The sequence below is a fragment of the Hyperolius riggenbachi genome, chromosome 4 (genome assembly GCF_040937935.1).
Source record: "Hyperolius riggenbachi isolate aHypRig1 chromosome 4, aHypRig1.pri, whole genome shotgun sequence".
In the NCBI taxonomy this organism is placed as follows: Eukaryota; Metazoa; Chordata; class Amphibia; order Anura; family Hyperoliidae; genus Hyperolius; species Hyperolius riggenbachi.
In genome coordinates this window covers 425,263,842-425,335,930 of record NC_090649.1, presented here as the reverse complement: position 1 = coordinate 425,335,930, position 72,089 = coordinate 425,263,842, and positions in this window count along the sequence as shown.

Sequence of the window (72,089 nt, the reverse complement as noted above, 5' to 3'; positions counted from 1 at the left end):
GGTTATTCCCACAATGTCATAGCCTTTGTCATTCAGAATGAACTCTAGTTCATCTATTTTATTTGCAAGGCTCCGAGCATTGGTTATCATGCACTTTATATTTTTACCACCACATTTACCAATCTGACCATGGATGCCTGATCTGCCAAGTACAGTCAGGGCAGGTACATTACTTACACAGCCCATTGGGTCAACCTGGTGACCGTTGACAAGCAGGGAGTACGTGGCTGTGCAGCGGACCAACTTGTGACACCTCCACGGCTTGCAGGCAGGCCTCCTGCCACCTTCTCTCCTTCTCCTCCTACTCCTCCTGCTACATCCTTTTCACTGTCCTCCTCCTCCTCCTCCTCCTTGGCTGAGTGGCAGTTAAACTCTACTGGTGCTGCGATCTCCTCTCCAGCTACACAGCCCCAGCTCCCCAGAGCCTATGCTTCATGCCAGGTACGACAGTGTCACGCCATCTTAGACATGTCTTGCCTCAAAGCGGAGAGTCACACTGGAGCAGCTCTTCTGGCTGCTCTTAACAAACAGGTGGATCAGTGGCTGACCCCGCACCAGCTGGAGATCGGCAACGTGGTGTGTGACAATGGCAGCAATCTCCTTTCCGCCTTGAATTTGGGAAAGCTGACACACGTTACCTGCATGGCACATGTGCTCAATCTAGTCATTCAAAGATTTGTGTCAAAGTACCCAGGCTTAGAGGACGTCCTGAAGCAGGCCAGGAAGTTGTGTGGGCATTTCAGGCTGTCTTACAGGGCCATGGCACACTTTGCCGAGATTCAGCCGAGAAACAAGTTGCCGGTGAGATGCTTCATTTGCGATAGCCCGACTCGATTGGAATTCGACCCTACTTATGTTCTCTCGCCTGCTAGTACAAGAGAAAGCGGTCACCCGGTACCTCTACAATTACAGTAAAAGGACACACTCTGGGGAGATGGGGATGTTCTGGCCCAACAACTGGACATTCATGCGAAATGCATGCAGGCTCATGCGGCCGTTTGTGCAGGTGACCAACCTGGTGAGTCGCAGTGAAGGCACCATTAGCTACTTGATCCCATACGCCTTCTTCCTGGAGTGTGCCGTGCGTAGAGTGGTGGATCAAGCTGTGGAGGAGCGTGAACAGGAACAGTTACAGGAGGAACAGTTTTGGGATCAATTTTCATCAGAACCAGATGTTTCCTCAACACCTGCGGCAGCACAGAGGGGGGAGGAGGAGGAAGAGTCGTGTAGGGAAGAGGAGTCAGACTTGGATGATGAGGAAGGTGTTTCTTTGGAGGAGAAGGCGGCAGCAGAAGAACAACCGCAGCAGGTGTCGCAGGGGGCTTGTGCTGCTCGACGTTCCCGTGGTATTGTTCGTGGCTGGGGGGAGGAGGAGGACTTACCTGACGTCACTGAGGAAGAGCAAGAGGACATGGAGAGTATGTCTGCATCTAACTTTGTGCAGATGGCATCTTTCATTCTGTCCAGCCTGTTGAGGGACCCCCGTATAAGAAAACGCAAGGGGAATGAGCTGTACTGGGTGGCCACGCTACTAGACCCTCGGTATAGGCACAAAGTTGTGGAGATGTTACCAACTCAACTGAAGGCAGAAAGGATGCAGCACATGCAGAACAAGCTGGCAACTATGCTTTACAATGCATTTAAGGGTAATGTCACAGCACAACACAATACAGGTACCACTGCCAGTAATCCTCCTCCCATGTCCACGCAGGCAAGGACAGGACGCTCCAGCGATCTCATTCAGATGTCGGACATGCGGACATTCTTTAGTCCAACGCCTCGCCTTAGGTCTTCTGCATCCACCCTCCACCAACGCCTGGACCAGCAGGTAGCCGACTACCTGGCCTTAAGTGTAGATGTAGACACTGTGAGCAGCGATGAACCCTTGGGGCCTGATTCACAAAGCGGTGCAAACACTTTGCACGCCTGTGAAAATCCCTTTATCACGCCTAAACTTAGTTTAGGCGTGATCTGAAGGAATTCGCGCGAACTCCCGCGTGCAAAGTTTTGCGCGCGCAGCACACCGCGCTACGTGCGCAGTGCACCGTGCTTCGCACGAAGCGCCCATTAAACCCTATGGAACTATGCGCGCGCAAAACTTCGCGCGCGGGAGCTTCGCGCGAATTATAGCACAAAGCGGTGATAACTTCGCTAGTGCAAAGGTTATCACGCCTAAAGTCTTTTAGACGTGATAACTGAGTTATCACCGCTTTGTGAATCAGGCCCTTGGACTACAGGGTGCACAGGCTTGACCTGTGGCCAGAGCTGTCCCAATTTGCCATCCAACTTCTGTTGCCCTGCCTCAAGCGTCCTGTCAGAAAGGACCTTCAGCGCACCTGGAGGCATTGTCACTAAGAAGAGAAGTCACCTAAGTCACAAAAGTGTTCAGCACCTCACCTTTATCAAAATGAATGAGGCATGGATCCCGGAGGGCTACTGCCCGCCTGAAGACTAAGTCAGTCCCCACACACAGCATCTCTGCCTGCACGCCATGTGACTGGCTGCCTACCCCAAGACTAAGTCGCTCCCCACACAGCACCTCTGCCCACAGGCTGCTTGACTGCCTTCTCCGCCACCACCAACAGGGTCCAGCACTCCAGGCGGATTCCTAAATTTTTAAGGCTGCTGCTAGCAGCAGTCGCTATAATAATTTTTGTGGTGTGTGTACATGCCTGCCTAATTTTTCTGGCTGCACTGCAGCTGCCACAACAAAACAAAAGGCATGTACATGTGCCAATTCCCCTTCATGATCATTACCTTGCCGTGGTGAAGAGGCTTGCGTATCACAATGAAGCAATGACCGCCGGCTATATGAGTGTCTCTTGGGGTGGCAAACCAAAGATAATAAGGTTGTTGCTTCATTGTGGACAGACCAAATTGGATCAGCTGGACAGTCACTGTTCTGTCATTCAGCTACCTCAGCCCGGCAACCATATGGGCTGGAAAGCCGCCATTACCTGCACTCTCGTCATGGTGCGCACCAGTCCAGCACGGCCGTCACTACACAAATAGCTGTTTGCAGTCACTGCATACCTTTCACTGCATCTTTGACTGCACGTGGTATTATACCTGGCAGTCAGTGCATACCTTTCACTTGAATGGATGGCAAACTTGCCCTCCATAAAAGAATCTCGTTTAAAGAGAAGATCCGCGCTGCCCAAAAAAACAAACTGCACTTACCTGGAGCTTCTTCCAGCTCTTGGCAATCGATCGGTGCCCTCGCACCAGCTCCTCTCACTCCCGGTGTCCAGTAGTTCTGTGCCTGCGCAGTAGAGACCCGATGACGTCACGTACCCAATGTGACCCGTGCCGTGGAGCGCACAGGAAGCCGACCCGGAAACCGACCTGGTGAGGTCGGCTTCTTCACCGATGGACACCGGGAGTGAGAGGAGCTGCGGCGAGGGCACCGATCGACTGCCAGGAGCTGGAAGAAGCCCCAGGTAAGTGCAGTTTGTTTTTTTTGGCAGTGCGGATCTTCCCTTTAAGGTAATAAAGTATATCAGTGTCATATACTTCATGGCCTCGAAAGTCCTCCTGTATTGTTATTTTTGGTCGCTACCTCGGGACGTGCATGCCATGCCTGCTGCCTTCCTTGGATGTGTGGTAGCCGTTCCTGCTCCTTTGCCCACAGCGTGCCTGCTGCCTTCCTTAGATGTGTGGTGGTGGTAGCCGTTTCTTAGGCTCCCACTCCGGACCGGAATCGAACCAGGATTCCCTGGCCATTACCCGTGATCACCATGCTACTGAGAAAGTACCATCTAAAGTTTCACACAGTTGAATGAATGGCAGACTTGCCCTCCATAACACATTCTCGTTAAAGGCAAGTGGTGTCATCTCTGGCACACAGCGCTGGGTCAAGGGTCCATTTGACCACAGATGCCTCGTCTGCAAAGCACGGTCAGGGCAGGTACATTACTTATACAGCAAATGGGTCCTTACTTGGATGTGCGGTGGTGGTAGCCAGTTCTCAGGCTCCCACTCCGGACCGGAATCGAACCCTGATTTCCCGGCTATTACCCGTGGTCACTCACAATGGCAGACTTGCCCTCCATAACAGATTCTCGTTGCAGGTACTGAACAGCCAGCAGAAAATGTAATTTAAAAATAATAGATGTAAGCTTTAACAATGGTAGAGAAAGAACCATCAGACATTACCTGATATCACTGAGGAAGAGCAATCTCGCCATGGTGCGCACAAGTCCAGCACAGCCGTCACAACACAAACAGCTGTTTGCGGTGCATTACACAGTGAGTTTGGTGTGTCAGTGTGAAGCAGTGCTCTAATTACACTCCCTGATTGATGTATACACATGCAAGATGTTTTAAAGCACTTTAGGCCTGCAATTTAGCATTCAATGTGATTTCTGCCCTTAAAACGCTGATTTGTGTCAAATCCAGATTTTCCCCTAGGACTTTTGGCGTGTATCCAGAGCTGGGACAAGGTCCTACAGCACCCAAGGCTGAGATACCAAAGTGCTCCCCTCCATCCCTCCCACCCCAGCTGTCACACACTGATTGCTATTAGACTAAGAGGGCCACAGGGCCCACAACCTCCCCAACACCTTAATATCTAGTTATCTGGCTTGCAGTCACTGCTATGTATCCCCTTTTCTTATTTCTTTCTGCTTCATACACAATTAGGAATGACAGCTGAATGAATTGTGCGCCCCCTCCTACACTGCGCCCTGAGGCTGGAGCCTCTCCAGCCTATGCCTCGGCCCGGCCCTGCGTGTATCCCACTCCGCCATGCCCTACTCCAGGTGTTACTCCAGCATAAGTGTTTCTAGTTTTCAAAGTTCGCCTCCCCATTGAAGTCTATTGCGGTTCGCGAAAGTTCGTGCAAATCGAACGTTTAGCGTAGGTTTGCGAACCTAAAATCGGAGGTTTGGGCCATCTCTAGTTGTGATAGACAGTTCCACTGTGTTGGCAGAAAATCTGTATAAAACAGCCTTTATTACACTAAATACAATAAGTACTTGGACTGTGTTTGCATCCATGATGTTTAAAGAGGAACTCCAGTGAAAATAATGTAATTAAAAAAGTGCTTAATTTTTACAATAATTATGTATACATTTTGTATAAATGATTTAGTCAGTGTTTGCCCATTGTAAAATCTTTCCTCTCCCTGATTTACATTCTAAATACTCCATACGATCCGCACCATCAAAAATTGTATCTTTATTTATAGCTCATAAAAACAATTAAAATCCATGAGTGGGTTTGTGCAAAAATGATGACGCACAGGCGTTTCGGGCCATCGTAGGTCCTTTCTCAAATCATGACCAGCCCACAATGTCCTCTAGTCCATACAACGGTTCATTTAAAGCCTCAAAGAGGACCACATAGAAAACTGCAAGATTAACATATATGCATATTCATGTCTGCCAAACATCCAATAGGAAGCCACATAATAGTATATTCAAATACACAATCAAAATTACTTCTCATCAACTGCATCTGATCTTCTAAACTTATCATATAATCTACCTACAACATGGATACTCACCGCCTGCCTCACATGTATAAAATACACGTGGAAAAAGCAGGATGTATTCAAAGGATCATAGTATCCAATTGTAGCATAGCCTACAGTGTCCGCCATAGGACTGTGTCCAATCGCTGCTGGGACGTCCAGTGGACCCACCCTCCACATAGCCAATCAGATGCACAGCGGCGAACAAGCAGCGTCTCTATATACAGAAAAATTCCGCATATAAATGCGGAAATGGCTATACGGAGCGACATCCAATCATTCAGGACACACCAAGACTCCCAGCCAATCAAGAAACACAGTGGACACGTCCGCCTATGAGTGTGTAATAGGGCGCCGACCAATGCGGGAACAGTAAATCTAACCAGTCATAACGGCACCTACGCCGTCCGCCCAGGGAAAACAGACTACACAGCCATCCAATGGCTGAGCCGCCGACAGCGTCCGCTAGTTGTAGTCTAAGAGACACGTGATCACATCACATGTCTCCATCCACCTATCCAAGCCTGAACCCCCATTGTCCGCATTTACAAGTGCATAACGGGGCAGTCAGATGGAACACCCTTATTCAAATTAGCCATGTGGAGAGCAGAAGACACATAAACCTCACCGCAGTATCAGACAGTATGCAGTATCACACAGAAGTGACGAGCCCCAATACCGGAGCTGCAGACATCGGAGGACGGTGGTGTGGGAGTGATTCAAGCGGATGGGGCTGGAGGAAGCCCCAGGTATGTATAAAACTTTTTCTTTTCATCACCTCTGGTTTCCTTTAAAAATATAAGTACAGACACTCAGTATTAAGATATTGCTTGTACCATTTTCTGCACCATAATTAGTCTGGTCTTCAATATCTGAGCCGCCCTACTGTATGTTAACCAAGGCAATCCACTTATCTAAATGGCACTGTCTTGGTAATCAGATCCATCATGCCACATAGCCTTTCACGGGTTTGAAAAATTTGGTTTGAAAATCAATGGCTTTTCTGGGCCGAAGTGTTCCACTTTCCTCTGTCTTGGCTGATTATTTTATAATTACTTTCAGACTCTGTACAGTGCTACAACTTTCATGGAAAAAAAAATCAATAGAGATTTTGTTGCTGAAATGCTGCCAGCGTGTAATAGGATCAGTGGATTCCCATCATGGGAGTTTTCAAATGAGCAGCCTTGATAGACTCCGTCTAGATCTGAGGAGGACTAAGGACGGGGATGTTTATCAGGTTACCGAATATACAATAGTTTATTTCTTGCATTCAAAATTTTCATCTGTTCTGCGTTCATAAATGTAATCAGGAGTGTGGCTGGCTGCACCCAGGGAGAATTACAGGCAGGTTTAAATCAGTTTTTCACATTGAAGTGCAACGTAATCGTCAATAAAACTGGAATATATTATGCCCGGTAGCAGAAAGAACTGTGATTTTAATGATTATGGGAGCTTTTGGCAAACAACACGCTGAAAGATGATATTTACAAACATGCATCAAGATCAGGGCCAGAGCGTCTAGGGGAAAGCCGGGAATTTGCTTTATATTATAACGCCGTCACGTAAAGGGATTTTTAAAGTGATCCTGTGTTCGTGTTTTATTTGCTCATATGCCAGCTCAGGAAAGATGGCAAGCACAAAATTCTCTGTTCAAAATAATGAAGGCTTTCTCTGCATTTCCATTGCCTTTGCAAACATACATGGCTATAGTGGCCTCCTAAATTCCAGAGCCAAGGCCATTTCTGATTTTTATGGTGGCTGCACTTGGGCAATATGACTGCGCTCATGCTTGAAAAGGCGCTCACTCATGATCTGCAGGAGGTTTCCGAAGTGCGGCAGCAGGGGCAAGGAGGACACAGAAGCCTTTGAAGGATCCAGAGGCTTCACTCTTCCTAGGTCTCTCTCTTCTTTGTTCCCACTCGCCACAAGTTCTCTTTAAAGGGAACCTTAACTGAACGGGGGTAAAGAGTTTAACTTACCTGGGGCTATTACCAGCCCCCTGCAGCAGTCCTGTGCCCTCGGCGCCGCTCTGGAATCCTCTGGTCCTCCACTGTCACTTAGTTTCGTTTTTGACGATTCACCAGTCGCCGGCCGCCATGCGAATTATTAGACGCATTCACCAATGCAATTAGCGCTATTGCGGACCGCAACGCGTACAAAAATACGCGTTGCCGCATATCTACGCGTGCGGCATGCGGCAACGCGTATTTTTGTACGCGTTGCGGTCCGCAATAGCGCTAATTGCATTGGTGAATGCGTCCGATAATACGCATGGCGGCCGGCGACTGGTGAGTCGTCAAAAACGAAACTAAGTGACAGCGGGGGACCAGAGGATTCCAGAGCGGCGCAAAGGGCACAGGACTGCTGCAGGGGGCTGGTAATAGCCCCAGGTAAGTTAAACTCTTTACCCCCCGTTCAGTTAAGGTTCCCTTTAAGCCAGATAAGGCTTCTCACAAGGGAAAGTTTTTATGTCTGTAAAAGAAGACGGTTATTATCAATGGAAATTGTATGTTAAAGTGAAAATGAAGCGAAATTGAAAAAAAATGAGTCAGATACTTACCTATGGAGAGGGAAGGCTCTGGATCCTACAGAGCCTTTCCATTTCTCTCACAGGCCCCTCACTCAAGTGCTGTTGCATGTATTCGACCAACTGATTGAATATGGCTTCTGGGATTTTCTGAAGCCTTGGGAAGCACTCCAAAGACGGGCTGCTCTGCACTGCACATGCGTAACTCATGCGCACTCATGCATATACAGTGCAGAACCTCCCTTCTTCAGGAAACACTTGGGTCACAACAGGGGTGTAACTAGAAATCACTGGGCCCCCCTGCGAAACTTCGGATGGGGCTCCTTCCCACCAGGACAGAGCACTTGGGGAGGGGGCAAAGAGCCTGCTGCAAACTGAATAGGGACTGTCTGCAAATCAATGTCTACAAAACTTTGTATGATTCCTTATTAGTAGCTAAGCAGATGCAGTCATTAGAACAATAGTGTAGGGAGTAGAAAGTTTTTTCTCTCAGTGCCCTTAGTTGTCAGTCTCTTAGAATGGGGCCCCTGTAGCTTCTGGCCCCCCCTGCGGCTGCATCCCTTGCAGGGTCTATTGTTACGCCCCGGGGTTGCGGGGTCGGGTCTAATTTTTCAGACCCGACCCCGCAACCCCGCTACCCGCACGCAACCCGCTTTCTGGTGAATCTGGTAGCCGCACCCGCAAACCTGGTACCCGCACCCGACCCGCAACCCGATTAAAATAAAAAGCGGAAACCCGAACCCGACCCGTATTTCGTGTAACCTGTGGGTCCCCGCCCCGATGCAGGCCTCTACTGTAGGGATCTCACTTTTTACATTATAACATTTTTGACTAGTAATACTGAAAATATAATTGTTTAATGAGATTTGTATGTCTGGCAAAATAATATTGGTCTGGCCTGGGGTTAAATAGGTGGAAATTCAAGGGCATTGCTACTCAACATACTAATAAGAGTCGCTTAGGTTTGTTTGACACAAGTAATGAACAGTAGAGAATGCTAGCTTTAAACGGTACAGTTATACAAAGGTAGAGTGTAAACATGCTTCAGAATACCTCTATTCCCATTTTGCAGTTTATAGAGGAACTTTAACCCAGGATTGAACTTCAAAGCAATCAGTAGCTGATACCCCCTTTCCCATGAAAAATCCTTATCTTTTCTCTAATAGATCATCAGAGGGGTCTATGGCTGATATTATTATTATTATTACTATTCTTATTTTATTCATAGCGCCAACATCTTCCATAGCGCTGTACATTGTACAAAACAAATAATGGGGAACAAATATACATAGGAAATACAAGACACTGTACAGTCATGACATTGAATAGTAGAAATACAAATACGGCCGTTTTTGCGCGAATTTTCGCATTGCGCGCGCTCGTGAAACGATTACGTTTTCGCGCGCAACCGTTATTGATTTCGTGGTAAAATTCGCGTTTGCGCGCAAAAACGTTATCGTTTTGCGCGAAAATTCGCGATCACGCGCAATGCAAAAATTCGCACGAAAATGGCCGTGCTAACAGTTTGCACTCTTTTGTGAATCAAGCCTGATGTGTAGTTGGTACATGTGCATATGTTAAAATTACAGCAGTATGAGGAGGTCCCTGCCCTTGCGAGCTTACAATCTAGAGGAATTAATATTGTGGTGAATCCCCTACCACAATGTGATGTCATGACCAAGCTCATGACAGTTTGTTGTCTGCGAACCTTGTTGCAATGTCGGAAATAACAGCTTTTTCCAACTGCCAAGCAAGGGACAGGTACCTGAAGTCACATACAACTTTATGGGATTAACATGTTTCAGCTTTATGAGATAAATGTGTGTTTAAAGGGGCACCATGGCAAAAAAAATTACAATTTAAAATATGTGCAAACATAGACAAATAAGAAGTACGTTTTTTTCCAGAGTATAATGAGCCATAAATTACTTTACTCCTATGTTGCTGTCACAGTAGGTAGTAGAAATCTGACAGAAGCGACAGGTTTTAGACTAGTCCATCTCTTCATGGGGGATTGTCAGCAAGGCTTTTATTCTTTATAAAGATATTCCCTAAACATGTTTTAAGCAATGATGCTGGCCAGCTTCCCTGCTCCCTACACAGTTTTTGGGTTGTTGGACAGAGCAACTGCCATTTACTAAGTGCTTTTGAAAATAAATAAATCCCTGAGAATCCCACCATGAAGAGATGGACTAGTCCAGAACCTGTCACTTCTGTCAGATTTCTACTACCTACTGTAAGTGACAACAACATAGGAGAAAAGTAATGTATGGCTCATTTTACTATGGAAAAAAGTACTTATTTGTTTATGTTTGCATATATATTACATTTTACAATTTGTCGCCCCTTTAAGTACACACCATTCAATTCCCCATCAGATCTACTCATCAAACTGATCATTTCCAGCATGTTCGATCTGCTTTCGATTGATAAAAGGATCGATTTTCAGATCACTACTGCACAAAAACAATCTCATTATTGATCGGGAGCAGATCGGACATGTTGGGAATCATCTGTTCGACCTGACAATATAACTAGAATTTGAATGGTATGTACTTAGCATTACAGCTCCAATCCTACATAGAGCTAGGCTGTGTTCCTTTTTTCTTTATTATTATCATTGGAAAAGTTTAGAATCCAGCACTGTGAATGACACTTTCTTTGCAGTAAGGCTTGATTCAGACTGTGGCATAACTCTCACAGATAACTACAGGCCACAAAACGTTTGCATGGCAGAGAAATAATTCTAAGTGCAGGTCACAGATAAAGAAAGGCCAATAGTTCAAGATCTGTCTGCGTAGGAGTTGTAAAAAACAAAAACAAAAAAAAAACTGTTATTTACCTGAAACACCCAAAAATTCAAAAGATTTTTTTCTTGCTTTTAAATACAAAATTAGACTTTGGGATTCAAGGATTATAGATTTTTTGTTTCAGTTTGTTTTCACTTCAAGTTTGCTTTAACCTCCCTGGCGGTAAGCCCGAGCTGAGCTCGAGATATGCCGCGCAGGGGGAGATCTCAGCCCCTGGTCGGGCGATTTTCATGCTGTAAAGTGCTGTGCGCGCAGCCAGCACTTTGCTAGCCGTACGCACAGCTTGATCGCCGCCGCTCTGCGGCGGTCGGCCGCACGCAGCGGCGAAAGAGGGCCCCCCCCCCCCGCCAGAGCCCTGCGCTGCCCGGACCAATGAGTTCCGTGCAGCGCTATGGGCTGGATCGGGTGTGCCTGACGTCAGGACGTCGGCTGACGTCCATGACGTCATCCCGATCGTCGCCATGGCGACAGGAGAAGCCAAACAGGGGAACGCGTTATATACGCGTTCCCCTGTTTGCTATAGATGCCGGCGACGATCGCACTAGAGGGACACATGCGCCCTCTAGTAGTGTTTCATGTAGCTACCACTCTGGTAGCTTTACATGAAACAAAACAAAAATTAAAGAAAAAAAGGATTTTTGCCAATTTGGCAAAAAAAATTAACTGCCAGGAAGGTTAATTGACCGTGTCTCAAAATGTTATTAGTTGGGAATCTCAAAACAGAATTTAAAGTTGTTGATAAGATGCTAAATCGTTTAAAGGGAACCTGAAGCAGGGCAAAATGAAAAAGGTTAGATACTTTGCTATGTAGAGTAAAGTCTCAGGATAGAATAGAGCCTCCTCGGTCCGTCCTGTTGTTCCAGCGCTGTCCCCCGGCAAAGTTAGTCAACCTGCTGCTTAGTCAAATACCTTCACACGCCACCTTGGGCAGCCTTCAGAAGTACTTGCGTCCCCCAGTATTTCTGAAGATGAGTGCATCTATACTGCACATGCGCAAGTCCAGGCTCATGCATGCACTGGACGGATGTTGCAAGTACTTCTGAAAGACTGCTGAGGAGGGCCTAAAACATATTCAGTTTGCACAGTGGGAGACATGGCAGCGCTTTCAAACAACCTCATACCTGAATGATTTAACTGCAATGGTGAGCAGAGCTCCAGAAACTGGACTAAATTACACACCCAGCATACACTGCAGGCAAAGAGAGGGAGGGGGAATTAGTGATTAAGCTGCATCAGTGGGCAGAGCTCCAGAAACTGGACTATATTACACACCCAGCATCACTATAGACCAAGGGGGGGTGTTAGCTTCAGTGATAATTAGTGCACAAATTATGACCTAATAGACTTCCCCACGGCGGTGACGTACCCCCTTGGGGAAGACCTACCTCTAACCTAGCAATAAAAACATAATTCCTCGTGCTGCTATTCATAAATGGTATACACATTTCATAAGACAAACAAAACAGACAAATGATAAGCGCTCAAGGATGCACCTGAATTGTAAGCCATCAGCGGCAATGCAGAGCCCCCTAGGGCTGAATACATGCCTCTGCATTGCCGCTGATGGCTTACAATTCAGGTGCATCCTTGAGCGCTTATCATTTGTCTGTTTTGTTTGTCTAAAACATATTCAGTTGTACAACTTTACCAGGGGAAGGCGCTGGAGCAACTGTAGGGAGCAAGGAACGGATGAGCTCTATGCCAGGAGTGCAAAACTCAAATACAAAGTGGGCCAAAATTGAACACTGGGACCAAGTTGTGGGCTAACCTCAATGTCTAGTGGCCGCCTCCCTCCCCCATACAGTTCTAATGGACTCCATCCTCCCTGTATAGTTATCTGGTGTCTAGTAGCCCCCTCCCTGGTTTTTAGTGCTCCCGCCATGTCTTCCTCATATAGCTTCCCTGGTGATCTAGGGCTGCACCTCCAGTATAGCTTCCCTGGTGGTCTAGAGTGGGCCAAACATAATGCAAAATTGTTGAAACCACTTGTGGGTCAAATTTAATGGATCTGTAGGCAAGAGTTTGACATGTATGTTCTATGCTATCCAGAGCCTTCCCTGTACGTAGATAAGTATCTAAACTGTTGTGGGTTTTCTCACTTCAGGTTTGCTTTAAAGCGAACCTCCGGACTAAAAATTTACTCAGCAGCACTGAAAAGACTTGATGTTTCTTTAAAAGTTTCACAGCATCAGAACTTTGTTTTTCTTACCCAAGCCTCATTTTTAGCTGCACAAAAGAAAACTGCCCGGGCATTTTTCCCCTGATGCTGTGCAAAGCATGATGGGATTGCTGATTGTTGTTCTTCTTCTGCTGTTTTGCCGCAAATTTGTTTTTGTTTTTTTATTTTGAATTTGAGATTTGAAGCTTAGCTTGTGCAGCTGGGAGGGCTGATCAGGACACAGGACAGTTGGAACTGTGTCTCATGCTCCCTGCCGCCTCTTTTAAACCAAAAAGATGGCTTCCCCCATGAAAAAAAGATGGATCGGCGTGGAGTAGTCGGCAAGTAGTTAAAACAGGGTGGGTAAGAGGTTATATTACCTATCTATTTTAATTAACATAACTAATGTAAATTAATGACAGTATATTTGTTTAGGCTGACGTTCCCCTTTAAGGTGGAAATACACGCTAACGCTGAATTTCTTTGTGAGTCTGCTCCCTGTCCCTGTAGTGGTTGCTATGAGCTGTAGAAAAATTAGTGTTTCAATGTTGTTGTTTGTAGTAACACTGTGCTTTAAAAGTGAAATAGCAAGCTTAGAGTCACTGTTAATGAATTTGTTAATGACACATTTAGAGTAGTGTCAGAAATCGGCTACTAGAGTTTATTAACAGCTTACACTCTATTTTATTAGAGTGTAGAGCTAGTAGAGAAGCTAACGAGAGATAAATAAGAAATCGGAAGGGGTACATTTTATTCTGGAATCTGGATAGATTGGAGGAAGTATGCACCGTAATAACCATGAAATATATAGTTTCTGAAATAAACACCCACCCACCAAATTGATTAAAGGGACTCCGAGCAGTGCAGAAACTATGGAAAGATGCACATCATTTTAAAGCTCTCTTTCTCCTCTTTCCAATGATATATAAACCGCCACCCTACGCCTTTTAGTTTTCGCTATTTTCGCGATTGAAATTGCAGCGGCCGCGAATTCGATCGCGAAAATAGAGAAAACTAAAAGGCGTAGGGCAACGATTTAGGTGTCTTCAGAAAGAGGAGAAAGAGAGCTTTAAAATGATATCCATCAAGCCATAGTTATATTGTATTACACAGGGCGACTTTTTGTCAAAGTCAGCAGCTGCATTCAGCAGAATGGAGCTGCTGACACTGGGGAAAGTGTCGTCCTGTGTAATACAATATAACTATGGCTTGATGGATATCATTTTAAAGCTCTCTTTCTCCTCTTTCTGACGACACCTAAATCGTTGCCCTACGCCTTTTAGTTTTCTCTATTTTCGCGATCGAAATCGCGGCCGCGGCAATTTCAATCGCGAAAATAGTGAAAACTAAAAGACGTAGGGTGGTGGTTTATATATCATTGGAAAGAGGAGAAAGAGAGCTTTAAAATTATATGCATCTTTCCATAGTTTCTGCACTGCTCGGAGTCCCTTTAAGCATTTTTAATACATCTTTTTTATAAAGAGCAGGAACCTTTTGAGATTTTTTTTTTCTTGTTGTGATCATTTCATTTGATGAACGTTGAACTTTTGTTTTATACATATTATTTACTAATTTGCCTGAACAAATGCATTCTTTGTTCTTAGCAATGTCCACCTGCAAATCCACCTATGGTATCCTCCAAGTGATGGAGATTGTATCATCTGATTCCAGTCTACTGGACTACAGCAGCCTTAGGCCCGGTTCACATTAGCGGTTGTTTGCCAAACGGACCGGATGACCTGACCGGATCCGGACCGGATCCGGATCGGAACCGTACGGTTCTGATCCGGATCCGATCCGGATCCGGTCAGGTTGCATCAGGTGGTAATCAGGATGCGATCCGGATCCGTTTGGCAAAGTAACGTAAAAAAAAAAAAAAATGTTGGGGTCTGGGAGGTCAGCAGAAGGGGGACCTGTGGAATCAGGCCCTCTGCTGTTTAGCACTCACCTCCACCTCCGACATGCTGCCAACATCCTGCCAACACCTCCAGCTCGTGCTGCTCCACTCCGAAATGCTTGCCCATGTGTCCCCAGCCAATATCGCCGCAACAATCCGCATAGGAAGTGGGGTAGAACATCCGGATTTCTCAGCCAGTGTGTTGTGCGGCCTCCGGTTCCCATTTGTTTGTATTGGCCGGATGGTGCAGTCCGGCTCCGCCCCGGATACGGCTGCCGGAGGGGCCGGATGAAAAAATAGCGCATGTTGGAACGGAGGCCGGAGTCCGGATCCGGCCCGGATCCGGTCCGGCTCCGGTTCTGCAGAACGGACCCATGTGAACGGACGCATAGGCTTTAATTGCTATGCCGTGCGTCCGTTCCGTCCGTTCTGCAGGCGGTGCGGCTCCGGCACGGCGATTCCGGAGGGCCACCGCAAGTGTGAACCGGGCCTAAAAGTGAACCTGAGGTGAGAGTGATATGGAGGCTGCCATATTTGTTTCCTTTTAAACAATTCCAGTTGCCTGGCAGCTCTGCTGATCTATTTGGCTGCAGTAGTGTCTGAAATACACCAGAAACAAGCATGCAGTTAATCTTGTCTGATCTGACACTGTTGCCAGAAACATCTGATCTGCATATGCTGGTTCAGGGTCTATGGCTAAAAAGTATTAGAGGCAGTGGATCAGCAGGACTGCCAGGCAACTGGTATTGCTTAAAGAGAACCTGTACTGAGTAAAAATATTTAAAATAAACACATGAGGTAACTTCAAATGAACATTGCATAGTTACCTTGCCATCAGTTCCTCTCAGAAGCTCACCATTTTCTTCTGACAATAATCCCATCCAGTTCTGACAATATTTAGTCAGATCTGAAATATATCAGTTGCTGTCAGTAAAATATCAGTTGCTGTCAGTTACAGCTGAGAGGAGAACTGATGTGTCCATGTTTCCCTATGGCTCAAGTGGGCGATGTTACAGTTTAACTGTGTGCTGACCAGAAAGCTGTTATGGGTAATGGCTATTTTCAAAATGGAGGACAGAAATTTCCCTTGATCATAGTGAACAAATAGGACGCAGGACAGGAGAAAGACACTGAGGAGTAGACTACATGGAAGGTAAGTATGACTTGTGTATGTCTATTTTGACTTTTATTTTCAGTACAGGTTTTCTTTAAAAGGAAATACATATGGTATTGCTTAAAAGGAAATACATATGGCCGCCTCCATATAACTCTCACCTCAGGTTCACTTTAAGGCCCGTACACACGCCTGACTTAATTCGGCTGAGGTGACCGATAATGACCTCCTCAGCTGATAATCAGGCGTGTGTATAGCAGCTGCCAATACCCAATCGAGAAATATGCCTGGCGGATCTATTCGCCCCCGCGATCCCATTGTTCACGCTGCTCCGCCACCCGCAGCATGATGTCACACACGCCGCTAGTCATCCCCCACATAGCAACACAGTGCATGGTCAGCTACACATCTGACACGCATGTGTGCAGCCCGGCCCAGTGATGTCACCCAAGGGGATCAGGTCCTGGTCCCCAACGGGTGACATCCATCAAAGGTGTGTACGCACCTTTAGAAGGATAACCGTGTGTCATTTGGATGAGCAGGCCTGTGCTTGTCCTTATGTGGTGGTGATGCCTCCTTCCTTCCTTCTGCCTCATCTGGTGTAAGATCACTATCTTCTGGGATGAGAACTCTAGCTGACATCTACCTTCCACAGACTAAATGTATTTTCTCTGTTGTCTATGGGCATATTCACAAAACAACACTAAAATTGGTAAGTGCAGGCAGTCCTGTTGCTTACTCTAGTTACATAGTGTGGGTTGTGCAATTAGCACAACCCGGGTTACCTAGGGCACATTGCTAGTGTAACATGCATTACATGTGGAGTACCTGCCATCTAGATGTCCTGTTTCTTTTGCCAGGCCCAGGGCAGATTCAATACTTTTTGCTGCCCGAAGCAAACATTGTAGTAGATAAATACAGAGTGCTCAGTCAGCTTTGATGCACTTCACATGCACTGTGATGTGCATGGACATAAGAAACTTTCATATTTCTATCCTCTGAATTACCACATGACAGGATGCATTTTTACAGTTGACATACTCTTCTCTTGTGTTTCTGGGCTGTTTGCAACTGAAAATGAGTTCAATTTCAAGACTACAAACATACTGTACAGAGCACACAAAATGCAAACACACATACTCCATACATATGCATATATCCCACACAGCCAGAATCTCTCACTTACTGTTAGATCTCCCTGTCCGGCCCAAATCCCTTTCAGCACTGAACTCAATTATCAGCGTGGTACAGAGCTGTAAACAGATAGCGAGGAGGAGCAGATCAGGTTACAGTACATTACCCTTTCTCTCCCTAGCCTGGAGGGGCGAGGGGGTGTCAGGAGGTCTGTGCCAGAGACAGCAAGTTGGTGCTACTATTAAAGGACATTTAGAATATATATTATACCAGTAAGCATCCCCCTCAGAACTTGCAGCTCTGGTCAAGTGTCTGATAAGTGCCTTCATGTGCTTCATGGTAGGACACCCCTGGCTGAGCCCTAGAATCCCTTTTAGGCCCAATCACATCTCCTGTGATGGTCTATCTGTGAGCCTGTGTAAGGGGATTGGAGAAGCCCCTGGACTATCAAGAGGCTTCCCAATACGATAAGTATATATTTTTTGTGTTTTATTTGACGTCAGGTGCACTTTAAGAAGGGGTTTGCATTACATGGTTAGGAGTCAGGGGCGTACTTGGGTTATATAGTTCCTATGGCAAACACTGAAATTGCACCCCTCCTTCCCTATGCCCCCTCATTAGAGCCCCCTTAACGTCTAGAAACAGCATCCTTTCTGGCATAGATGTGTTATGTTGCCTGTGTTTTTTGGCTCAGGTGATTGCTGAAGATACTTTTCTAGAAATATCTCTTGTTATTCGCTCTCTGTCCTCTTTTCTAACACTGCCATGTTACCCAGATAACAGAATTAAACTGATATGAGATCTGAGTGACGGGTAGGCATGGGGGCAGGCATGGCAGTGCAGCACAGGGGCAGGCATAGGGGTGCAGCACAGGAGCGGGTATGGTGCCCATGGCATGAGCCGTGCCTGTACCCCTCTATATACGCCCCTGTTAGGAGTCAAGAATGGCTTTGTGCACAAATGATGGGGAACAGCATTGAAAACCTAACAAAGCAGCTAGTACAAAATCGGTAAAAGCACATTATCAATATTCCAATTACTGGCATCACCTGGGGCGGCTCTTATAAACATAAGAATATACAGCACTGGCAATGGCTACCAGGAATTATACACGATGACCTTTTTGAGAAACATTAAGTGATACTGTGGGATGATGAAGAATCCTTATTCTATTAGTATAGGATGACTTTAACTTTTTTTTCTCTTTGAATCCGCAAACAAAAGAATGATTATGCTAAATGTATCTCCCAAGAGAGAAAAATAAATGAGAAACACAATAGCAATTGCTGTATTCATTATGCAAAATAACATAGCATTTCACAAAATCACCCAGGGGAGGGGAATTATTGCCTTTGAAAAGTAATTTCCTGTTGACTACATCTAGACACAGTGGCTATTTTATTTTGAACTCTTCAGAGCCAGCAGAGGACACTAAATCAAAGTGAAGCCTGTGTGACTAATTTCTCATAGAGTTTTTTTTATCTAGCAGCACAATCACAAGCCATTTCAATTGCTTTCCAGGACTTCAGCTTACTACAGCAAGTTTTCCATTAACTGTTTTAGCACTGCAAAGTACCTAATATATTACCGCACACTCCCCATAGCAACAAACATTGTCTTTTTTTTCCAGTTTCAATAGCGTGTCAAGATTAAAGCTACCGTTTTTTGCCAAAAGGCATCAAGAATTGGAAGTTTAACTCCAATTTCAATTAAAATTTGGCATGACGTATATCATTGATATGTGTCTTCTTGTAATTAAAGCAGACTTAAATTGTTTTCAACAAAACTGAAACTCTGTACGGTTTGTCACCTTGCTGTCTTAGTTGTGTCTCAGTTCTGTCTGCATTGTTAAAGTCCAACTAAACCAGGAAAAGAAATGGCAATCTGTCTGTTTGAACGTATTCATGAATGCTTGTTGGCATTGGGATGTCTGTGCTTGTGGTCACAATCAAACCTAAACTTTATTCCTATAATGCCATAGCCAACCATGACCTTTCAACTAAGGTTAGGTTGGCCGGAATAGCTAATAGAAATTGAGGTCATGTGTACAAGCGTGGTTGCATGTGCATGCGCATGTGAGGTTGTGCTAGGGTTTGCATACGACCTTGCGCTCATAATCAGCCGTTCAAGGGGAGATTTGGCCATTTGCTATATGTAGAAGACAGAGGCCCTTCAAAAAGCACCACTCAAAACTTCTTGATAACAATTAAAGAGACACTGAAGCGAGACTAAATCTCGCTTCAGCTCTCATATATAGCAGGGGCACGTGTGCCCGTGCTAAAACGCCGCTATCCCGCGGCTGCACGAGGGTCCCTTCACCCCCAACCCACCCCCCGCAAAAGATGGTCGGAAAGTTGGTCGCACATTTCTTTCTTCCTGGAGGCAGGGCTAACGGCTGCAGCCCTGCCTCCAGTCGCGTCTATCAGACGCGCATCGCCGCCTCTCCCCCGCCCCTCTCAGTGAAGGAAGACTGAGAGGGGCGGGGGAGAGGCGGAGATACGCGCTGACAGACGCACGTGGGGCAGGGCTGCGGCGGTTAGCCCTGCCCCAACCAGGAAGCGCTCCCCCGCTGTACGGAGGGGATTTGGGGGACAGGGACCCCCGTTAAGCCGCGGGATAGCGGCGTTTTAGCAGGGGCACAAGTGCCCCTGCTATATATCAGGTCTGAAGCGAGATCTATTCTCGCTTCAGACTCTCTTTAACAAATGATCTTTATTATACATGATCAGTCACAAAAGCAGGGATTCAACCTGACAAAACACTCTAAAACCATGATAAAATATCCCATAAAAGATCTCCATGCTGATCGATAATGCTTGCTATGGTAATATTAAGAAGAGATCTGTCTTTAAATCAGTGTACCATAAATGGAGGAACAAGACAGCAGCTTCTCAATGGAAACTGCTGCCTGTGAGAACCCGGGTTCAGTATTGTAGTGCTATAACTTTAAGGAGCATACACAACACCATGAGATAAATGATTAGTGATAATGACATTTATATATAACACCCATTAAGAGTAGATAACCAACATGTATTAAGACAGTCCACTATGTGGACAAAGTGCTGTAATAGTGCAAAAATTCCTGAATTAATAAACATATAACATATTCAAACAATCAAAAATTGCATGTGCAGATTGCTCCTAATAGAGTTTGACAGTGCAGCAGCCCACAAGTATGTGCATAGAAAGAAGGTGCAATAGAGCAATACTTAGCCAGGTATAGATTGAAGAGGCAAGCGTGCAGCAGGAGAGACGGAGGATCCCCTCGAAGCTACCCCACTAGTTACGCGGGCGCAACCCCGCTTTGTCAAGGAGAGGAGGAACCGTGTGTTCACGTCGCTATTCGGCGTTTAAATGTGTCTCGAAAGGTGTGCGCGTCAACCGTTTGAGATTTGGCCATTTGGGAACAGGCTGGAACATTGTTCACAGTTCGCCTTTTTAACTTTCCCTCAGTAATCAATAGGGTTGTTCAGAAATGCAGTTTTAAATTCCACGGAAATTATTTCCACCAATGCCGATTACTGATTCCTTGGATTTCCTATTTCTGTTTTCCGATTTCCAAGTACTCTTTTTTTTGTTTTTGTTTTTTGGTCATTTTTTGCATTCTCTGATTGGCCAAATACTTCTGAATTGGCTTTGCATTCTCTGATTGGTCCAATGCTTCTGAGTTCTGTGATTGGGCTAAAATTGCCAATTTGCGGTAATGTGTATTTCCACAGAAATCCGATTTCCATTTTCCGATTTCCAGTTTCATTTCAGTGGAATCCGAATGAGTATCCCTACTAACAAAGTACATAAGAAGGTAAATGCTATAAAATAATAAGAGTTTTCCCAGTATGGGCTTTCCCCTGCTGCCTACTCCGTCAAGCACAAGCACCTGCGTGTGGCTGTTGGTGTCCAATCCACGTGGCTCTGTGCGTTTCGCAAAGCTCTCACTATCCGTCACTTACTAGCTCTTTTAGTCTTTGCCGAGAGATTAACAGTGTGCACTCTGACCAGTCTAATAGTGGTCACACCGACTGTGTGAGTTTGTTCCCCAACAGGTGCCCTGGTGGTGAATGAATTAACCTGGATTAGAGTGCAAAAGAAGAGCATTGAATTGTGCAAGAACTTTTACATGAAAAGGAACTTTTTTGGGATAAATGCTATACCTACTTTACTGTATGCAATGATTTATCATTGGTTGCTCTGGAAAATATTTATGAAAGTATTCAAACCATTCAGAGGACTGTTTCCCCATTCCTGCATTTGTCTGCTATGTACCTCCTAACCAGGAACAATTTTTTTCTTCAGGGGCAGTCTCTATGTCCAGAACCACTAGTCCTTTTGGATACACAAACTGGGGACATTTAGTCCTGGAGGTTTACCGTAAATTGTAATTGGTATCTGAATATGCTGTATTAATTAAGATGTCATTCCTATGTTTTCTCCTTTTCCTGCCCATCATGTACTGATTTGTTTTTATATGAATAAATTTGTATTTTATTGTAACACCATGGTTTGCCCAAGGCCTTTAAATTACTACACCTATGTGTTGGGGGTTTGTCCAGCACTGCCAGGCAACTTAGGATGAACGAGAACACCTCTGGCACTCTTGCTAGAATTTTCTTGAACTTACACATTTTTGACGAAACAGTTTTGTGAATTACATTGACGTTAATGGAACTGACTTTAGTTAATAGCAAAGCCAACATACATGTTAGAATCACCAAATTTGCTAGGTATGTTAAGGAGAACAGTGGGGAGAAGGAGCAAAAAAAATCAGTGTGTAACGATCTGCTCAGCTGGCTGCACGGGCAGACAGCTGTTTGGCCATTCTTTAGGTCTGCGAGCTGCAGGTCTCTGGAAAAGAGACCTGTCTCTGCTTTGCAGGTTTCAGAGTTGTTCTGCTGAGGAATTTGCATACACTTGTCATGAAAATTGCCTAGCTGCCTCCTTTGAAGGCTGGCAGTATAAATACCATGTTCTCCCAGAATCCTTTGCTGGTCATTTTCATGGTTTGTTACTGATAAACTCTCCTAGAGTATCAGCCCTGTTTGTTTGTTAAAGTTTATCTTAGAATAATTCCTTGGGACTGCACTAGGCAGCTCTTCTAGTGCAGTTAGGTTGCATTATCTGTTTTGCCTGTGTTGTCTCTCTGCTGCGATTGTCCTGTCGCCAGCGGCGGTCGACAGGAAATCGTTCTGTCTGTCTGGGAGTGTAGGCCAGAGCTGCAGTTGCTACTGGCTGCTCCATCTGTCTGGATCGCACTCGCCCTAGTAGTAGTGGCAGTGCCTCCTTCTGTATTCTGCCTCAGGGGTGCTAACCAGAGCAGCGGTTGCTACTGGTAGCCCCATCTGTTTTTCTGTCTGCATCACACTCGCGCTAGCGTTAGCAGCGGTGGTTCCTTCTGAACTCTGTCTGGGAGTGTAGGCCAGAGCTGCGGTTGCTGCTGGCTGCTATTTCTCTCTGTCTTGTCTGATACGAACGCTTGCTGTAGGCTCGGTGAGGTAACCGTTTAGCAAGCGTTCGCGTTCTCTATTTCGTGTTGTGTGTCATTGGTTAGTTAGGGTGGCACGCTTATCACTGGGCGCCTAATGCACGGTGATCGTGCTTAAACGCGTTCGCTGTTGCGAATGAGTGCGGTGTTCGCGTTTAGCTAGCGCTGCATAATATGTTAGCGCTTAATAAATACAATAAATAAATAAAATATTTTCTTTATCTTCTCATTGTTGTTTGCTGTGCCTTTGCTACTCTCATGCTCTGTTCTGTTCGGCCTTGTGTCACTTCTGGCAATCGCCTCTCTCCTGCGATTGCGTTCCCGCTTTGTATCTGCGGATGTGTGTTCACCGTCGCTGGGTGGCGACTAGATTGGGGAACACACATTTAGGCAGGGGTCACACTTGTCTTTCAGTTTCTACACTTTGCAGAAAACTGAAAGACAAGTGTGACCCCTGACTTACAGCAGCTAATGTAATTTATAGAGAAAACTGACAAATTGCGCAAGATGTCAGTTTTTTTTCTGCATGCGAAATCTGCATTAAAGTGTGACCTTGCTTATTGATTAACATGAGTTCTCAGTTGAAGTCAGTTTTTCTGTGCAGAAAACGCGTACGAAAGCCGGTAAGTGTGACCCCTGCCTTAGTCTGTCTCTGTGCTCTCTCTCTTAGAGGGCTATCGTGCCCTACATTGCCTTCATTCGTACAATTCCCTTCTGGCATCTGTGGCCGTGCGGAGGCTGTGCTCGTCTGCACTCCACAGCTCCATCTGCCGGTGGGAATTGCCCTCTACTGGTGCATTGCATCCGAGCTGGGTACTATCTAATTATACGCTTGTGGAGGGTTTCCGCTGTGTCAGCGCGCATCTTGTGCACTGACCACGGCAATAGAAACCCACAAACGTTACACAGTGATGCTTGGATACCCCCAATCACGAATTCGAGTGATCATGATTTTGACTCCGCCCACTTATGAATTGAGTCATGATCACGATCACGAATAGAAACAGATATCCAACTTAACTGCAGTTTTGAGTCGAATAACTGCATGTAATCACGAATCATGATTCATGATTAAAAACCTACCAACTTTAAAAGTTAATTGCAAGGCCCCCTTACATGCTAGAAACACAACATTTGCCGGATATGTTAAGAAGAACAGTGGGAACAAGAGGAAAAACATTTTTCAAAAAGACCTTATAGTGTTTGAGAAAATCGATTTTAAAGTTTCAAAGGAAAAAAGTATTTGTGATTAAAAACCCGCCAAAACCCGCCGACTTTAGTTTAGTTAATAGCAAAGCCCCCTTACATGCCAGAAACACCAAATCTGCCAGATATGTTAAAAAGTTTCAAAGGAAAAAATGATATATTTAAATTCTGTAAATACATTATCTGTCATTTACTGCATTTAAATGTATACTTTTTTTCTTTGAAACTTTAAAATTGATTTTCTCAAAAACTATAAGGTGTTTTGGAAAACTGTTCTCCTCTTGTTCCCACTGTTAACATATCCAGCAAATTTGGCGTTTCTAGCATGTAAGGGGGCTGAACTATTAACTGTTAAAGTCGGCGGGTTTTCAATCATGAATCAGGACTAGTGATCACGAGTAACTCATGATGACGAGTCGGGTAATGAGTGCAATCATGAGTACATTCGTGATCGGCATTCGTGATCGAGAGCCGATCACGAATGCCGATTACAACCTGGTGATTGCTAAAAACTACACTGACTACGAGTCCTCTAAGGCAAAGTTCCCCAACCCTGTCTTCAAGGCCCATCAACAGTGCATGTTTTGCAGGAAACCACATAAAGTCACAGGTGGAGTAATTAGTGTTGTAACAGAGCTGATTAACTACCTCTGTGGATTGATACAAAACATGCAGTGTTGGTGGGCCTTGAGGACAGGTTTGGGGAACACTGCCCTAAGGCGTGCTCCCTATCTCCTCTTGGACATCGGAGGTGGGGAAGAGTTCCTTTGTCCTTTGCCTCCCCTCTTTTCCAGTCCCCTCCCCCCATATCATGGACCATGCAGGCTGGTATAGCTCAGGGTGCTGTAACGATCGGTGTCAGCACACAGAGAGAATCTGATTATTGGTGATCTGCAGAATCACCAAGAATACAGATGTATACCTGATTATTGATGACCTGCAGAATCACCAATAATACAGATAATAATAATACAGATATGACTAACCTCTGGACACCTATATAGTGTGAGTGTTTGGTGCAACAGTAATGACTTTGAGTAGGACCACCCGAGGAGCAGGCGGCCCTTGGCAGTATGAGGAATACCTCCCTCTGGGAAGTATGAAGACCTTTCAGCAGCCTGAGACTTCCAAGGGGATGGAGCCCCAGGCTGAATAGCAGGAAGGCCTTGTGGCTAACTGACCCCTGGAATGTGGGCATCACAAGTAGCAGTGAAGGCTAATCTCTTCTAGAGAGAGTGATGGCTCGCAAGGTCGGGCAGGCTAGGTCGGTAACACACGGGCAGATAAAGTACAGAGACAGTAGACTGATTCAGTAACCGGGGACAGGCAGAGTTTGGCAACAGGAAGGCAGATATGCTGAGGTACCGAATCAGAAAGCAAGAGCGAGGTCAACAGAGCAAATGGTCATAACAGGTAACAAATAAGGCCTAGTCTTGGCTGTGAGGTCCGTGGTCTCGACACCCTGGAACTAGTCTGAAGTATAACACAATAGTAACACAGTGTCCCTAGGCTTGGGTGTGAGGTCTTTGGTCTCAACACCCTGGAACTAGTCTGAAGTATAACACAGTAGTAACACAGTGTCCCTAGTCTTGGGTGTCAGGTCCATGGTCTCAACACCCTGGAACTAGTCTGAAGTATAACACAATAGTAACACAGTAGTAATCTGGCTCAGTGTGAAATCCCAGGTCCTCCTGGTTCTAACACACTGTGGGATCTGACTATGGTCTGAGTGCTTTCACGTAAGTGTTCGCAACGGCAGACCACTTGAGACTGACCAGCAATAACTATATATAGAGCGGCGCTACCTGGCGCCACCCAGTGCTGATCAACCAATAGCCGCTCGCTCTGAGATCAGCTGACCAACCTGGTCAGCTGATCCCTCTCCGTTTGTCATAAAGGTTCCGCCTCTCAGCGCGCGCGTTTTCCTCAATATGTGTGCACTAGAAGGCCCAGCCACATCAGACGCATGCCGCCGCGTTTCAACCGCTGAGCTGAATGCATAACCAGCCGCCTTGCTGCCAGTCCACGCGGCGGCTTTTCCGCAATCTATTACAGGTGCAGAGTTATATTAAAACATGGTAAGGACTGCTGAAACGCTAGTGAATTTAATTAGAGTTTTTGCTATAACAACTGCATGCACACACTCAGAGCAAAAATATATCTTAGGCCCCATTCACACTTGCGTTCTGGGATGCAAACGGACCGGATCGGATCTGGACCGGATCCAGATCGGAACCGTACGGTTCCGATCCGGATCCGGCCCGTTTGCATCGGGCATGATGCTGCCATCCGGATCCGTGTGGTAAAAATAGCGAAAAAAACTATTAAAATTGTTGGGGGGGGGTCAGCAGAAGGTGCACCTGTACAATCAGGTCCTCCGCTGTTTAGGGCCTCACCTCCACGTCCGACATACTGCCATCAGCTCCAGCACAAAGTCACTGCTGCTCCACTCCAGGAATGCTGGGCCCATGTGTCCCCATACAAAATGGCCGCTAGAATACGCATAGGAAGTGGGGTAGAATGGTTTTGATAGCCAGTGTGTTCTGTGCTTTCCGTTCCCCATTGGTTTCTATATCCTGATGGTGCAGTCAGGCTCTGGTCCAGGTGTGTGGGCCGGATGACCTGGACCCGAAAAATAGCGCATGTTGGAAAAGTGTCCGGAGTCCGGATCCGATCCGGCTCCGTTCTGTACGGAACGTACGCATGTGAACGTCCGCATAGACTTGCATTGCTAAGTGGAACGTATGTTCCGTTTGTACAGTATACGGTCCGGATCCGATCCGGCTCCGTTCTGTACGGAATGTACGCATGTGAACGTCCGCATAGACTTGCATTGCTATGTGGAGCGTATGTTCCGTTTGTACAGTATACGGTCCGGATCCGATCTGGCGGATCCGGACAGCAAACGCTAATGTGAACCAGGCCTTAAATAAAGCGGAGACAACTTGGCTTTATTAAAAAAATAAATTTATAAAACTCACTGCAAGAGTACAGTATACAACTGACTGTTGTCACACAGCTTCTAATTTACTAACCTCCCCAAAACCACGCTGTACTTTAATATGAACCAAGTAAGATTTACAAACTTTTGAAATTTAAATGCATATTTTGAAAAAAAAAAAAGCTATTAGATCAATTCACTTATGTTGTACTATTCTCTGTTTAATCAAACTCAAAGGCAATTTTAAAGAACTGAAGTGAATAGGATATGGAGGCTACCATATTTATTTCCTTTAAAGGAGAACTCTAATGAGAGGTATATGGAGGCTGCCATATTTGTTTCCATTTAAAGAGACACTGAAGCGAAAAAAAAATGATGATATTATGATTTGTATGTGTAGCACAGCTAAGAAATAAAACATTAAGATCAGATACATCAGTGTAATTGTTTTCAGTACAGGAAGAGTTGAGAAACTCCAGTTGTTATCTCTATGCAAACAAGCCATTAAGCTCTCCGACTAAGTTAGTCGTGGAGAGGGCTGTTATCTGACTTTTATTATCTCAACTGTTCCTGGACTATTTACTTTTCCTCTGCTAGAGGAGAGGTCATTACTTCACAGACTGCTCTGAAAGACTAATTTTGAATGCTGAGTGTTGTGTAATCTGCACATATTATAGAATGATGCAATGTTAGAAAAAACACTATATACCTGAAAATAAAAGTATGAGAATATATCCTTTGCTGCTAATCTTCTAGTAATTATTCATAGTACACAAGCAATTCACTATATCATATTTTTTTTTCGCTTCAGTGTCTCTTTAAAGAGAACCCGAGGTGGGTTTGAAGAATTTTATCTGCATACAGAGGCTGGATCTGCCTATACAGCCCAGCTTCTGTTGCTATCCCAAACCCCCCTAAGGTCCCCCTGCACTCTGCAATCCCTCATAAATCACAGCCACGCTGCTGACAAACCGCTTGTCAGAGCTGGCTGTGTTTATCTCTATAGTGTCAGTCTGCTGCTCTCCCCGCCTCCTGCAGAACTCCAGTCCCCGCCTGCATCCCTTCCCTCCCTGCTGATTGGAGGGAAGGGACGGGGGCAGGGACCGGAGCTATGCAGGAGGCGGGGGAGCAGCTGAGACTGACACTACAGATGTAAACACAGCCTCACAGCACGGCTGTGATTTATGAGGGATTGCAGAGTGCAGGGGGACCTTAGTGCGGTTTGGGATAGCAACAGAGGCTGAGCTGTATAGGCAGACCCAGCCTCTGTATGCAGATAACATTCTTTAAACACACCTCGGGTTCTCTTTAAGCAATACCAGTTACCTGGCTATCCTGATAATCCTTTGCCTCTAATACTTTCAGTCATAGGTCGGTGAACAAGTATGCAGCAGATCAGGTGTTTCTGGCAATTTTGACAGATATGACAAGATTAGCTGCATGCTTGTTTCTGGTGTGATTCAGACACTTCTTCAGCCAAATAGACCAGCAGGGCAACTGGTATTGCTTAAAAGGAAATAAATATGGCAGCCTCCATATACCTCTCACTACAGTTCTCCTTTAAAGGCCCTTTTTCCACAGGGGACTGAACTGCACACTCAGTGAGCAGTAACCAGGCAGCAACAAGCAGTTGCCAGGCAGCAGCATGCAGTTGTGAGAGTTTGACAGTCTTTTCACTACCTATCAACTGCTTGTGGAAAAGGGCCCTTAAACATGCATTTTCATTAGTGTGAATCACCCACCTGAAACAAGCCTGTGGTAAATCCATTCAAACTTCATTTAAACATCTGCATGCTTGTTCAGAGTCTATGGCTGAAAGTATTAGAGGCAGAGGATTGGCAGGACAGCCAGGCAATTTGCAAAAAAAATAAATATGGCTTCCTCCACTTCAGTTCAGTTATCACTTCAGTTGTCCTTTAAAGGACTTACGAGGCGAAATTACTAAAAAAAAAGTTAATCACCTGCCTCAACTTTTAAGGCACGGAGGACGCCGTCCGCGCCCTCCGTGCCGATCCACCGGGCCTCCCCGGTCGTTAGCCCCCCGGGGCGGCTGCCGACTCCACGGCCCAGGTCGGGCTCTCCTGCCTCTCGTAAAATGGCCGCTTCCTCTGGCCACGGCTGCGCAGTCCGCCTGGCCGCGAGTGCGGCTGCGCAGCTCTAGGGCCAACCCCCCGATCCACGCTACGTAGCGTAGCGTGGATACACTATTTCTCCATTTCCATCCACTATAGTTTTCAAATAAACAATGTTGCCATAGGTAAAACCCACACATTGTATTTGCTAATTTGTCCTGGTTATCTCAACATTTAAATAATGTTCCTAGTACAAGCAGTGGCTGGACAGTGTAATGGTTAAGGGCTCTGCCTCTGACACAGGAGACCTGGGTTCAAATCTCGGCTCTGCCTGTTCAGTAAGCCAGCACCTATTTCAGTAAGGAGTTTCTTGGGCAAGTCTCCTTAACACTGCTACTGCCTACTGAGTGCGCTCTAGTGGCTGCCTCGCAAGCGCTTTGAGTCCGACAGGAGAAAGGCGCTATACAAATACTGCCATTATTATTATTATTATTATTATTACAATGTATGCCGATAATATATTAGTTTCTCGTTTGTGTTTTTTGTTTTCTCATTGTACTCTATCAGTAATTAAAAGCCCTTATCTTCATGATTAACAGTAATACACTCTCATGGCATACATATTTTAAAAGCTAAGTCCCTAGGGTAACTATGTATTCTCTTTTCAATGCTGTCACTTTTGTTTTTTTACAAGTATTTATTTGGGGGTATAGAGTACATGAAAATAACAGTTTTATTGCTTTTCATTCAGTTTTCCGGTAAAAAAAAAATCACATGACTTAGGCCTCAGTTGTCAAACAACACAAAATCTATTCTCTCACTTGTCATGGTTAAAATGATACCTTATATACAAAATCAGATAGCTTATTGGGCATACAGCACACTGTTTACCACAAGTACGCCTATCTACTCCCCTGAGCTTCAGATGAAGTTTTGTGGGGAGTAGATAAGCGTAGCAAGGGATTCAAAGTGGTTAAGGAGCACAGGCTTAACCCCCCCCCCCCCCCCAAGACCAGGCCATTTTTTGCTAATTAGGCCACTGCAGCTTTAAGACCTCGCTGCAGGGCCGCACAACTCAGCACACAAGTGATTCCCTCTCCCTTTTTCTGCCCACCAACAGAGTTGGCGGGCTCTCATCCCTGCTGGGATGTTTGTTTATTTTTCTTTAAATATTTAATTCAATTTTATGTAAATGTTGCTTTTTTTAATTTCATTTATACTATCCTTGCCCTCCTTCCTCCCTCCAGCCAATCACTGTGATCGGCTGTCATAGGCATCAGCCTATCACAGCGGATCACCCCTGAGCCTCCCAGGGGGACAGCCGTGTGACCTTAAATCGCAGCGCTGTACTGAGTAAATAGATGGCGGTTTCACCATCGAACAGTCTCCTAGCATCATCCAAGTGGAGATGCGCGCGAATCGACGCATGCAATCTCCTGCAAAACACTCCCCCAGGACTGCACACCAACTGGCGTGAGGCGGTCCTGGTGCTGCAACCGCGTCCACGCCAATTGGCTTTGAGCGGTCTTTTAGTGGTTAACAATGCGTTAACATCACATACAGTAGATACAGTGAAGCATACAAGCAATAAAAAGTTTGCTTCTCCGTATCTGTTTAACTGGTGCGTTTAGAGGTAAAGTACTGCAGCAGTGAATTACCATAACGCAACATTTACAATGCAACGCTAAAGTCGCACTGTGAATGTCGCATAGCCTTAACATTGCAGTGCGGTAAGCAGCAATATAAGACTTTATAAGGTGGGACCCTAACCTCCCACTGTGAACCTAGCCTAAGGGAGTAGGACTGGCAAGGCATGTTATAACCTTCTTCAGGGCAGTGCAGTGGAAATGCTACCACTCTCCTGTCTCATAATGGCAGTGCAAACAGGCAGGCAGCAGCTTTGGTGGCATTAAGAGATCTTATTAGCAGAGCCAGATAATGTTTAATGATTTATATGATTAACGTAAAAAATGATTCGATTTTAATATGGATTTATTTTTTTACAAAATAGATTTGTAGTTCTTTAATGATGTATGCTCTGTAATCATTTTAATGGTTCTCTATTGATTCAGGTTTCTGCTGCGAGATACAGTGTAACATTTTATGGTGATAATAACAGGACATTTTAATTAAGTATATGGCTTCATCAGAGATCATATCCATTACAGAGGTACCTTAATGGTAACAAATGTAACAATCTATCATTTTTAGAACCAGGGATGTAAAACAAGGAAGGCAAACAAGAGGAGAGCTCTGTGCTTCTCATGAAATGACACCTTGCAATATGTCCAGGAACCGTCCAGCCTGCCCACCTTGCAGAGGCTGGGTGCACACATAGCAGAAAAACGCTGCGCTTTTGCCACTAATGGAAGTCTATGGGCAGCAGAAAAAAACCCACATAAACGCATATGCATTTTGTATGTGTGCGTTTTAGAAAACACAGGTTTTGTTGCATAATATTGATAGACGCATCAAAAACGCACATAATCCAAGTCATTGGTAACGCAATGGTATGCGTTTTTCATGCATTTTCTATGCGTTTTTTCCCCCCAATTTTTTTATGTATTTCTGCTTCCTGTTGTCTTCCTAGTGATTTGCATAAATGCAAATTTGAAAACGCATGAAAAACCCATACAAAACGCATATGTGTTTTGTATAATCGAACCACAAACGCAATAAAACGCACGCAAAATGCTTGAAAAATGCCTCTGTGGTAAAAAAAAACACAAACGCAACAAAAACGCAGCAAAAACGCACACAACATTAACATAAAACATGACATAAAACGAATCATTTCACGTTATGTTATGTGTGCACCCAGTCAGAACTACAAATCCCAGCATACCCTGCTCACATTGATAGCATAATAATTTAAAACGTTACATTAAAACCTGTCTGTGTATCCATGTTACATGTTTTAAAGCCTGTACCCACGATGCGATTTTTGCAGCAATTTTTCAGGACATCATTTAACAAAGTTTCCATAAACGATATTGCACGATGCAGCCACCCATTTGCTAATTGTTAACCAATAACCAATTGTTATTTTGGCATGTTCATCATGGCAGAGGTGGAAACAAGTGGAGAACCAGTAAATTCAGGTCTACACTATGATGTCACTTTCTGCAGCACAGACTGTGGAGCTTAAAGTTGCAAATTTCTCAAAGAGCTGTGTCTGTGTCCCACCCCTGCAGCCTGAATAGCAAATCACCCATCTTTAAAGTGTACCACAGCTGTGAATATAGAAAGAATCAATACCAAGGGCCCATTCACACTAGAGCGTTTCGCCGGCGATTTCAGCAAAACGCTCAAGCGCTAGTGCAATAATACCCTATGGGCCTATTTTCACGCAAATCACCAAATGCAAACGCTTAGCCTGCACCATTTTCAGGCAATTTTTCGGCAATCGCGTTCAGTGCTATAGAAGTGCTAAATGCAAAATCACAAAAAATCACCTGAGCAAAAACGCTAGCAAAAGCGCTAGCGTTGGGCGTTTTGCAAGTGTGAATGGGGCCTTACCTGGGACTTCCTCCAGCCCCATAAGCACGTGTGAGTCCTTTGCCATCCTCCGGCGGTCTGCCGTTCAGCCGCGATCAGCCCCGGTCAGTTGTCAGTCGTGGTCTTCATCAGTCGTGGTCTTCATCAGTCGGGGTCTTCTGCGCATGCGCAGAAGGCTCTGACTGACGCGACTGAGCCAGTTACCGGGGCAGATCACAGCTGAACGGCAGACCTCAGGAGAACGGCGAGGGACTCACACATGCTTATGGGGCTGGAAGAAGCCCCGGGTAATTATTGATTCTTACTATATTCACAGCTTTGATTTCCTTTAAAAACAGGATTTTGATTCACAGAAGCCCCCTTTTTATGGGGCTGGAAGAAGCCCCGGGTAATTATTGATTCTTACTATATTCACAACTTTGATTTCCTTTAAAAACAGGATTTTGATTCACAGAAGCCCCCTTTTTTTTTAGGTAAAAAAATGATGACATTAAGTTGGCCAATGACCATACATCTCTCAATCTATCACTAGATCAACCATCAGATGGATCCCTCTCTGATCAGATTTGATTAGATACATTGTTTGCCCATTCACTGCAAGTAGATCGCCAATAGTCTTCAGCATGCATCTCACTGATCATCCCTAGTGAGCTGGCAAATCTCACCACGGTCCCAGGTACACATACACTTGGGGTGAGATCGGCCAGGGGTCCATCGGAAAATCGAACGCCGATACTGCCGTGCACCTGATCAAGCCCTTTCAAATGCGAATGTCCGAGTGATCATTCGGATAGATTTCTGTCTGAATCTGGCAGAGATCAATGCACCAACGTGGCCACTCAATCAATCATTTTACAAGAGATTTCAGATAAAAATGTATCAAAATGATCAATCAGGTGGCCATATTGCAGCATTGATCTCTGCCAGATTTGATCACTATGATCACATCAGCTGAATATTGATGCTGAAAGTTGAGTAATGTGTGGGCACCCTTAGACACTTTGCTCACTAAGCTGTCATATTACATAGTTAGATCTGTGCCCAGAGTTGGGCTTTAATAAAAACTTGCCTCCAATAAAAGACTTTGATATAAATAGCCATGCTGGCATGGATTTATATACAATTCATGGGGGCTGTATGAAGCACCTCCAGCATGATCAATCACTGTGCTGTTACTCAGAATTTCTGCACAAGCTACCATGTTGTTGTAATTGAACTCATCCATCTAATTGCTGGCCACACTCCGTGCTAGATATAAAAATTGTCTACTTTGTCCACAATACGAGAACTTGCAGGGTGGAGAGAACTTTCTTTTCATATTCAAGAAATTAAAGCTGGCCTATACTGAGAAAATATAGAAGGTCCTTTTACTGACTTGATTCTAAAAAAAAAAAGTGAGTGTAATGATCTGCTCCGCTGTCTGCACAGGCAGACAGCTTTTTGATTATTTTTTAGGTCTGAGTGTTGCAGGTCCCTGGAAAAGAGACCTGTCTTCACTCTGCAAATTGCGGAGTTGCTGTTCTGGTGAGGAATTTGCATCCACGTGTCATGCAAATTGCTTAGCTGCTTCCTTTGATGGCTTGCAGTATAAATACCATTTCCTCCCAGAATTCCCTGCTGGTCATGAAGGTTTGTTCCTGCTAACTTACCTGGAGCCTCAGCCCTCTGCTTATTGTTTGCTAATATTGCTATCTTAGAGTAGTTCCTTGGGAGTGCACTTGCATTCCTTCTAGCTTAGTGAGGTTGTATTATCTGTATTGCCTTGTTCTGTCTTTCTGTTGTGATTGTTCTGTCGCCAGCGCCGGCTGACAGGAAATCGCTTTGTCTGTTTGGATCGCATTCGCCCTAGCGTTCTCTCTGTTCTGTCTTGGAGTTTAACCTCGGCTGCAGTTGCTGCTGGTTACTCCTTCTGTCTGTCTTGCTGTGCGGATCGCATTCACCCTAGCGTTAGAGGCGGTGGATCTCTCTGTTCTGTCTTGGAGTTTAACCTCGGCTGCGGTTGCTGCTGGTTACTCCTTCTGTCTGTCTTCTTGTGCGGATCGCACTCGCTCTTGCGGAAGAGCAGTGGATCTTTTCAGTCCTGCTCCTGTGTTCGGATCACACTCGCTCTTGCGGAAGAGCAGTGGATCCTTTCAGTCCTGTTCCTGTGTACGGATCGCACTCGCTCTTGCGGAAGAACAGTGGATCCTATCTGCCTTGTTCCTGTTGTCTGTTTACCCGGAGCAAACGCTTGCAGTTGCCTGAGGTAAGGCAACCAATTAGCAAGCATCTCTGTTATTTGTTTGTTTGTTTTTCTGGGTTCATTTGTTAGTCAGGGTTGGCGCGTTTTGTCTCTGTTGCGCTTTTCGTGTGGAGACCGCGCAATTAACGTGTTTTGTCACTGTTGCGCTTCTTGTGCGGCGACCGCGATTAGCGAGTGCGTTTGTTATTTTCCTTGGCGTTCTGATTGTTATGGTTTGCTGTGTCTTTCTTACTACACCTATGTCTTTTCTCAGTCTTGTGTCGCTATTAGCAATCGCCATTCTGGCGATTGCTTTCCCACTTGTTCTTCGCTGGTGTGTGTTCACCGTCGCCGGGTGGCGACTAGATTGGTGGACATACATACATTCTGTCTCTGTGCTCACTCTCTCTCACTAGGGGCTATCTTGCCCTGTATTACTTCCCGTCGTACAATTCCTATGTGGCATCTGTAGCAGTGCAGAGGGTTTATTCCTCTGCACTCCACAGCTCCATCTGCCGGTGGGAATTTCCCTCTACAGGTGCATTGCACCAAAGCTGGGTTCTGTTCTTCAAACGCTTGTGGAGCATTTCCGCAGTGTCAGCGTACAGCTTGTGCGCTGACCACGGAGATAATTCCGCAATCGTTACATTAAGTTGCTTGACTGTTTGCAGATTATTTTCTTTCAATAAATTTCAGTTTGCTGACCTGCATCCAGTATGAAAATCAAGAGTCCTGACCACACTGTGACTTGGTTGGCCAGCTTGGCCACATACTTATTAGGCCTCTTTTCCACGAACAGTTGATAGGTAGTAGAATGCCTCTCAAACTCTCACACATGCTTGCTGCTGCCTGGTAACTGCTCACTGCTGCCTGGTAACTGCTCACTGCTGCCTGGTAATTGCTTGCTGAGCACACAGCTCAACTGGAAAAGAGGCCATAGGGATGCTCATTCAGATTTTGCGGAATTGAAATTTCCGGATTTCCATGGAAATACCACATTACCGCAACTCAGTGATTTTAGCCCAATCACAGAACTCTGAAGCATTAGACCAATCAGAGAATGCAAAGTTAACGCTGAACCTTTGGTCAATAGAGGAATGCAAAAAAATAACCCCTACCCCCAAAAAGAAAAAAATTGTAAATCAAATTTCTGTGGAAATCTGTGATAAGGCAAAAAAAATTACGGCGTTGCAGTAAGACGGCATGCATTACCGCAACTCAATAAGTTTAGGCTAATCACAGAACTCGTGGGGAGCACTGGACCAATCAGAGAATGCAGAGTCAACTTGGCAGTCACTCGGAAGTATTTGGCCAATCGAAGGCCAATCAAAGAATACAAAAAATTAAAAAAAATACTCGATTGGTGGAAATTGGAATTTCCGCGGAATCGTAAATTCCAATTTCCAACCATCCCTGCACATACTTTTTCCAGGTAGAGATGGAATTTGCCACAGCCTGGGCTTTATGAGGGGCAAACATCCCTCACATAGTGCCCAGCATTAAATTGGCTGGCCATTAGTGTTAGCAGACCCCCGTGTCCTATGGACTTTAATTTTACCTTGGAAAACGCCAACTTTGGCCGTGGCGTTAAAACGCTGAAAAAGCCCTCTAGTGTGAAAGGGCCCTTAGGAATCAGAGGTTGGTATCTGCCTATATTCCTGTGTGTCCTGTGTGTCCATAAACTCATACCATCCTGTCCACAGTTGCAAAAAGTGGTTAGTCTTGTCAGGGGATTCTCTATTGACTTTCTCCGTTCTATTAAAGGACAACTGAAGCAAGAGGGATGTGGAGGCTGCCATATTTTTCTTTCTTTAAGCAATACCAGTTGCCTGGCTATCCTGCTGATCCTCTGCCTCTAATACATTTAGCTATAGACCCTGAACAAGCATGCAGCAGATCAGGTGTTTCTGGCATTATTGTCAGATCTGACAAGATTAGCTGCACAATGATTTTTAGTTTTTGTTATTTTTGTCAATAAAGCTAGTTAATTTGAAAATAATCTGCAGAATCTGCTAGGTGGATGGCTGCGCACTATTATGCATAATCCGCACCACAGTTAACTTCTGCATCGGCCTAATGTAAGCTATTATGTGCGATATTACGTGGAATCTGCATTTGCGATAGGCAACAACGGCAAACTTCTGCATCCTCTCATTGGCCTAATACTTCTGAGTCTTCTGATTGGCCTAAACTTTCCGTGGTAAACTGATTTCCGCACAGCACAATCCTGATTCTCTGACTGGTCCGAAGCTTTCAAATCTAGCCTCAGTGGTTCTGTTTTTTTCATGGAATTCCAATTTCTGCATACTGCTTTCCACAACGAAAAGCCAATTTGCAATCAGAAACTCAGAGATCAGAATTCTATGGAATTCAGAAGCTTATCCCCATTGCTAATTCCAAATACTACCTCCTGGGTAGTACTAAATAGTATTTCAAGAGAATCTTGTACTTCTTGTCCAACGACCAGTGAGCTGGGTGCAGGTTGACCCAAATGATGGCTCACCCCGCTGCAGCTCAAATCCCTGGTGGCGTTAAATACTATTCCCCCTCCGAGTTGTAGCAACTTGGAGGGAGATGTAATTTGGGATCCTGCAGAGGCGTATATAGAGGATTGCAGGTATGGCTCATGCCATGGGCGCTTCAGCACCATGGGCACCATACCTACTCCTGTGCTGGGCCGCTATGCCTGCTCCTGTGCTGCGCTGCCATGCCTGCCCCCATGCCTCCCCGTCACCCAGATCTCAGATCAGATTAATTATGTTATCTGAGGAACATGGATACTTAATGTATGTATGTAGGGTGCACTTGGCTTAATGTTAGAAAAGAGGACAGAGAGGAAATAAAAAGAGATCTTTCCCCAAAAAAAGTACCTTCAGCAATATCCTGAGCCAAAAATCACAGGCAGCCATAACGCATGCACACAAGAAAGGATGCTAAAAAAGGGGGGGGGGGTGCAATTTCAGTGTTTGCCAGATCCCCGAACTACCCTTGCGCGAGTCGCGTAGCATAGCACTAGTACTACTAGCACTACTTCATCTTCTCTTGCTTTTTATGCAGAGGGAGAGTTTGGTTTTGGCAGGTTTAATGAAATCCTAAAATTCATCTTTAAAGATGTTTGCTTTTTTTCCCTGACATCAACATTTTCCCCAAGCCCAATGTCACTTGTGAATAGCTTACAAAATAAAGAAATAATAAATATCGATTCAAAGTTTCAGTTCCCATACTGTAATTATCGCAAATAATGACAGACACATCTGGGGTGACGTCAGATGCTTTTATCTGAATTGTATTATTATTATTCTTATTTTTTACAACACTCATTTTATGCAAAGCACTAGAGAATAACCCCCATGACATCTGTCACCCGGATTACAAATAATTAACTGTATTCTCTGTTTTTCAGAGCAGCACAAAACAAGGATGTTTAGAGATGTTTTCTACCAATGGCATTTTAAATGCTATTTACTCCGATCTATTTACTTGCAAGCTTATTCAGCACTTTGCATTTTACTACTCTATGATTTGTTTTTCTTCCTTGGAACATAATTGGACTTGTTTATTACCAGTGAGGGCAGTATGGAATCCAAGAAGAAACAAGAGAGGGATAACTTTTTCGGAGAGTTATCACTGATGGTATAGAAAGAGATTGTAGCGTGTGGTGATGAGCAGCTCTGCATAATGTCTTTGTAGGAAATAACGATGACATAGAAGTTTATTTACAAAAGCCTACTAAACACAACTGCCTAATAAGGACGGATGATAAAAGAATAATTTTGTGGCATTTTTAGGAGACATGGAGACAGGGGTTTAACAAGTCGAAACTGGTACGACATAACTACGAACTAAAATTCACCGCAGTGGAAGAAGTGCTGATCTCGCCTAAAATATAAGATGTTCCAAACAGAGAAATGAGAACACTTATACTGCAAACTCAAGGAAAATGTAAACATTTCCCATCATCCGAAGGGAACTGATAAAATACGAATTTGTTCTGGCTCCAGTCTTCATGATTACATGACAACTGTAGGTTACTTTTGGTTCTGCTTGGATGGTGGTCCCTATCAATTTAGTCCATTTTGTGCCTTGAAGGAAAAAAAAACCCAATAAAAAGATACATTGACCTACGTGCAATTATTTTTTTCCTGAGTTTTCTCCTAGGAGATAATTTTTAATCTTCAATAACTTTTCATCACTTTAGAATTTAAAAAGTACCAAAAAGTAGTTGAAAAAGTGCTACCAAAACTCTTAGTATTTTCTTGCTTGCCTTGGGTTTAAAATGTATTTTATTGACAAGTTTGAAAATATCACCTAGGAGGAAAAGTGAATTGCATATGGGCCTAACGCCGATGGGCGTGGCCACGGCGGCAGCCCCAGGGCCGCTAAATGCCGATCAGCATCAATTCCTGCAGCTGCATTTTGCAGGAGATCGCGCGCAGGTTGCGTGTGCATCTTCTGCTCGGGGGGCGGAGCTCCACTCTGCCTTCAGTCTCCGAGCGGCAATCGCCATCTATTTGCATGTACAGCACTGCGATCTGCAGCAGCGCTGTACTGGGGACAGCCGTGTGACACGGCTGTCCCCCTGGGGGAAAAGAGAGCGATCGGCTCACATAGGCAGAAGCCTATGAGAGCCGATCGCCATGATTGGCCGGCTGGGGGGGGGAGGGGTTTGGAAAAAATAAAAAATAAAGAAATTGACAAAAATAATACAAAAATAAAGAAATACATATTTATTAAAAAATAAACAAACATGGGGGGGGGGGGGGCGATTAGACCCCACCAACAGAGAGCTCTGTTGGTGGGGAGAAAAGGGGGGGGATCACTCGTGTGCTGTGTTGTGCGGCCCTGCAGCTTGGCCTTAAAGCTGCAGTGGCCATTTTACAAAAAAAAAAAAAAAGCCTGGTCTGTAGGGGGGGGGGATCCACTGTGGTCCTCAAGTGGTTAACACTTGACAGGTGAAAATTGTTGTTGGCGCGTAAAATAGCCTATGGATTGAACTGGTACAGTGTTTAAAGGGACTCTGAGCGCCTCTCATGGGCATACCTTTAGGCCAGCCAACTTCCAACAAAGTCTTGCTAAGACCCCTCAGAAGGACCCTCTTGCAATGGCCATGCGTGTCACTTCCTCTTCCTGCTTCATTCAGTGATGCACTTCTCTAACAGAGAAGACAGGGGTAACCCAGAAGTTATAACATAGCCAAGATGGCAGCCGTGATTTTTTAAATTGAAATCGAACGAAAACTATTTGGTGTAGAACAGCATCAAATGAAAGAGGAGAGCACAAGCTACAGAAAGGTATGCATCTTTAACCACTTTACCCCCCAGTGCTAAATTTCTCCGTCCCTCTGCGCACTGCTTCACCCCCAGGGACGGAGAAAGGCGCACTTATTTGTTTACTGGCTGGGAGTGGGCGGGGACCTCGCGCGCACACTCCAGCCAGCCAGCACAGCAGGTGACTAATTGGATGTTAGGAACAAGCGTTCCTAAATCCAATTAGACGCGCCGATTGCGGACACAATGGAGGCTGCTTCAAACAGAAGCAGTCTCCATTGATAACAAATGAATGTAAACAAACGTGTAGCGCGCGATCGCGCGCCCCCGCGACCCGCGCACACACCCCCGCTCTGCAGTGCAATGATTGGTTATGGGGACCCCAGTCCCCAATAACCAATCATATCACAGTAAAAAATGAATGGAAGCAGCGCTGCAATGTACAAATTGCGCTGGTGCTTCAGGGGTAAAACCCCTCCGTTGTGAAGTGGTTAAGTACTTTGCAGTACTGGTCTGAGTCTTAAAGGCATACCTATGAGAGGTGCTCGGAGTCCCTTGAAGTCTGTAAAAAGAAAACTTTAAATGTTCACTAATACTTTAAGGTCAAGAACATACAGAGAAAAAGTAATGTCACTGAATCCCTTTTTGTATCAGTTGCAAGTATGACAACTATCACAAGACAGGTGTGGCTAATGAAAACTAAACCAGCATCAGTTACAAATCACTCTAATTCTACTGTATTCACCTGCAGAAGAGCTAAACAGCCATGAGAAGGCTTGCGCCACCACGGATGTTATTTCCAAGGATAATATGCTGTGAAGATGCTGTGCACATATTGGGAATGAGTGGAATTTATAGGTGGCCCCTTGAATTGGACAGTACTATCAATCAATGGCTTTAGTCTATTTGTGGCAAAGTGAATTGTCTTGTGCCATAAACAAGATAGAAAATGTTTTTTTTTTCTTCTCCCTGCCATCCATCTATCACCAGCCACTGCAAGGCTTCTTGTATGGATGATATTTAAAAAAAATGAATTCCCATGTCCGAGTGCAACAACAATAATTACAGCTTATTATCATGCCAAGAAAAAAGTGAGTATTAGCTACCATTAGTTTGAATGAAGCTAAATGTGTATTTCTCAAAGGACAGTAAACTACCCAATATTCAGGGGCTTAACTAGAGGGGAGCATCCCCTCCCACTGCAGGGGGCCCGGAGCTGTAAGGTGGGCCCAAACTACTATTTCACATCCACTGATAAAGGTGTCCATCCTTCAAATCAGGTGTTTTTGTGTCTACACTTGTTGTACTGTAAGTATGAAGTTTTCAATGTCCACACTTGTTTTATGACCCTTTGCAAGATGGGCCCACAGGCTGTGAGGGCCCCCAGGGGTAGGCAAAGGGAAGGGTGTGAACAATGGGGAGCCCCATCAAAGTTTTGTTGGGGGGCTACACGATTTATAGTTCTGCCCCTGCCAATATCTGCGCTAGTCTACTTTCGGGGACCCACCGCAAATCCCCATAGACACTTTCAGTTGGGCTGCAAAACGGAACAAGTGTCCGCATTCACCTTGATTAAACCCCCACAAGCCTTATATTCATGGATAGGCGAGCATGTCCTGTAACGAATTTTGAGGTTTTCGGTAAAAAAAAGTTTAAATTGCCTATGTAGGAGCTGCCGAACGGCCTAAATCTCGGGTCCGTCGGCCAGCTTAATTCTGCTGTGCAGGTCGTTTCTTCCTCCTCATTGGAGGGTTTGTTAGCTGCCAACAAAAGCTGGCACGCCCCCACCTAACAATCCCTCCAATGAGGAGGAAGAAACGACCTGCAGAGCAGAACTAAGATGACCGATGGACCCGAAATTGCAGCCGTTCGGCGGCTAGTATACAGTCAGTTCAAAGTTATTTTTTACCGAAAACCGCAAAATTCGTTAGAGGGCATGCTTAGCTACCCGGGGATATAAGGCTTGTGTGGGTTTAAACAAGCAAACGGAAGAAATCTGTTCCGTTTTGCAGCCCAGCTGAAAGTGTCTATGGGGATTTGCGGTGGGTCCCCTAAAGTAGACTAGCGCCCCAATATCCATAGATATTAACAGCAAAACCCAGGGCATAAACAAATGGACTCATGCAAGCACACATGAAATCTAGCAGGTGTCTGAAGATAATGAAGCCAAGTAAATCATGTTACATAAGGGCCTGTACACACTGCTGCGCTTGCGCTGCGCTTTTCAAATCGCACGCGCTTTTTAATCACAAGGTCTTTTGAAAACTAATGAAAATCGTGGAGACCTGTACACACTGGTGCGATGCGCTTTTCCTATTCTCATGAAGGCTTGCAATTTAAAAATCGCATGCGATTTTAAAAGCGCAGCAGTGTGCACAGGCCCTAAGGAGTCATGAATCCCATTATGTAACATGATTTACTTGGCTTCATGATCTTCAGACACCTGCTAGATTTCATGTGTGCTTGCATGAGCTCACTGGCTCCAGCCTGCTGATCACGTGACATCTAACTGCTAAATAGTAACCAGCACAACTGTCATCTTCGTGTTTACTATTTACCTGCATCAGTGTTTTACTTCAACTTCCATCTGGAAATATGCCTGAAGAAGGGGACTAGATCCCAGAAAGCTTGCATCATTTAACTTTATCAATTAGCCATTAAAAGGTGTTACTTTTACAAGACTTTGTTTTTTTCTACCTACATTATTTGTTTGGCTAACACGGTACAGAAACATTTTTACTACTATCATCATGCACTAAAATAATCAATTGTTTCATGTTTTCACAGAAAAATAAAAAAAAATGTTACATTTTCACTGATTTTTTTTTTTTTGGGGGGGGGGGGGGGGGGGTTACCATATTATGAAAATACAATGTACTTTCGCAACATTTTTCTAGAAATCAAAAATGATATTTTGGATGCGAAAATGAGTTTGCTGAAAAATTACAAGCAACACTGTTCCCTAATACTAGCACTGCCTATCTACATAAGGGCAAGATTTCTGAAAGGACCTCAAAGGCCCAGCCCTTGGGCAGCTGCAGCTCATTGGGAGAAATGGGATATGAAGGAGGGGCAAAAGAGGGGTTGCTACATATGAAAGAGAAGGCTGAAAATGTGGAGCAACACATGAAAAAGGGAAGCTGCACATGAAAGGTGAGCCACAACATACTTGGCCTAGAGGCAGAAAACGTATAAATCCGGCCTTGATAGTAATCACATTGGCACATCTTTGTCTCCAATCACAGACCCCCGAACTATAGTTCTCCTCCCTTCTGTGCCCCACGGCTGTCCTATAGACTTCTATAGAGGCTGCCTCTGCATATTCAACCGCACTAAGCTGGTGGAGCTCAGAACTAGCAAGACATAAACTCAGTACTTTTTACTGCAAACAAGATAAACTCTGGAAAATACTCTCCTTAATTATGAAGAATAAAGCCCTTTATGTGGACTTATACTCACTCAATGCAAAGCTTTTACCATCTTTAACCAAAAAAACAGAGAAGTCAGCTTTTATTCTTGGTGTGAAGTGAGAAGACCGGTCTGTGACTCGGGTCTGATCTTGCAGTTTGGTAAAGTAGGTAATCCCATTACAAAACATCATTGAACCCTGTAATGAGCCTCTGGCAGTGCCAAGTGAGAATACAGTCCCGATAAACAGCAATGTTCTCCAGGTCTGACAAGCATGTCCAAAAGTGCAATTTGCTGGATGTGATAAAGCTAAGTATAGGAGCAGCCAGCAAAGGCAGCAAGATTAGACAGACTAAAAACAGTCAAATACAACAGGCAGGAAAGCTGAAAAAAATAAACGCTGATAGGGAATCTTGTAGTACATGCAATAGTTTGTTTTGTAAGCCAGAGACAAAAACAACATAATAGTATATTTAAAAACCTCTAATCTCAGCTTGATTCTCCAATTATTTTTTTCTTTAAATGTAATATAAAGTATCTAATGAGTTGGTGTGACACCATCACTTAGCCGGGTAACCTTGGCAACTGCTCAGGGGGAACCTAAAAGTCTGGAGAAGCTTAATTATTGGATCCCCTGGCTCATAGAAGCCAGCATGTAGTTCAAGTTCCAGTAGACATGTCAAGCATAAAGGGGCTCTCCAATGAGTGTCATTTTAGCACTGAAAAATAATAGATGTATCTATATTTTATTTATTTATTGTATTTATAAAGCGCCAACATATTACGCAGCGCTGAACATTAATTTAGGTTACAGACAATATTTAGGGGTGACATACAGCAATATGACAATACAGGAATACAAGAAAACCAGATCACACACCCAGGGCCGGCGCTACCATTAAGGCAAAGGAGGCAGCTGCCCCAGGGCCCCAGAGCTTGTAGGGGCCCCCAGTGGCTACAAGAGGAAAAAAAAATTCAAATCGGCCTTATAGTTTTTGAGAAAATCGATTTTAAAGTTTCAAAGGAAAAAAAAAATACATTTAAAAACCTGCCGACTTTAATGGTTCATAGCAAATCCACCTTAAATGCTAGAAACCCTAAATTTGCAGGATATGTTAAGGAGATCATTAGGAATAAGAGGAAAAAACAATTTTTCAAAAAGACCTTATAGTTTTTGAGAAAATCTATTTTAAAGTTTTGAAGGAAAAAAGTATACTTTTAAATGCGGTAAATGTCACTTTTAGTAGCAAACCTAACGGTAGTGTAATTTTACATGCATTAAACGAAAGCGCAATAAATTTCCTGACGGGGTTTCCATGGGGTCTATACGCAGCCGCAGCGCTTTGGCCAGGGATCACTATACAGCCGTAATATGGCTGTATGAAGATCCCTGGCATTTTTTCCTATTTTCCCAATTTTTTTTTTATGTTTAGAGTGTGGGAATTAAAAAAAAAAAATTATGTGGGGTTCCCCCTCCTGAAACTTTTTAACCCCTTGTCCCCCATGCAGGCTGGGATAGCCAGAATGTGGAGCTCCGACCGATTGGGACTTCACACCCTGACTATACCAGCTGGAACAATGTGACAAAGGAAGCTGGGGAGGGGTCAAAAGATGACACAGGGAGCTGGGGGGACATTAATGTCACAGGGGGGAAGCTAGGGGGGACATGAGATAAAAAAGGGGGGTGCTAGGGGGACAAAGAGACAAAGGCAAGCCGGGGGGGGGGGGTCAAGAGATGACATGGGGGGAGCAGGGGGGGACAAGAGAGGTGACACGGGAAAGCTGGGGGGGGCAAGAGTTGACACAGAGAGGGAAGCCAGGAGCACAAGAGGTGACACAGGGGAAGCCGGGGGCACAAGAGGTGACATGGGGAAGCCTGGGAGGCAGAAGAGATGACACGTGGGGGGAAGCCGGGGGTACAGGAGGTGACGGGGGAAGCCAAGGGTCACGGGGGAAACCGGGGGCACAAGAGGTTACACGGGGAAGCCAGGGGCACAAGAGATGACACGGGGGTACAACAGTCGGTGACACGGAGAACAGAGGTGACCCAGGGGGACAAGAGTTGACAAAGGGAGAACAAGAGGTGACACAGAGGGGGACAAGAGGTGAGACGGTGACAAAAGAGGCACAGCGGGACACAGAGGATGACAAGAGGTTACACAGGGGAAACAGAGGTGACACAGAGGGAGACAAAATAGGTACAGGGTAACAGATGTGACACAGATAGATGAACACAGAGGGACATGAGGTGACACAGAGGGGGACAAAATAGGCACAGGGGAACAGAGGTGACACAGACAGGCTGAAAAACACATGAGGTGTCACAGAGGGGGACAAAAGAGACATGGGAACAAAGTTAACACCGGGGGACAAGGGACACAGAGGTAACACAGGGGAAAAGAGGTGACAGGACAGGATTTTTGGTCCAGATTGACATGATAGCATGATGTAAGTAGCCCCGCCCACATCATGTCATGATAACACCTATTTTTAACCAATTTTCACAGCAACCAGTAGGTGGGCCCCAGGGAGGGGGGGGGGGGGGGGGCAGGCCTCATAATGTGTGAGGGGCCCCAAAATTTCTGATGGCGGCCCTGCACACCATTCATTTTCCCGTCAGATCGATGGATTGAGATGATAATTTGAAATTAGTTTGACTCGTCATTCTTATGTGAAATTGAATGGCGGCGTGTATCTAGCATAACACAGCTGTACAGTGGTACTGCCAGTTCAAAGGCAAGGGCCAGACAGTGCAGGCTGAGCGAAGATAATGTACAAACATTTTCAGCCACACTCAAATGTGACTTCATGGGGAGGGGGCGCTACCTGTCCAGCAAATGTACCAAGCCCAGGTGGTGCACAATAGCAGCTGACAGGCATTGAAATGACTACTTTCAGCTGATCATATGGAAGAGGCCTTAGGAATGCTGCTACACCGTGTTTCACCTACTTGTACTGCTGATTGCCGATCTACTGTGGACTTCCACTGTTCATCAGCAGGTGGTTCTTCACTGCATTGAACTCACCTGGCTATGTTTCACCAGAAGGTGTAGATTTGGACATGGACTCTTACCTTTCACCAGCACTTTTTCCTTTGCTACAGCTACTCTACGTTGGGGGTGTAGTAGGGGGTCGGCGTGCAACATGACGGGCACACCTGGCTATATAATCATTCTGTTTAAGGGGTACAGAGTTTAGTTATGCAGAACACCTGTGTATGCGACTCTCAAGGACTCCACACCCCATGACACTTTTCACTTTCAGCCTATCTTGACTTATTTTGCTGTTGCTCGTCCCTGCAAATAAGCCTATGCAATATGACTACTAGATTCTGATTCCTGCTTGTTCTAGACCGGATTTGCAATTTATTCAGGCGTTTTGGTCTGTTGGACTGCTTGCTGTGTTTGGGCATACATTAACGCTGGAAATATTACTCACAAGGCAACCAAGGCAATTGCTTCTGGCCTTCTGGGCTCATCTAGGAATCAGGGCACCTGCTGCGGGGCTCAGGTACACTCGTGGATGGCCCTTTTAAATGCAGAGTAATGAGCAGAGCATGATGAAGGGGAGAGGTAAGTTACCTGTCAAGCAGTGCTATGCTCCAATCTCCATCCTTGTACAGCACCCCGCTGCTCCTTCCTCTTCCAGCATCTCCATGGCTCCCCATGCAGCCCGGTTTCTTCACGTGACCAACCGCCATGTAATATCTTTTGTAAATGGCAGCACGTCAGGAAGCACAGCCGCGGTTCAGCAGAGAGACTCGGGAGGTGTGAGGATGCTGATGGCATGATGGGCACTTCTGGACAACTAATACTTCTATTTAAAGTGGACCTGAACTCTTGCACAGGACAGAAAGAAAACATAACAGAAATGTACCTTGTATGTATTTAAATAGTTTAGCCCAGGCATGGGCAAACATGGCCCTCCAGCTGTTAAGGAACTACAAGTCCCACAATGCATTGCAGGAGTCTTACAGCCACGGTCATGACTCATAAAGGCAAATGCATTGTGGGACTTGTAGTTCTTTAACAGCTTGAGGGCCAAGTTGTCCCATGCATGGTTTAGCCTGTCTAATTTCCCCTCATTTGTGTCTAATCACTAGTTGTAATTTGATCTCCCCCTTTGTCACATTACTGCCTATAGCAGATAAGCAGATAAGCCCATTTGAAAGCACAGGATGTAAACAATATGTCTGCTTCCATGAATCAGGAAGTAGAAAGTGTTTAAAGATTATTATGATGTTGTGTATCTTTTAGGGCAGAGATGAGTTCTGAGTTCAAGTCCACTTTAAGGGGCAATCATGGTGACCTAATTCTACTGTCTCAGGGCCAGACATGGCTAACTGATATTTCATTATGGGGGCAGACATGGAGACCTGATACTACTCGCAGAGGGGCAAACATGGTTATCAGATACAAAATATGGTGGCACACATGGCTATCTCTATGGCAGTATAATGCATTGTGGTGGTTCAACTGAGATTTTACAACATGCCTGAGCACCATTACAACTTATATACAGGGAGGAGGGTAAACTCATTGCTCTGCCGGGGTCCTGTTTAGTCTTAATTTAGCTCTGGGTGCTGTCCACTGTGACTTATCTTGTTCACCCCTCTAAAACTTTGAATACTTCATGTCAGCCATCTCATTCATAAATAGATGACAGGTAACTGAAATTTAGAACTGAAATACTACTCGCCCCCCAACCACACACGCATTCCTTCATAAAAACCCTTTACATCTCTCTTTTTACCACCTCTTTGACTCTGACATAATCTTCATCTATAGAACATGTCCTTGTCTTGCCTACCTCCTGCTTCCCTTTGCAAAAATCTACAAAATGGCTTCAATTTCACTTCAACATCAAACAAGGAAGCTTTGCAGACTCTACTGTTCTCCTGTTCCACTTAAACATAAACACGCCCTCAACTGTCCTTTCTGACTCTTCTGCCCCCTACTGTGGCTTATTAAAACAGCCTCATTCATATAGTCCTTTATAAGCACAGCTACCTCCACTCTCTGGAAGTCCCTTCCTCTTCTTATAATCTTGTTCCCAGCTTTGACACTTTTATTAAAGACAAAACCCACCTCTTTAACCCTTTGAGTATTTGAGTACTTGCAGGCCCTTCCCCTTGAAGTGGAACTAAACTCAGAACTTCCTCTCTGCTCTAAAAGATTAGCCACAGCACGATAACCTTTATTGAAAAAAAAATCTTCATTACAATGTATGGAAATCCTAAAAAAAACTTTAAAGTTTTAACTTGGTTTCACTTTTGCAGGGGGCAATGAAATGGTTAAGCCTCAGTGTTAACTGTATGGGGAGAGGTGCCTTGACAGAGCTGCCTGCAATCCAGTCACAGTTACTTATAAGAACTAATTGGACATTCTGATCTGGTTAAACAAACACAGAACACAGTGCAGCAAATTTCTTCAGCAACCATATGTGGAATAAAGACTTTTATTGTGTGCTGTGCAAAAGTTCAGATCAACTTTAAGGACCAAAGCCTTTTATTGCCAAAATTTGTACTAGGATCACTGTGATTGGCTCACACTGATCACAGCACCAGGAGCCAATGAAATCCAGAGTGCACAGGAATGCTACATTAAAATCTACTCCCTGACACTAAGCCGTACCACCTTTATTATTTTGCAGAACTGCTTCATGTGTAGGCGTTTTATAAATAAAAGGCAATAAAAAGATGGAGAAGAATAGGGTATTTTAATTTAAACTGTTGTAAAACAGTTTTACATAGGCACAAATGGCTGTTTTAGTGATGTTTCAAAGCATATTAAGAGAAAGAGAGAACAGTATTTAAAAATTAATTACAATAACTGGTAATTGTGGTATCATTTTAATTAATGTTTCATGACGTTTTTGAAAGAAAATAATGAGCTAAGCAGTGTTTTGAGCTATGACTAATTTACAATGTTGGGTTTTTACTTACAAGACTAAAAATATCACAGAACTGCAGTTATCTCATTCCACCTGCTGGTGGCACTGTGCTTGGTACTTTCTAGCTGGTGGCATTTTTGCAGCCATTCTGTGCCTTTCATTAGCAATGATTTTCCAGCCACACCTTTATTATAATGCTTTAGCATTCTCTTGCCCTTTGCCCTCCATTACTATTGCTGCAGCATGAGCCATTAATCTGTGATTGAGAAAAAAATAAATTTGGATTCCTGATTCTCCTGCAAAGACATACAGGCAATTCACCATGCAATTTTTTATTATTATTATTTATTATTCATGTAGCGCCGACATCTTCCGCAGCGCTGTACAGAGTATCTTGTCTTATCACTTACCAATTAACACTATGCTGCGGTAATGGCTTCACTGACTAGAAACCAATAGCTGCTAATGCTGCTTTTTAAACATTTTTTTCAGTGAAAAGGTTAGTAATGCAACCATAAAACCAAAAAAGACAGAGGCGCTCAAACCTATTGCTTGACCCACTGAGTTGTGCTCCCATTGTTGCCTGAGGAAGCGGGGTCACGCCCGCGAAACGCGTTGCATTTGTGGAGTTGAATAAATTATTTGATAATTCTGTTTTATTGAGACTCAAGTGAGTTTTCTTTTTTTGTAAGAGGGAGGTGAGTCGAGATGTAGCGAACGGTTCGCCAGCGAACGGTTCCAGGAGAACTTTGGGGGTTCGCGTTCGCCTGGACCAAGCGAACGTTTGCGGAAGTTTGATTCGCCCCATAATGCACTATGAGGGTCAACTTTGACCCTCTGCATCACAGTCAGCAAGCACATTGTAGCCATTCAGGCTACACTAAGCCCTGGAGCCCCCCCCCCCCCTTATATAAGGCAGACTGCGGCGGCCATTACACTCACTCGTGTGCCTGCTAGAGACAGACTAGGGACAGCTGCAGCAGACTTGTTCTTCTAGGGACAGATTAGTTAGGCTCTTGGTCTTGGCTTGCTCCTTGATTGTTATTGCTAAAATAGCACCCCTCAACAGCTATTTTGAGAGATAATGGTTTCCAGATGTGTATTTTTTTTTTTTTGTGTTGCTCACTGACATTATACAGCCCTATCTGTTGCAGCTGGACCTTGGTAATTGTTATTACTGTGCCAGCTAGGCCCTGCCTAACTATCTATACTGGGACACCTACCTATGCCTACCTAACTACTGGGGCACCTACTTACCTATACGGGGACGCCTACCTACCTACCTATACTAGGGGACATACCTATGCCTACCTACCTATACTGGGACTCCTACCTATGCCTAGCTAACTACTGAGGCACCCACCTATGCCTACCTACCTATACTGGGCCTCCTACCTATGCCTAGCTAACTACTGGGACACCTACCCATGCCTACCTACCTATACTGGGACACCTACCTATGCCTACCTAACTACTGGGGCACCTACTTACCTATACGGGGACACCTACCTACCTACCTACCTATACTAGGGGACCTACCTATGCCTACCTACCTATACTGGGTCTCCTACCTATGCCTAGTTCACTACTGAGACACCTACCTATGCCTACCTACCTATACTGAGACTCCTACCTATGCCTACTTACCTATACTGGGTCTGCTACCTATGCCTAGCTAACTACTGGGTCTTCTTCCTATGTCTAGCTAACTACTGAGGCACCTACCTATGCCTACCTACCTATACTGGGACTCCTACCTATGCCTAGCTAACTACTGGGGCACCTACCTATGCCTACCTACCTATACTGGGACTCCTACCTATGCCTACCTACCTATACTGGGACTCCTACCTATGCCTAGCTAACTACTGGGACTCTTACCTATGCCTACCTACCTATACTGGGTCTCCTACCTATGCCTTGCTAACTACTGAGGCACCTACCTATGCCTACCTACCTATACTGGGACTCCTACCTATGCCTACCTACCTATACTGGGACTCCTACCTATGCCTAGCTAAGTACTTAGGCACCTACCTATGCCTACCTACCTATTCTGGGACTCCTACCTATGCCTACCTACCTATACTGGGACTCCTACCTATGCCTACCTACATACAAAAAGATAATAAGGTCGTTGCTTCATTGTGGACAGACCAAATTTGATCAGCTGGACAGTCACTGTTGTCCTATCATTGAGCTACCACAGCCCGGCGACCATATGAGCTTGAAAACCGCCACGGCTTACACTCTCGCCACGGTGCGCACCAGTCCAGCACGGCCGTCACTACGCAAACAGCTGTTTGCGGTGCGTTACACAGTGAGTTTGGTGTGTCAGTGTGAAGCAGAACTCTAATTACACTCCCTGATTGATGCATACACATGCAAGATGTTTAAAAGCACTTTAGGCCTGCAATTTAGCATTCAATGTGATTTCTGCCCTTAAAACGCTGCTTTGCGTCACATCCAGATTTTTCCCCGGGACTTTGGGCATGTATCCCACTCCACCATGCCCCCCTCCAGGTGTTAGACCCCTTAAAACATGTTTTCCATCACTTTTGTGGCCAGCATACAGTTTTCTATTTTTCCAAGTTCGCATCCCCATTGAAGTCTATTGCGGTTTTTCCGTGAACCGAACCTTCCGCGAAGGTTCGCGAATGGGGTTCGCGAACCGAAAATCGGAGGTTCGCGACATCTCTAGAGGTGAGTCCACCTTTACATCCCCCTCTCCTTTTAAGCGGTTTTTAAAACGTTTTACTCTACTCTGGTGCCTCTGTATACCAAGTTTTTGCTGATCTTCTAGTCTACCCTGGGAGGAGGGGTGCATCCCCATCTACTATCTACAGAGAGCGACTTCTTAACCTGAGTGGAGTCAGGTCCTAATGCTTCCCACCTGCATTTAAAGTGGTTGCCTATGGGTAACCCGTGTTTGTGAGTACATATATACATAAAATTGTATTGAACTCTTCATTTTACCTGACAATACTGCACCATATTGGGCTCTCGATTCTCTTCTTGTTTTTAAGCACAACCATAAAACCTAAGATAAGTAGAATATCAACCACTTACGCGGTCTACGACGGTATATCTATGCTCCACAGGACTTCCGTTGCTGCATAGAGGCGTAGATATGCATCTTAGCACTCTAATGCGTGGCGCACGTGCCTGCAACACCCCCCCCCCCTTCTCACGGCAGTAGTAGGTCGCTGATCAGTACACAGCTGGGGGGGGGGGGGGTGGATCTAGTGACCAAATAATAAAATTACATTCTACATGCATTATATTAAATAAAAATACATGAATTCCCCATTAAAATTAACCCATTACCTCCCCCTCTCTGCCATAGTTACCCAAAACAATTGGTATATTAAAAAGAAAATACCATTTAAAAAAATACATAAATGGTTACCTAAGGACCTGAGCCCACTAACGCAGTTCTACCTGCTTCTGTCCGCTTTTCAGCATCTGTATCATTGTAATTGAAAAGCGGACACAACTGAATCAGTGGGCTTAAGCCCTTAGAGACTCAACTTTTTTAACCACTTAAGCCCAACTGGACGAACATTCTCGTCCAGTTGTGCTGCGCGCACTCCCGCAGGCCGCGCGCGCTCCCGCTGCCGGCCGTTAGCCCAGCAATCAATGAATGGAATTACAGATCCCATTCACTGATCGAAGCCCCCTGCAGAAAAGCCGACAGCCTCTTATCAGAGGCTGCAGTTTTTCTGTGTTACAAACTGTTTCCCGTGCTTCTAATACTTCCTAGAAGTTCTCTTAACAATTTGAGAAATAACGTCATCAAACCTGGATGACTTGATCCATATGGAATCTGTCAAGGGGAACATATTGTGTGAGCGGAGATACCATATGGATCAAGTCATCCAGGGTTGATGACGTTATTTCTCAAATTGTTAAGAGAACTCTAAAGTTCAAAGTTTCATGTGAAGTTCCCATCCTGAAAGAGAACACGACATGGGACAAAGGGGAACAGGGTTTGATCCAAGACGACCACACTTTGTTACAACGGTTAAACAAACAGTACACTAAGTTAGAGGTAAGATTTCACCATGATCCAGGTGATCTTAACGAGGTAGAACACAAAAATAAGCTGGTGAGTTCCAGTCTGACCTGGTGGGAAAGGTTTCCGGCGATGTTCCAGGGACACTCGGACTGGGCCTCAGCAGTTCAAAAGTTTTTCCTACACCCACTGGTCGTCTGGATGGGGATGACAACTTTGGGCATCATTATCCAGGTGAGGTTGTGTGTTAAATTACGCAAAACAAATTAACCTGGTCAAGAGATTGGTGCCTCATAAACAATCTCATGAACCAATATTTCCAAATTAAGGGATATACAGGGTTACGGGTATAGGTTTAGTAGTACCGGTGATGGAGCTGATTGTATAAAGGCGCTCTTTTAGAAGGCACCTGGCACTGCTCCGTTGTGTAACAAACAAACAAGTTTCACTTTTCTGTGGTCATGCAAGCTTGTGAGTGATATGCAAGTGACGCAAATGCTGAGCATGTGGTATAGAGGGACTTAGAAGTAGGGCCTCCCCAGAGAGCCTGGTTACAGGAAAACCAAGAGGTCTTGCCCTCTCTCCCAGGGATAACCGCCTAGAGCAGAGAAGTTGTGGTGTGAGCACGAACATCGAAAAGTGAAACATAAAGAAAAGAAATCAGGTACTGCTGGGTTCAGAAGCAGGGATCTGCAGATCAAGCCTTTTTAGGGGGGATTGTTATAATTTAAGTAGGCCTCAGTTATTTGGACTGAGTTAAAAAAAAGTCAAAAAGGCTTGGGGGGCAGACCTGCCCTTTAAGGGGATTTTCTCTTTAGAGAGAAAATCTACAGTTCTGTCAGCAGAACTAGAACATACCAAGAAGCTGTTCCTGACAGAAGGCCACAGGCCTACACTGACCTCAACATGTACACCACAAGAACAGTAAACATAGGCCATATTTACAAAATACCAAATTCCGGTATGTAAGTGAGAAGTGACATTAAATATTAATCGAGTAGGTGGGTATCATGACACCACGAGGGGTCTAAGCCAATAGTCGGGTCTGGGGGATGGCTAAGATGAGGTCACATTTAACTCTTTCCTAGTCGGTATTAAAGAGCCGGGTGGGCAAACGGAGCTCATTCTGATTCCTGCTCTGCTTCCTACTTACATGCTATCTAGATGCTGACTGGGACCTCTAAGTATTTCCATTCTATATGTAATCTGATCTAATGTATGCTGTACATAGGTAGTCTAGAGTAACGTAGTCTAGAAAGAAGGTAACTGACTAACACTCAGGAGGAAGGTTAGTCAAGAGCTGTAACGCCAAGAACTTAAACATGAGGATCTGCTTTGCTATGATATGATGTACTGTTTTTGTATCTTTGTTTCCTGAATAAATAACTTGTACATTGAAGAAGCCTGAGAAAAGTCTATCTCCTGCTTGCTGTGTTGAGAGTCAAGTTATCTCACAGTCTGTGAGACGCAACTATAAGAAGTTGCTGGTGTCGAAACAAATAGGTGGTTTATAACACGTACGATGACGCTTCCAGGATTGTTTGACTGTGGCCATCTTGTGGCCAAACAGTAAAACTGTACGAGATCAGCGTGCGCCGGGTCACGCATGCGTATGCGTGACCCCGGCACACGTGGTGTGCTGATCGCGTATCCTTGCGCGGCTAATTAGATCCGGCCAGTGTTGTTCGGCGGCATGCGTGTGATGATAGCGTATCCCTGCGGCTAATTAGGACCGGCCAGCGATGTTCGGTGGGGGCAGCAGCTGGCAGCGGTAGATGGAAGAAGAGGATCGGGCAGGATTGGAGCCAGGAGCGCGGCGGCAGGAGCAGGTAATGTATTAAGTGTACTCACGCTGCCTGCACAGGGGGGACACCAGCACTGAAGGACACTTACAGAGGGGGACACTGGCACAACAGGGGGGCACAGGCACAAGAGACACTGGCACAACAGGGGGACACTGGCACAACAGGGGGGCACAGGTACAACAGGGGGACACTGGGACAACAGGGGGGCACAGGCACAACAGGGGACATGGCAGGCACAGGGGGAACTGGCACAACAGGGGGCCACAGGCACAAGGGACACTGGCACAACAGGGGGGCACAGGCACAACAGGGGGACATGACAGGCACAGGGGGCCACAGGCACAGGGGACACAGCCACAGGGGACACTGGCACAACAGGGGGACACTGCCACAGGGGAAACTGGCACAACAGGGGGACACTGGCACAATAGGGGGACACTGACACAAGGGGCCACAGGCACAACAGGGGGACATGGCAGGCAGAACAGGGGGACACAGCAGGCACAGGGAGACACAGCACAGGACCAGCACAGGGGGGCACAGGAACAGCCAATCACTACACTGACCACATAGAGGAACATAGGCAGGCAACATGGGAACAACCAATCATAACACTGTCCCCTTATGTGGTGTAATAGTATGTAATGTAACTGGAAAGGGGGGGGGGGTAAAAGTCCTTAAGACACCCCTGCATCATAGACACACCTCTTTTTTTCCTGATTTTTGCCCTCTAAATATGGGTGCGACTTATATGCCGGAGCATCTTATACGGTGAAAAATACGGTAATAGTTTATCTTTATGCTTTTGCCATCAATTTTAGGTACTCTTCGAAAACAGTTTTTGAAGGAACTCAGCATATAGGTTGTTTTAGTATAATGGAAAACTTAGCAAAGATGCTCTGTGAATGTAGGCTACTAATATCCTTCTGTCTCTTCATGTAATCCCAGACACATTTGATGATGTTTGGGATTTTGTGCAGGCCATACCATCACATCCAGTGAGCCTTGCGCTTTTTATGCTGAAGATGATTCTTAATGGTATTGATTGCATGTTTGGGGTTGTTGTCCTGCTGCATAAAAAATGTGGGGCCAATCAGATGCCTACCTGATGGTACTGCATGATGGATAAGTATTCACATTGCTTATGATTGAGGACACCATTAATCCTGACTATTATCTCTCTTTTTTACCTCTCTTTTTTTAATTCACATTTTAAAATACTGAAATAGAACACACATTGGGCGCCTCCACCCATTACTAGTCAGACCTCCTTTGGTGGTAATAGCTTTGCAGTTTTTCTGGTAAGTCTATTGTACTACAGTAGAGCGACCATCCAGTAACCAGCAGGACCTGGAGTACCGAGCAGGGACGGTTAATTCCCCGCAGGCCTATACGGTGGTTGCAGGAACTGCAACCCACCTTTGTCAGTATATTTCTATATAAGTTTATCCTCCCTATACCTGTCGGTACTGCACCATTGGGCTTCCAGTCTCTCCTTACTTCTCACCTAGGTATTATTGGTCCCTACAAGAATCACCAAAGAAAACCTCCTCTATTGTCCCCATTTCAAATTCAGCTATATGGTAGCCAAACTCTGTGCTCCGCCACTGCTATTTTGGTGGCTATCTTCACCAGTTTCTGGAGTCCAGCTACATATTAGCCGAACTCCATACACCAGTGAGTCCTATAACCATTATTAATATTGCGGTCTATGGCAGTACCCAAATTTCAAGCCATCCATAATCACCAAAATTCCCCACTTTGCTCCAGCCCTTTGGTGAACAAACTGCATTTTGCTAGAGTCAAATATTCCAGATTTCGACTCATTAGTCCAGTGCACCTGCTGTCATTTTTCTGCACTGAGGTTATGTGGTTTTGTTCAAAGTGCTAATTAGCATCAGCCTATTTAAGAGAGCTAAGAACAGCTCAAGTGCCTGACCAAGAGGTCTATCAGATTCTCAGTTACCAGGCTCCATTTGACCCTGCCGTACCGGAAACTTTGTACGTACATGAATCCTTCCTGCAGCCTCTTCTCCTTGCAGCCAGCTCAATTTGTATTCTACCTACGTGGACTACATCAGAGCTAATATTTCCACCTGCATCCCACTTGTGTTCTCTAATCAAGGTGCCCACTAAGGCTGAATCTGCCAACAGTACTCTGAGTTTTGAACTCTGTAATCCTGTAGGTACCACCACTCTTAGCAACTGTCACCAAATGTGTTCACCCTGGCACAACCCCTTGGTAACAGAGAGGGTCCTTGCAATCATGACAAAACAGGAAATAAGAGGTTCATTACCAAAAAGAAGATACAGTCCCAGCCCTGACAGTCATTAGTGGGGGACGTCGACTTCTTAGCCACCCTCTTTCAAATAAAGAGACCACCCCTCCAGAGTAGGTATTGTGGGCACACTTGTAATAGGTAGTGGATTGTTCTGGTGGCCACACTTATTTCCTGACAGGTGTTGGGCCTCCTGGCTGTGGGGGTCACTATGGGGGTATGAATGTTTGGGGGGGCCATTAAAGTTTTAATGTAAGGTGCCATGGTTTTTATTCACATCCTTCTAAGATTTTGAACTATCCCCATTCTTTCTACTGATGCAAAGTATTATTATAGGATAGGAATCAGAATCAGAATCAGAAATCTTTATTTCGCCAAGTACAACGGGGGTTGTACCCGGAATTATTTTTGGCACATACAGGGTGATGGTACAGTTAATACAATAAAATACAGCAAGATATACATAAAGTGTAGGCATATGGACAAGCATAGCGAAGAAGGACCAGAGGGGGTATACCAGTGCTATGTTGAGGGAGCAGGCACAGCGCTCAAACCTCTGCAGCGATTTGGATGCCCCGCAGCAGCCCTTGAAAAAAGGATAGTGCAGAGAAGAGAGAAAGAGAGAGAGCAGGATAGTGTAGGAGAACAAGGGAAGGAAGGAAGGAGAACAGGAGAAATAAGAGAGAGACAGTCAGAGAATCCCCTGTGGCTGCAGTGGTGGTTCGCTGGCTGGCTGGCAGCTCGGATAACTGCCCTGGCTGGAAGGAGTTGGCCTCCATGCTTGCGGCCGAGTCTGTTGAGGTTGGACCAGTGCGGTTGGTCTTGTAGGCCCTCAGAGACCCCCAGCAGCTTCAGACGAAGGTGAGCGTCCCTGGTAAAAAGAGGAGCAGGCACTTCTGAATGAAGGCAGCGGTGCAATGACCCACGTGCAGCCCATGTGCTGCAGAGGGAGGCAGCTGCAACAGGGATAGAAACAGTTCCTGGGCCTGCAGTCGCAACCACGTGGGTGGTCCCAGTTGTTGCGCCGGTGATGGAGGTGCGGAGGGCAGGGTCTGCTTCCCGTATGGCGGCCAGCTGTTCGGTGGTGGAGTGAGCAGTGAGGCAAGCAGCAAGCAGCTGTGGGCCAGCCCGAGAAGCCGCAACACTAACCTCAGGGACCCAGGCGATGGAATGATACCGCTATACTGAGAGGTGGCATCGGAGGAACAGCGGCTTCTTCCCAGCAGATCGCAGCCTGGTCCCCAGCAAGAGCCCGTAAATCAAGAGCCGTGGCCTGATGAGCTGTTCCCGATCAGCTGGAAGCAGCGGCGGAGGAACAGCTAGGTCTCCCTTCGGGGCAACTGCCTGGTCTCTGGAGGCAGCCTCCGATCCGCTGAGAGCAGCGGCGGAGGAGGAGAGGTGCCTTGGTGCGTGGCGTCCTGGAAGCAGAAGAGTGGAAAGGGAGCGTGGAGGCAGCGTGCAGCAGCAGTAGTGGCCATGTGGTGCTCGTCTTAGCTCCTGGCTTCCCCAGCCTCCCGAGAAATCGCTGGTAACCTGCGATGCACGAACTCCCGGCCTCCAGCAATGCACACCCGAGGCCTCCACATCCTCCCCCAGGTGGGTGGAGGACATCGGGTGAGTGCAAAAGGCAGGATCAGGGGCAAAAAGAGAAAAAAGGCCGGAGCCCTGTGGCCGTGGCGTCCGAATCCGGCGCCATCTTGAAAAGAAGTTATGCTACATAAAAAATCCACGCACAAAAAAAAGTTTTGGGTGAAGATAAAGTTTCAGTCATTTTAATAGTTTTAAAGTCCATTTGTTAACATTAGCTTCTAGAAAATATTAGCTTCTTAAACCCTGACACAGACGTGAGATATTTTTCAAGATCCCAAGTGACACTCAGCTTCAGAATAAATAATACAAAAAATAATTAGCTCAGTTCCATGTGGAGCCTTCAGAAAACATTTTTTGTACATAGACAAGCTGGTATTAATGACAAAGCAGCAATAAAGGAATATTAACTTGTGCAAGTGCCATCTGTTTTGAACATTTTTCAAACAAGAACGGAGACCACAGCTTGAGATGCTTTTAGCTCTTCACCCGGCATAACATTTCACCTAGTGTGTATGGAACAGAGATATTCAGGTCAATGAGGTCCATTGATCACGGAGCATTTCCAGCCTTAACCAGAAATGCTGGAACTTTTCCTCTAATTTAAAATAGTCCATCAGTTATTCCAAAAAAAAAACTGATGCAGTTAAAATGTTTTACTGTTCTAGAAATGATGATCTCATTGACATGAATTTACAAAGAAGTATTGGACCAATTTATTCAAGTGACTCGTTTGTAAGTCACCGAAGGAGAAGCAGAAGAGGGACATGATCACATAATATTAACACTGCTGTTCAGAGATTTACAAACTGATCAAATGTATTCCATATGTCTCCATGAATACTTCTTGAGTAGAATTTAAATAAAATAAACTGTTCATCTCCAGTAGTCACTGAACTATTAAAGGACACCCAAGGCGGAAATAAACTATTGAAATAAACGATTGTATCTATCTTCCTTCTCCTAAAAATTATTTTTTTAAGATATTCCACAGTTTTATTTTATGTTTAAATCTACTTTTTATGTTTTAACTGTTTTATTGTTTTTGCTCAATGACACATTCATTGAACTATGCTAGAGGTAAAATCTATGAAGTATTGGCCCTTTTTATCTCTTTTCTGCTCCCAGAAGCCATTTTCTGCTAGAAAAATGTTTTATAGTTGGATTTTCTTATCAGTGAGGGTCACACTGTAGTCACTTCCTGTCTGAGTCAGGACTGAGTCAGCCACTTACATACCTGATATCTAACTCTTTCAGGCAGAGAATAAAAAAGGAACACAGCATAGTTATTTGTGTGCTAGGCACTGTACACACACATGTCTATCTCATCATGTCACATGTCACCTTGGGTATCCTTTAAACATGATTTATCCTATTCAGGGGTGGTTTTATCATGAAGCAACATGAATTATTTGCTTCAAGGCAGCAACTCTTAGAAAGTGGCTAGTGGTGTTTCCCCTCCCCAAATGTCCTTCTCCTTGCACTCCCCACCTCTCTCCCCTCTCCCCTGGTCTCAACATTCCAATGATGAGATCTCCATCAACCTGTCCAGCGTCCTGTATCCATGGCTACAGCGATGCCTCGCGTGACTTGTTACGTGGTGCTGGGTCACGGGTCACATGAGGTATCGCAGTAGTTAGTCAGAGAGCAAGCAGGACCTTAAGTGTGGCAGGTGATCTCATTGCTAATCTGCTGAGAGTGGGTGAGTGATTTGGAGTTGGTGGTGCACATACCAAGCATCCTGGGGATCAGAGATGGGATATAGTGAGCCAACGGGGAGGAGATGCTGTATTGGAGGATGCAGAGGGAGGTAAGTGTAGTGCCAGTGCCTGCAATTCACAGTGTGTCTTTCCTCTCTGGTCCAGCTTTGCACACACATTTTTTGGGGGGGAAGGGAAAAGTCTGAATGGGTGTTTCGGGGAATAGTCTAGCACAATATGGACAATTTCTAGTCCATCCCCAGAGAAATATTAATGATCTCATGGCCATCATATGCAATTTATTTATTTAAGTATTTATATAGCACCGACATGTTACGCAGCACTGTACAGAGTATTTTGTCTTGTCACTAACTGTCCCTCAGAGGGGCTCACAATCTAATCCCTACCATAGTCATAGGTCCATGTATGTATTGCGTAGTGCATGTATCATAGTCTAGGCTAGGGCCAATTTAGGGGGAAGCCAACTAATTTATCTGTAAGTTTTTGGGATGTGGGAGGAAACCCACGCAGGCACGGGGAGAACCTAGCCCTGGCTAGGATTCGAACCAGGGACCCAGCACTGCAAGGCAAGAGCGCTAACCACTATGCCACTGTGCAATGCTATCAGTTCAAGATATGTGAGGCCCACAACACAGTGAGCAATCTTCCCCAACATAATTGAAGATTTCAGAGAATGATTGTTCAGACAATGGGAGAAAATAACTAAGTCAATTGAAAGACTGAGTGTAAAGGTGCCCATACATTTACTGATTTTCCAGTTAGATTCCTGGTAGATGCTATGTACCTATTGGGAAATGTTTCACCCAAAATGTCCAATCCATTAACCTGCCTGGCGTTCTATTAAGATCGCCAGGCAGGCTGCGGGAGGGTTTTTTTTTAATAAAAAAAAAACTATTTCATGCAGCCAACTGAAAGTTGGCTGCATGAAAGCCCACTAGAGGGCGCTCCGGAGGCGATCTTCCGATCGCCTCCGGCGCCCAGAATAAACAAGGAAGGCCGCAATGAGCGGCCTTCCTTGTTTTGCTTATATCGTCGCCATAGCGACGAGCGGAGTGACGTCATCGACGTCAGCCGACGTCGTGACGTCAGCCGCCTCCGATCCAGCCCTTAGCGCTGGCCGGAACTTTTTGTTCCGGCTGCGCAGGGCTCAGGCGGCTAGGGGGGCCCTCTTTCGCCGCTGCTCGCGGCGAATCGCCGCAGAGCGGCGGCGATCAGGCAGCACACGCGGCTGGCAAAGTGCCGGCTGCGTGTGCTGCTTTTTATTTCAGCCAAATCGGCCCAGCAGGGCCTGAGCGGCAGCCTCCGGCGGTACTGGACGAGCTGTGCTCGTCCAGACCGCCCAGCAGGTTAACTTTTGGCCGATTGTAAATCGATTTTTAATTTGAAAGAATCAATTGGACAGGATGGAGGATTTAGGTTAATTGGGGGCAGAGCAGGAGTGGTGGTAGATTGACGACCCATAGCGTTGCACTGCATCGAACAGTGCAGTGCTGCAGTTCATTTGGTTTTTAATACATGCACTGCTGGAATCTATTGACATTTGAAGTGCAGAGTGTGGTAGGAATTGATTCCTTCCTAAATCTATTCCTTTCAGAGAGGAATTGATTGTTTTGCCACGTCGGATGGCAATCTGTAAGTGTATTGCAAGCTTATTATTTCGGCAGCAGGTACAGGCAGAGTAGGTGGTGATTTAATAAACTGTTCTCCTAAATTATTTAACAGGAGATGGTTTTACATCTTCTCAAAAAATACAATTTCAGCCTCCAGCAAGTGGAAACAACGCACAGCAAGTTTCCCCATGTTGAATTAAGGTTGATTTAATTTTTCGTAATGATATTCCAGTACTTGTTCATTTGCTTCTGCTGAGTGAAAATATATTTTCTGGATAAGATGAATGGTTTTTGTAAGAAATCTCAGGACATTTCCTACAGAAGGACAGAACTCCTACTATAAATCTGCAGTGTCTACTTCTGGTTTCATGGGAGCACAGAACGAGTTAACCTCCTGTGTTTACATATTAGCACAAAACTTGCCACACACCTCCACACAGTTCAGACAGAGCTGACAGCTCAAATTACACTTTACTTACTTGCAGATAATGGAGAATTAAACTGTCTGTTCTCTCCTGTGCAAAAGTTTAGGTCTGATTTAAGTCCTAGGATATCTTCTATTCCACAGCAACAATTCACCATTCTATTACAAGAAGTTTTGAATCAGGATGATACCATTTATTGGCTAACTTAACACTGTCTGCAAGTGAGTGAAAGCATTCTTCAAATATGGAAGATCTTGAACAGTTAGCAGAAGAGTCCAGAAGAGATAGTAAATCTCATTAATTAGAAGAGGAATTTCAAATGTCCATAACAAATATTTAGTTTCAGGCTAGGTCCACACTGGTCCGTTGCAGAACGGTTTTTCCTCCGTTTTCCCAGTATTGAATAAAATTGAAGCATACGTTTCCAGTCCATGGAAATGTATGCCCAGCCTGTGGGAGGAGGGGCCGCCATGCTGGAGGTGGTAGCAGCCAGGATGGGGGGGGTCAACGTCGGGAAGGGGGGTAGTGGGTCCCTCACCTGGGTCCCCTGTCCCCGCTCCCCCTCCAGCTACATGCTCAGAAGTTCTTAAAATGTATGTAGGCAGCGAGCGGAGCTTACCTTCTTTACTTCCTCCGCTCCCCGCTAGACTTCCTGTAATGTCGCCCTCTATACTACGGAGGGCGGCATTGAAGGAAGTGACGAAGTGAGGAAGTAAAGAAGGTAATCTCCGCTCCCTGCCTACATACATTTTAAGAACTTTTACGCAAGTAGCTGGAGGGGGAGCGGGGACGAGGACCCGGGTGAGGGAGGGGGGGTGACGCCGCCGACCGCTGATCCCCCGTCCTGGCTGCTTCCCCCTCCAGCATAGCGCCCCCCTCCACAACCACAGGCGGGGACACAGAAAACAGATCCGTTTCTCTGTCCAAAGCTGCCTGTGTAGAGGGGGATCCGTTTTCCTATTCCCCTTCACTACCCCTCCATGTATCCCGATCCATGTGCGGTCTGGGAAAATGTTGCAAATCCGGACCGTCCGTTCAGTTTTTTAAGACGGATCTCCCTGAACGCAGAAGGATCTGTTTTTGTTTTGTTTTTTTGCGTGAAATAGGATGCTATATTTAACATTGGTATCCGTGGCTCCGTTTTTGATCAGGGCCAAAAAATTGAGCCACGGATACCTTTTTAAAACAAGTGTGAACCTACTCTAACTCTAGATTGCTGATTTTAGTTTTGCATAGGGTGGGAGAACTTTACAACCAGAAGCAGACCGTGCAGCCGCACAGGGGCCCCATGTCCTCTAGGGCCCATGTCATTGGACCAGTTAGTGTCTGATTATCCTCTAAGCTTTTCTCCTTGTATTTATCTCTGAAACTCAAGAGAAACAGTGATCATAACTTGTACACCAGTCATATGCAAGTTTAAAATGTGTGCTACATTAATACAGTGCCTAGAGAATGTGACCTAGGTTCATGTACTTTTATCTTATCGGCATTGTTTGGATCCAACCATGATCTGTTATGACCACACCCACTCACATGGGGCCCGATTTATTTATTTTTGCACAGGGGCCCATTGTTGGCTTTGTTCCTTGGAAAAATATTCCTTACTTTCTATCCAAACTGAATTTTTTTTTTTTCTACAGAGACAACAAAGGAGAAAACTTTTTGTAGTTTAAGTAATAGATAGAGCCTCTGTCAAGCTTTACTGTTTTCATTCACATACTTCCTTTGTGACACCATGGATTCAGATTTGAGTTGTGACACCATGGACAGGATAAGCGTTGATTTCTCTCCAATGCAGCAACAAGCTGTCGTATGTTCTAATCCTACCTGACTTTACCCAAGATTTAAAAAAAAGTGTTGGTTGATGTTGGACTTCACAGCATGTCGTCAACGGTGAAATAAGGATTTCTGGCAACCTTGAATGCCAGGTTTAAAGTGAACCCGGGGTGAACATAAACTGATGAGATAAATAATTATATTTATCCTCCTACTCCTAGAAATAACTTTTCTAAGTATGTATTCCAGGATGTTCTTTTATATTTAAGCATTTACAAAGTAGGTTGAACGTTTTACTGTCTCTAATCAATGGCAGCCTAATAAGTGACCCAAAGTAAAAAAAAAAAAAGGTCAATAGTTCATGTATTTTATCTTTCGCTGCCCCCAGAAGTTGAATTCTGCCAACAAAACTTTTATGGCTGTAATTTGCTTATCAGCGATGTTTACTATATTCCCGCACTGACAGGACAGACACTGTCATTTCCATGCCTAGAAATGTATTCTTTCAGGCAGCAAAATAAATCAAGTAAAACAGCCTGATTATTTATATGGTTTGTACTGTACATACACAAGTTTATCTCACCAGGTCACATGTCGCCTCGGGTACACTATTTTGCAGTAGGGCACCTTTTTTTTCGTTCTTTTACTAAATTGTAAGTTATATTAAAAAAGTGCATTGATCCCAACATTGTTTTGCATGACTGTAGCTAAAGTTGAGAATGTATGTGAGCCCCATTGTACCACATCTGTCTTGCTGTAATCTGAGTGGGCAGGCGGGAACCTGTAGTTCCTATGCTGCTGAATCTTCACAAACTGCTCATCTTGAGGCTTCATTATTGGAAGAATGATTTCTCCTTTTTGTTATCTAGAAGGTACAGCCATTGCAGTTCTTTATCAGTATTGGCTATCTGTTCTGCCATGCACAGTGCAGTACAGTAAGACTGCAGGAATCCTAATGTGGCTGCATAAAAATGTCTCTACAAATGTAGAAGGAAGACTCCCCGTCCTCAGCCTGGCTTGTTTGTGCTTATGTGGTATGTGCTCAGAATCTCTCAGCCCTCATCGTCCGGGAGAATGAGAGGAAGATGTTGATAAGCAGCCGGAATGAGGAGATGCTGTATAAAGTCTGGTTTAGGCCAGATAAAAAAGTGACATGCATGAGGAAGAGAAGGAGGGAAGATACGGGAAGCTGAGAAAATCTGATTGAGTTTTTCATTGTGATTTTGCTCAGCACAGTATTAAAACCATGAGGGGCATTCTATTTTTTTCATATTTTGTGTCCATTTTTTTTTAACAACCAGATTTTATATTTAATATTTTTTCAGCCCTTAAAGGATACCAGAGCTGAAGTCAATCGGAAAAACGGGGGTAGCAGGTATGTAGTGGAAGGCTAAAAGCTGTCCTGATGCTCACCGCTCCCCCTGTTCTCCTCTGTCCCGCTCCTTTAGGGCCTGTTCAGACTATGCGCGTTCCTAGACGTTTTCAGGGAACGTGTCTGGGTACCAAAAACGCATAAAAACGGCTCCTAATGCTTTTGAATGGGCTAGTTCACATGTATGCGTATGAGACGCATACGTTTCTCATCCGCATTGCTGCACGCAGTTCTGTGCGTCACGCATAGAAACGGACGCAATGAAAGTCTATGGACGCGTATCAAAAACGCGTACTATTGCGTTTTTAGCGTCCGTTTTCCTCTGCGGTGCCCATTTTTTTCCCCTGGGTCACGTGTGTGTGCAAAACGCAATAGAATACGCATTAGAACGCAAGAAAAACGCATGCGTTTTTCAACTTGTATTTCTTTGCCCTTACTACCTAAATGCCCCCCCCCCCCCCCCCCGCAGCCTCTTCCAGGTCAGCCGGGTCAAGTATTAATGTGCAGGTGCTGGCGTGGCTGTGCCCATCCTACATTGCGTGTCCATGGCCAGGAGCACTATGCACATGACGTAGTCGTAACATCATGTGCAGTGTGCTCCCAGCCATGGGCGCTCGATGTAGGACGTGTGCAGCCAGGCCAACCCCTGCAAATTTATTCCCGGCCAGGAAGAGGCTGCCAGAGGGCATGTATTCAGAATAGGAGGGGGACAGTGGAGAGCAGGGGGAGCGATGGGCTTTAGGACAGTTTCCCCTACATGCTTGCTCACCCGGTAATATCCTTGTTAGCGAATCTATGATACGTAAAACACTAAACAAGAATGGAGTTCATGGGAGGATACCGCAGAGGAAGACACTGCTGTCCAAAAAAACATTGCTGCACATTTAAAGTTTGTAAAAGAGCACCTGGATGTTCCACAACAGTACTGGTAAAATATTCTGTGGACAAATGAAACCAAAGTTAAGTTGTTTGGAAGAAACATACACTATGTGTGAAGAAAACGAGGCACAGCACACCAACATCAAAACCTCATCCCAACTGTGAAGTATGGTGGGGGGAGGGGCATCACGGTTTGGGGATGCTTTGCTGTCTCAGGAGGACATGGACAGATTGCAATCATCAAAGGAAAAATGAATTCCCAAGTTTATCAAGACATTTTTGCAGAAGAACTTAAAGAAAACCCTGGGCTTCCTCCAGCCCCATAAGCATGGATGCGTCCCTCACTGTCCTTCCACGGTCCGGCCGGGATCCTCCGTTCAGCTGCAATCAAACACCGGTAGATGGCTCAGTCGGGCTCAGTCTGACTGAGTGATGTCAGCCGGGGCCTTCTGCGCTTGCGCAGAAGTTCCGCACATGCACAGACGCCCCCCTGCTGACAGCACACAGCCACTTACCCGAGCAGATTGCGGCTGAACGGAAGCGCTGAGGAGGATGGCGAGGGACGCATCCATGCTTATGTGGCTAGAGGAAGCCCTGGGTAAGTAAAAAACATTGATGTAAACTTGCACTCCTTTCACTAATAAGAACACCTTAAATGAAACACGTCAACATTGGTTTACTTGTAAGCAGGTGAATCTAGTGTAGGATGAAGGAAGATGGGCTCTATTCACAAAACTTCTCATAAACGACTTGTTTATCACCTAATCAATAAAAATAATGTTTCAGCACATTTACAAGCAAAATAATCACTCAAAGTAAGTTTTTCCTAATTAACCTCATTTCAGTTTTACGTTTCCAACTTAATTATATTATATTTTTGCTCTTTGGTAGCAACATAAATAAGGTGAAAATAGAGGAAAACAGGTGAAAAAGCTTTGTGAATCATGCCCGATGTGGGCAAAGAAAGATTGCAATTTGCTGCCTGGTATCTTTAAATTAATTAGGAGATACAGTATACTGTGTGGAGGAGACAGATTTTGGAGAGCTTTGGAGGTTAGAGTTAGAAGTTTAAGCTGGATCATCTGGGATATTGGCAGCCAGTGAATAGCTTGGTAAAGAGCATATCATTTTTTCCTGAGCAAAACAGATCATTCTTGATTGTTTTGGCCAGAAATCTAAAGTGTGGACAGGTGTCCTCCAACATTACTTTCCTCCCTTCTAGTGATATGCAAAAATGTTACCCATGGTAGCAACAATAGCCCCTCAACTCTCACCACTTGCGAAGGGGGGGTTTGCGGGGCCAGGGGCACCCACTGTCCAATATACAGAATATGTTGACATTGTACATAGTCTTACGAATTAAATACCTCAAGGAGCAATCAGATGTTTCTCCCTAGATGCCAAAGAAAAAAATAGGCGCACATTTACAATTGATGCTAATATGAATAGTAGGCCTTCCGTGGAATAGTCTCACCTGATAGAGGCATAGACGGACACAAGCTTTTACTGTTGATTACTAGTAATGGGCGAACACCTAGAGGTTCGGGTTCGCGTACGTTCGCCAAACAAGGCCACGATGTTCGGGTGTTCGCGCCGAACTCCGAACATAATTGAAGTCAATGGGGACCCGAACTTTCATGCTTTGTAAAGCTTCCTTACATGCTACATACCCCAAATTTGCAGGGTATGTGCACCTTGGGAGTGGGTACAAGAGGAAAAAAATATTTGAAAAAGAGCTTATAGTTTTTGAGAAAATTGATTGTAAAGTTTCAAAGGAAAAACTGTCTTTTAAATGCGGAAAATGTAATTTTTCTTTGCACAGGTACCATGCATTTTGCCGCCATGCAGTCATAAATGTAATACAGATAAGAGGTTCCGTAAAAAGGGATCGGCAACGCTAACCCAGCAGCAGCACACGTGATGGAACAGGAGGAGGCGCAGGAGGAGAAGGCCACGCTTTGAGACACAACAACCCAGGCCTTGCATGAGGACAAGAAGCGTGCGGATAGCAATGCATTTTGCCGCCATGCAGTCATAAATGTAATACAGATGAGAGGTTCAATAAACAGGGACCGGAAACGCTAACCCAGCAGCAGCACACGTGATGGAACAGGAGGAGGCGCAGGAGGAGAAGGCCACACTTTGAGACACAACAACTCAGGCCTTGCATGAGGACAAGAAGCGTGCGGATAGCAATGCATTTTGCCGCCATGCAGTCATAAATGTAATACAGATGAGAGGTTCCGTAAAAAGGGACCGGCAACGCTAACCCAGCAGCAGCACACGTGATGGAACAGGAGGAGGCGCAGGAGGAGAAGGCCACGCTTTGAGACACAACAACCCAGGCCTTGCATGAGGACAAGAAGCGTGCGGATAGCAATGCATTTTGCCGCCATGCAGTCATAAATGTAATACAGATGAGAGGTTCAATAAACAGGGACCGGAAACGCTAACCCAGCAGCAGCACACGTGATGGAACAGGAGGAGGCGCAGGAGGAGAAGGCCACACTTTGAGACACAACAACTCAGGCCTTGCATGAGGACAAGAAGCGTGCGGATAGCAATGCATTTTGCCGCCATGCAGTCATAAATGTAATACAGATGAGAGGTTCCGTAAAAAGGGACCGGCAACGCTAACCCAGCAGCAGCACACGTGATGGAACAGGAGGAGGCGCAGGAGGAGAAGGCCACGCTTTGAGACACAACAACCCAGGCCTTGCATGAGGACAAGAAGCGTGCGGATAGCAATGCATTTTGCCGCCATGCAGTCATAAATGTAATACAGATGAGAGGTTCAATAAACAGGGACCGGAAACGCTAACCCAGCAGCAGCACACGTGATGGAACAGGAGGAGGCGCAGGAGGAGAAGGCCACACTTTGAGACACAACAACTCAGGCCTTGCATGAGGACAAGAAGCGTGCGGATAGCAATGCATTTTGCCGCCATGCAGTCATAAATGTAATACAGATGAGAGGTTCCGTAAAAAGGGACCGGCAACGCTAACCCAGCAGCAGCACACGTGATGGAACAGGAGGAGGCGCAGGAGGAGAAGGCCACGCTTTGAGACACAACAACCCAGGCCTTGCATGAGGACAAGAAGCGTGCGGATAGCAATGCATTTTGCCGCCATGCAGTCATAAATGTAATACAGATGAGAGGTTCAATAAACAGGGACCGGAAACGCTAACCCAGCAGCAGCACACGTGATGGAACAGGAGGAGGCGCAGGAGGAGAAGGCCACGCTTTGAGACACAACAACCCAGGCCTTGCATGAGGACAAGAAGCGTGCGGATAGCAATGCATTTTGCCGCCATGCAGTCATAAATGTAATACAGATGAGAGGTTCCGTAAAAAGGGACCGGCAATGCTAACCCAGCAGCAGCACACGTGATGGAACAGGAGGAGGCGCAGGAGGAGAAGGCCACACTTTGAGACACAACAACTCAGGCCTTGCATGAGGACAAGAAGCGTGCGGATAGCAATGCATTTTGCCGCCATGCAGTCATAAATGTAATACAGATGAGAGGTTCAATAAACAGGGACCGGAAACACTAACCCATCACAGATGTTCACTGTTCATGTTACTTGGTTGAGGTCCGGGAGTGTTGCGTAGTCGTTTCCAATCCAGGATTGATTCATTTTAATTTGAGTCAGACGGTCTGCATTTTCTGTGGAGAGGCGGATACGCCGATCTGTGACGATGCCTCCGGCAGCACTGAAACAGCGTTCCGACATAACGCTGGCTGCCGGGCAAGCCAGCACCTCTATTGCGTACATTGCCAGTTCGTGCCAGGTGTGTAGCTTAGAGACCCAATAGTTGAAGGGTGCAGATGGATTGTTCAACACGGCTACGCCATCTGACATGTAGTCCTTGACCATCTTCTGCAGGCGAGCGATGTTGTAGGTGGAACTGTGCGATTGCTGTTCTGTGGGCTGCTGCATGGGTGTCAGAAAATTTTGCCACTCCAAGGACACTGCCGATACCATTACCTTGTGGGCACTAGCTGCAGCTTGCGTTCTTTGTTCCCCTCCTCGTCCTGGGTTTGCGGAAGTCAGTCTGTCGGCGTGGAACTGGCTAGAGGAGGAGGATGTCAATCTCCTCTCTAATGTCTCCACAAGGGCCTGCTGGTATTCTTCCATTTTGACCTGTCTGACAGTTTCTCCAATGAGTTTGGGAACATTGTCTTTGTACCATGGATCCAGGAGGGTATAAACCCAGTAATCCACGTCGTCCAGAATTCGAACAACGCGCGGGTCGCGTTCGATGCAGTCTAGCATGAATTGAGCCATGCCTGCCACAGTCCTAACAGAATCCTCATCATGTTCTTCTGAGCTTGACGCACCCTCATCATCATCACCAGCATCACGCCGTCGCCCACCTTCTTCCTCGTCTTCTTCTGCTGTCCATTCCCGCTGAATCATGGAAGTCCAACGTGCACCGCTCTGTCCCTCGGCAGTGGGGGCGTCCAAGTCCTGCTCCAACTCCAGCTGTTCCTCGTCCTCTTCTTCAGCATAGCTGCCGGGAGGACCAGTGTTTCCTGAGGCAGATTGCCTGATGTTGGTATCATCATCACGCTGATCGTTGTCCTCTTGAGATTCCCCCACTTGCATCCTGACTGTGGCTTCCTTGATCTGCAGCATTGATTTTTTCAGCAAACACAGCAGTGGTATCGTAATGCTGAGTGAAGAGTTGTCACCGCTCACAAGCAACGTGGATTGCTCAAAATTTTGGAGGACTTGGCAGAGGTCCAACATGGTGGCCCAATCAGATCCACAGAAGCTTGGTAGCTGTCCGGATGCGCCTCGGTACTGCGCCGTCATGTACTGGTCCACTGCACTCTTCTGCTCGCAAAAGCGTGCTAGCATGTGCAGCGTCAAATTCCAGCGCGTGGGTACGCCACACACCAAGCGATGGTTCGGTAGATTGAACCGCTCCTGCATCTTGGTGAGTCCCTCCGAAGCGGTACTGGACTTTCGGAAATATTTGGCCACTCGTCGCACCTTCAGCAGAAGATCTGCCACGCCTGGGTATGTCCTCAGGAACCGCTGAACAACTAGGTTCATAACGTGTGCCAGGCAAGGAATGTGTCTCAGCTTAGCCAACTTTAAAGCGCGAATGAGATTGCTCCCATTGTCACACACAACCATGCCTGGTTTCAGGTCCAGCGGTGCCAGCCACAAATCGGTCTGTTCCTTGATTCCCTTCCAAATTTCTTCACCTGTGTGCTGCTTATCTCCAAGGCAGATCAGCTTCAGTAAGGCTTGCTGACGCTTGGCAACAGCTGTGCTGCACTGCTTCCACGACCCTATTGCTGGGTTACTGATGCCGGATGAGATACCGCTTTGAGAGGCGTTGGAGGAGAAGGAGTCAGAGTCGAGGTAGGTGCTGCTGTTATCTCTGAGGGACGCCGGTCCAGCAGTTTGCGGCATGGGCAACACCCGCGCCGTAGCCGGTGAGGAGTCGCTGCCAGGCTCCACAAGGTTCACCCAGTGCGCCGTCAGGGAGATGTATCGACCC